This window comes from Ahaetulla prasina, chromosome 4 (assembly GCF_028640845.1).
Source record: "Ahaetulla prasina isolate Xishuangbanna chromosome 4, ASM2864084v1, whole genome shotgun sequence".
NCBI lineage: Eukaryota > Metazoa > Chordata > Lepidosauria > Squamata > Colubridae > Ahaetulla > Ahaetulla prasina.
Genome location: NC_080542.1, coordinates 82543027 through 82615115, shown reverse-complemented (window position 1 = coordinate 82615115; position 72089 = coordinate 82543027).

Here is a 72089-nt window from a genome sequence, read left to right as displayed (position 1 = left end):
TATTTGGTCTATTTCTTTTAAATAATTTATATCCCTCTAGCTGTATGATCCATTTCTGGGTTTCATCTCACCAAGTTTCCATAATGGCAACAATATCATATCTGCCCTCATTTACTTGAATTTCTAATTCACCCTGTTTATTCCTTGTACTCTGTGCATTGGTGTATAGTCATTTGAGTGCATTTTGATTGACCTTGTGTTTACTGTCTACATAACCTGTGTTGTGCCTGACTGCCCCTACTTTCTTGCCACCTGTTTGACTAGTGCATATGGTATGGCACTCACTATTAAATGCTTGGTTTTGCTTGATAGCAGGGCTGATAATCTTACCCACACAGACATCTATGTTACATGCACTGATAACCCTATTAATTTTGGATTGCTGGGGACAGAAATTTTCTGTATCAATTAATTCTCTATCCCCACTGTTCAGTTTAAATGTTTATCCAGAAAATCTGTGAATGTATTGCTAAGTAACTCAGTCCCTTTCTTTGATGGATGTAATCCATCTCTTTTGTACATTTTTATATTGGACCAGTTGCAGACATCATGACTAATAAAACCAAAGCTTTCCCTTTTATGCCACACCTTTAGCCATACATTAAACTCCACTACACACTGGCCTTTACCTTTTTGTTCCTTATATACTGGTAAAACCTCTGAAAAGGCAATCCTACAACCTATACTACTAAGTTCATAACCCAAGTTCTGGAAATCATTCTGCACAGAAAGTACATCCTTTTGGGACAGATCATTTGTGCCAAGATGTATAATAGCATCAACATCACAATCCTTACTGGTATTCTTGACTATCTTAAGAATATGCCTCTTGTCTCTGCTGGCAGTAGCACCTGGCAGACACCTGACCTCTTTCAAAACCTCCATTTCCTTTCCTAAATTTACATCCCTTACAATTGAATCACCAATCAGAAGGTGGCTTCTCTTTTTGGATACTGTGCTCTTCTTGTGTGACCGATCTGTAATATCTGATTCGCACTTTTCCCTTTCCAAAGTAAGTTCTTCATCTCAGACCATGATCCCCTGATTGTTTGAGTTATCAGTATCACAACTACCTTGACCTGTCACTTTAGTATCCCTATTAAGGTCAGCAAGGGCACTATATCTGTTATACTGGGACACTGCAAAAGCTTTGTGTTTATGGTTCACAGCTCTCACCCTGCCAGATCCCAGGGTTGTCCATACTGCCCTTCTCCTGCAGGATCTTTGTGGTAGAGGGGACTGCTGGCGCAGCAGCTGGAATGGCTGAATTGGGCACCTAATTTCTGCATAGATTTGAGATTCTAGATAGGTAATCTGTCCACGTAGACTGCTAATTTGTTTACAAAGAGGACAGTACCCAAATTTGAAAAGAGTACTGCGAAAGATAGCTGCAAAACAAGTATTGCACTGAACTAAGCCAGTCATTTTGAAATAGAATAAAATCACAATCTCAAGTGGACTAACCCTGAATATATTATTGCTATTTTTGATTTATAGTGATTAGATTAGATTCGCGTGCCATTAGGCACATGGGTCGTGAAAATGAAAATGAAATGGAGGCAGTTTTCTCTCTATTCACCCCCACTCTCCCTCACAGCAAGCAGCTCCACCCACTTGCTTCTCTGGAGTGAAACATGCGTAGAAGCTAAACGATATTGGACTAAAATCCATACGTGGTTGGAAAAAAATGATTAAAAAACATATATGAGATACTTGATTGTGAATGTATTCACAACGGCAAGAATTGTGTTTGCAAAGAATTGGAAAAATGAGAAAATACCAATGCAAGATGAAATTATCAAAAAATAATGGAATGTGCAGAAATGAGTAAATTGACATTTGAAATCAGAGAACAGGAAGATAAGCAATATTATAAGATATGGGATTTATTTTATCAATTGCTAGATAAAAAATATGTTAATGAAGTTTGAGAGAGACGTTTATAATGTAAGAATTGTTGAAATATGCAAAATATAATATTATTAGTTTGAATTTAAAAAAAGGAAAGGAATGATACAAATATAATTAATGTAAAATCTAGTACATTTTATATGAAGTTAGGGAAGAAATATTTATAGTTAAACAAAAGATTAATTGATTAAAGTATTTGGACATATATTAGATTGGTAAAATGCAAAATAAGATAAATTACATATTATGAATATGGTGAAATTGCACAAGTTTTTGTCACCAACCAACTGACACGTTGTTTGTATTTTTATTGAAAATGTTTCTATGTATGTTTGTCCAGAAAAATTAAAAAAAATTAAAAAAAAAAAGAATTTTTCATGCTGACATTTGCTATATATGTGGTGGAAATATGATAAAAATGTGGAAGGATATTATTTTCATTGGAGAGAAGTTCAAATAGTAATGAATGATACTGAATTTTGGATTGGAGTTGGGTTAGGTATAGTGTTGATAATATTGTGGATATTAGCAATATTGTCAGCCTCCACTTTAATTTACTGTATTTCTCCTACTAGATTATCTGACTATTTTATTACCTTGTTAAAAGTTTGCTCTACTGATTGTCTTACATGCTTTATGGAGAAGGGGGGGAGGTTTTCACTGTTCCCAGCGTCGGCTGACATTGTATGTGGGGGAGAGGGGAAATGCCATTTTCAAAACCAGAGGTTTGAATTGTGTTGGCGCGTGAATGAAACGGCAGCTGCTGATTCCACATTCCATTCAGAAGATTGACAGAGGGAGAATATCAGAAGTGAAATTACACGTGGCTGAGGAGAAAGAAGACATTGGACTATTACTGTATGACCTCTAGTAGGGGGAGGGTTCAGGAGAGAATATGACTCTGGGGTTTTGATTTACTTCCAGTTCCAGCTTTGCTTCCACTGCATCCAGACTTGTATGATATAAATTACCAAATTCTTCAACATGATGAAGTTGGGTTTTTATTTTCTCAAACACTGATCTGGGGCAGGCTGACAGTAAGGGAGGAGTAGATTCATATATTGTGTCCAAGAAGCCAGAGAGAAGACCCAGAAACTATACTCCTTCCCAATGTGTTGGTTCTGTGATTGCATATGTTGGTGTGAATGTTGTTGCTGTACTCATTGTCCAGACTGTGCCCCAATCCATTCTAAATGAACAGAAGACTATGATATAGTCATTATTGAAGATCTTATCCCAGAATGATTAACATTTTTCAGATTTAAATGTTCTGGGAAATTATTGGAGTTTTAGAGGGATGACAAGAGTGTGAAGAATGCATAACTATTACCAACACAAAAAATAAAATCACAAAAACATTGAAATATCATACAGTCCATAAATGTCACGGAAAAAGTGATCCCTGCAGTTATAATGGAACACAATATTCTAAATGTACAGAAGAAGAAGAGACATTCTGTTATGACCCTCGCAAGAATCCTAGGCAATGGGCTTTGCAAATAAGGAATGGGGAAAGAATAAATCCGAAATGGTTAGGACAGTCAGTGTAGAAACATGATTTGGGATCCTCTTTCTCTGTAATTTTCGATGTATGCAAAGCAGCAAATACTTATGCAGCAGTAGATAGATGTGGAGATATTGGTTGGATTCAATCCTGTATAGAGAATGAAAAGTATATTTGTGCTCCTGACTCCTGTGCAATAATGTAAAGTGTAAGTGGTGGAGTTGTATAGGATGGATAACCGGAGGGAAACAAGAATCTTTAATAACTTTAAAAAGGAATACAGAATGATGGCATTGGTTGTGGACAAGAAAATTATAACCAAGTAAATCTTACAGTTATAAATGGTATTCAGTTTATTCAGAATAAGGAGTGGGGAAAGAAGGATTGGAGATTTGTAATTGGAATAGATGCAAGGGGAAGAGAACCAATATCTAAGACCTGGAAGAAAATGCAAGGAATGAAAGACATCTGTAATGAAAGTCTGGAATGGGTAGCACTGGATGGGCTTTACTGGATTTGTGAAAAAACTGCTTATACACATTTGCTAAGAAATTGGAGTGGTACATGTGTGTTAGGTACTATTAGACCTAGTTTCCTTCTCATTCCTAAACAAAAAGGAGAGGTTTTGGTTGTGCCTGTCTATGATGATGCAGGAATAGCAGGATATAGATCCAGGAGTAAAAGAGGTGTAAAAGACAAAATGCAAAGTAAGGCTCAAGAAAGATTAAAAAGACTTATATCTGCTAAAATATTGAAGGTGTCAGGATGGACTTTGAAAGACTGGCCACCAGAAAGAATTATAACCTACTATGATCCTGCTACTTGGGCAGCTGATGGCATGTATGGATATCGAACTCCAATTTATATGATCAATAGAATCGTTCGTTTACAAGCTGTGGTAGAAATAATAACTAATGAACAGCATTAGCTTTAGATCTTATGGCTGAAATGAATACTAAAATGAGAATGGACACTGGCTTGGCTTACCTGAATGCCCCTTCCTGGAGAAATGGGAACATCGGTCAGACTGGGGTTTCTCCCATGCCTAGCCAATTAGGACCGAGTCTGCTTCTTTCATTTGGCCCCGCCTCTTCTGCCTTCCAGCTTTTTGATGAGGACGCTGCCGCAGACTGATGTGTCTAGCTGAAATGATAAAGAATTAGTAGCTACCCCACCCCGACAGCCCTTGAGCCCAGCAGGAATACCCCAGGGTGGGGCTGACCGGCATTCCCACTTCTCCAAGAAGGGGCATTCAGGTAAGCCAAGCCAAAGCCCATTCTCCCAGTTGGTGGGGACGCCGGTCAGACTGGCGACATACCAAAGTAGAAGTCCTCATTGGGTGGGAAACTGCTGGCTCTCCCAGGGTTGGTCAGATAGAACTTGTTGTAGAACATAACTGCTGAAAGCCACGTCTGCCGACGCATAGGTATCTAACTTATAGTGTCTTATGAACTGTGTAGGGAAAGGCCAGGTGGCTGCAGCGCAATCTCCTGTATCGAAGCATGTGTGTTCCATGCTGCCAAAGTCGCTGCACTCCAGGTAGAGTGAGCTGATATTCGGCCTGGAACAGGCAATGATTGATGTTGGTATGCTGCCTCAATCGTCACTCGGATCCATCTACTCAACATGCGAGTGAAGGGTTTGTGAAGGGCTAACATTTTGTTGTTCATCATGTATGCATTTTGGACAAGCTGTGTGGATTCCAGGCCGGTTTGTTCATCCTTATCATGGCGTGGCATCAGAGTCTTCACAATCCCATTCCAAATGGAGACTCATCTTCCCAGGTCGCCACATCCTCCTGCCATGACTTGAGGTCAGGTTAAAGCTACTACCTATGAAGCTCAACAACAACTAAAGAAAGCTTCTTTACCACAAACTCCAGAAAATCTTGTAGCTTGTAGTTTTCGCTGTTATAACTGCTAATTCTATTACTATTCTTTTGTGTTGTTTTCTTTGTTTTCCTCCTCCTGCTTCTACTATTTCTGAAACAACTCCTGCTTTTTCCCTCAGTCCTAACCTTTGGATTCGTCATGCTCAATATATGTTTTTAATTCATGGCTGCAACATAATTTTATATTATGAACCTCCTATGGCTCTTGGTCAAGTTGCTTTTATTCCTAATCTAATTACATCTTCTACTTTTATTGTTTCGCAACTTCAACATATTTCTTCTTGGTTATTTTCTAAACCTCCAAGTCAATTGAATTTTGTTAAATGGAATTATCTTCATATTAATCAGTCTACTCGAGGTTTATGTTTTTGTTGTTATGCTAAACAAACTTGGCTTAATAATTGGTCTGATTACCCAAAAGCAAAACGTATTTTAAATAACTTGGGAAATTATAGTCATTGTACTCAAAAATATTGGTTATGGGGTAATAGTAATAAAACATCACAGGGTCATAATATTGTACCTGATATGTATCCTGATAATTTTCCTCTTTTTCAAGCCAAAGATTCTTTTAATGTTGGATCAATTTGTGTTGGCTGGCAGTTAAAAGATCCTACTATGTGGTTCTTCTTTGATAAATATGCAACAAATGTACACCCTCAGAACTATCAATGTGCTGCAATTGGATATTTATCATTACCAGTATAAATAGGTGTTCCTGGTCGATTATCATCTCACAGGAAGCGTGCAGCCTTGAGACCAGCATGTTCTGATGAAGTCATCATGGACACTCAACTTTCTGCATTGTCTACCTATGGACGTGCAATTGCTGGAGCAATAACTGGAGTCATTACCTTGGGATCATATCCAGGAATAATTGCTCAAGAAAATAGACATTCTATTTTAGGACTTACATGTCGTTTAGAAAAATCAATCAATGCTACTGTTGCAATCATTAGAGATTTACAGAATGAAATTGAAGAGTTAAATCAAGATATGCTTCAACAACGTTTTGCTATAGACTATTTGTTAGCTCATCAAGGTGGATTTTGTACCTTGGTTGGTCAGCGAGCTTGCGCTGTGCATTTTCATTCACTTAATAAAACTATTGAGGATGAACTAGCTAATTTACAGGCTTCCATAAAAGATAATGTTCATGAAAATTTTTCTCCTTTTGATTGGTTAACTAATTGGTTACCTGATTTTTCTTGGCTAAAACTATTGTTTTTCTATGGGTTGATTATATTTGTTTTTCTTATAAGTTGTGGTTGTTTTATGCAATGCATTCCTTCATTTTGTGCTCTTTTCCGTAAGCCTTCTCCAATTACTTTGCATTCAATTCCATTGTGTGCTATTGAAAAAAATCTCTTTTCTTCATTAAAAACAAAAAGCGAGGAAATGAAGGGTTTGTGAAGGGCTAACATTTTGTTGTTCATCATGTATGCATTTTGGAATGCGGGTAGCGCTCTTATCTTGGATGGCAAACCTCATTTAAGCAGCATTCCCAGCATATACAAGAATACAGGATGAAACAAAGTTGTAACCCTGAAACACTGTTGCATTTGCTTTCTAGTATGAACACGTATTCTCACGAAAAGCCAATGATGTAATTAGTAACCAATTATTGTGCCTTGGAGACCAATTAACCAATAATGAAGTAACACGTATGTTAGGTGAGAAATGAGAAACTGAGAAACTATATAAACTCTGATGCTCAATAAAGTGCTGTTGATTCTAGACTTTCTATGCTGTTGATTCTGGACATTGTTTGCTGTAAAGTCTTATCAATCATCTTCAGCCTCCTGGCCCACGCAACAGCGAGAGTTTATCCTGAGGCCCAAAGACAATGGCAAAAAGGATACAAATAAGGACTCTGATTTTCGGAAAGAAGCCGTGCGAGAGATGTATATTTTCAACGCTCTGCGGCCGTCAAGTGTGTGCCATAATTGTTCTTGCCTGTGTATAGGAGAGGGACAGAAGTCTGGAAGTACTAGTTCCTGTGATCGGTGGAAGATTGTGTTAACTTTAGTCATGAAGGTAGGATCTAGTCTGAGAATCGCTCTATTGGTGTGGAACACACATAGGTCTTTCCTGACCGAGAGAGCTGCCAGTTCAGAAACTCTGCGTGCTGACGTAATTGCTACAAGAAATGAGACTTTGAATGATAAGAATTGCAGTGCAACTTCCCATAGACGTTCAAATGGAGGCTTGGTCAATGCCGTTAGGACCACATTGAATCGCCATGTCAGAAAACGGTGAACAGTTGGAGGGCGCAGGTTAGAAGCCCCTCTTAGAAAAATGCGGATTAGCGGGTCCTTGGCTGCCATAGTGAATGCACCACCTGTCATAACTGAAGTGATTGCCGACACTTGCCTTCGTAAGGTGTTAGTAGCCAAGACCTTTTTGAACCCATTTTGCAGAAACTGTAAGATTTGGAGAACAGAGGCTTTGGTAGGCATTACTGAGTTGTCCCCGCACCAGGAGCAGAAGGATCACCAAGTGGTCTCGTAAATATGAAAAGTAGACAGTCGGCGTGAAGCCTGAAGAATTTCAATTACCTCATCAGGAATGTTGGAGGCCCTTAGGAATCCCCGTTCAACCTCCAGACAGTGAGCTGGAACCATTGCAGGTCCGGATGATTGAGGGGGCCCTGAGTTAGAATGACCTCGCTGGCCGGAATCCTCCAATGCGGTTGCACAGATAGAGATAGAAAGTCCGCAAACCAAAACCTTCTCGGCCAATGATGGGCCACTAAGATGACTTCCACTCTGTATTCCAGGATTTTGAAAATGACCCATGGGATCAGGGATAGTGGGGGGAATGTGTACAGTAGCCCAGTCGGCCAAGGACATTTTAGGGCATCCGCTCCTGGTGATGGGTATTGAGAGAAGAACCTTGGAACCTGATGGTTGAGGTTCGAGGTAAATAGATCCACTGACGGTAGGCCGAATCTGCTCACAAGTCGCTGGAACAAAGAGGGTGTAGAGACCACTCTGTCGGATCTATCGTGTTGCGGTTGACTGAGTCCGCCCAGATATTCGTTATTCCGGAGATATGAGCCACTGATAGCAAAAGTAGGTTGGCCTCCGCCCAGAGGCTAAGACATAAGGCTTCACGCAACAGAGAAATCAAGTGAGTACCACCCAACTGACATGTGCTTTTGCAGTCATGTTGTCTGTCAGGAGCAATACATCCTGACCAGTGACTAAGTTGCTGAAGCTGCGGAGCGCCAAGTAAATGGCCCTGAGCTCTAGTAGGTTGATATTCAACTGGCATTCATGATCGGACCAGCGGCCTTGCACCATATGAGTGCCCAGATGGGCGCCCCAATCTGTCAAGCTGGCATCTGTGTTTATCGTTATTCTTGAAGGCTCCCGGATACAGCTGCCCTTGCGTAGGGCATCAGAAGTCCACCACGATAGGGAATCCCTCACTTCCTATGGCAATGCAACTTGTTTGTGATCTGAGCTGCAATGACGACGTTGGTATGGTAGTAAAAACCATTGCAGGAGCCTGCAGTGGAGACGGGACCATGGTACTATGCCAAATGTCGACACCATTTTGCCCAAGAGCTGGGATAATTGTAGGATAGTGGAATCACTACACCTTTTACAACGGGAAGCTAAGGAGGAAAGACTGGCTCTACGTTCATTGGACAGAAAAATCATTAATTCTGTGGAATCTATTTCAGCGCCCAGATGCAGGATTCGAGTGCTTGGATGAAGATTGTTCTTATCCCAATTAATGCAGAATACGTGGGCCTGGAGTTCCCTAACAGTAACTTCTAAGTCTTGTCTGGCTGAATCAGGGGTATTGGATTGTATAAGGATATCATCAAGATATGCCTGTAACCTGATGGAAAATGAGCAGATGTGGGCTATCAGGGCCACCAGGATTTTCATAAACACCCTTGGGGCCGATGAAAGGCCAGACGATAGTGCTCGGTACTGAAAGTGACATCCCAAGTATGAAAAGCAAAGGTATTGATGAAATTGGGGATGGATAGGGATATGGAGATAAGCCTCCAATAAGTCTATGGAGGACAACAGATCCCCCCGTCGAATACTGGCCAGAATAGAGGAGAGAGTGGACATTTTGAAATAATGGTATCTGATTTATCTGTTCAAAGATTTCAAGTCGAGAATAGCCCTCCATCCCCCTGAGGTTTTGGGCACTACAAAAAATCGTGAGTAGAAGCCAAGTCTGTGTTCCGTCTGTGGGATGAACTCAATCGCCCCAATTGAAAAAAGATGGTCAATTGCTGATTTGATTAGAGACTTGGTGGAAGGTTGTCGGGAAACGGGACAGCACACAAATACCCTTAGGGGTCTGGAGAGGAACTCAAGAGAAAGCCCATCTCTAATGGTGGATTTAACCCATACATCAGATGTAGTGAGGTTCCAAATGGGAAAGAAATGGGAAAGGCGGGCCCCAATTGGGAGAGAATCCACATTACTTGGACCTTCTGAAAGGTCGACTCTTGCCCCCTCTGTATGGTCTACAGGAGGAGAATCTGGACCCCTGTCTACCCTGGAAGTTTCATTGGAAATGACTGACCTGACCGAAATTACGTTGAGCTCGTTGTTGGTTGTAAGAGTCCGAGTTCCAAAAGGACTGAGACCTGCCATATGGTTGGTTGTGGGAGTCGCTCCGACGAGACGTTGAGGGAAATACTTTGCACTTGTCACGCGTCTCAATTAGTACAGGCTCCAGTGGAGCTCCAAACAACTTGTCTCCCGAATAGGGAGAGGCCCCTAAGCGCCATTTATTACGGGTGTCGGCCTGCCAGTGCTGAAGCCATAGTAGAAGCCTTGAGGTAACCGCGGCCCCTATGGCTTTGGCCGAAAACCGGGCCGCATTAAGGGTCACGTCTGCTGAGTACTCCAGCAAGGCTTGGATCTCATTCAGGTCTTGGTGCGACCTGATATCGGAGGCTGGGATCCGTTCCTGGAGCTGCTTGAGCCAGATCAATGATGCACGGTCAAAGAAAGAAGATGAAGTGGCTGCCCGGACAGCCCAAGCAGCCGCTTGGTGATTCTTGATAAGCATCCTCTCAGCCCGTTTATCCTCAGGACGTAGGGATTCTTCCGGTGGGCCCACAACAGGTGTTGTCGAGGTTAATGCTACCATAGGTGCACTGCAGGGAGACGGAGCCGATTCATTGGTTCCGTCCCAGGCGCCTGATGGACCCGGAGAGGTTTCTGACAGAGCTTGGGCTGTTCCCTGAGGATCTAGCCCACGGCTCGGCTGAAGAAACAGTTACTGCCTGGGAAAGGGCGGTGGCAGGGGCTTTGGACCGTGTTGTGACTTTGTGGCTCTGACCCGGCGCCGATCCCGACTAGCTCCGTGGTATTCTGAGGAGCTGAGAGAGATGAAGCGCCGGAAAAGATGCCTAGAGAGCGATTGGAGAACCGATCGAACACTAGTAAGGTCTCATATTCAGACCTACCTAATGGCGATAAGAGCGGGAAAACGGGAGTATTTTTCTGCTCTTATTGCATCGGCAGATAACCGCCCAGCTGCCCTGTTTAGGATGACCCACTCCCTTCTTGTTCAGGGAGCTCGGGAGGACCCCTTGCAGGGCCATGCTGAGGACTTTGGTCAATATCTGCAAGATAAAATCGCTCGGATCCGGGACGGTCTGGACACTGATTGGGTAGATTCGGGCAGGATGACGGAGGTAGTTCTTGAGAATGTTACCTGGGATGAATTTGATGCCATGGTTCCCGAGGACATGGACAGGATACTGCGGAGGCTAAATGCGACCACATGTTTATTGGACCTGTGTCCCTCCTGGTTGGTACTGGCCACACAAGAGATTACACGAGGCTGGCTCCTGGGAATTATCAATGCTTCTTTGAAGGAGGGTGTCTTTCCTACCACCTTGAAAGAGGCAGTGGTGAGGCCCCTCCTCAAGAAGCCTTCCCTGGACCCAGCTGTTCTAGAGAACTATCGTCCTGTCTCCAATCTTCGTTTTGTGGTGAAGGTTGTTGAGAGTGTGGTGACACGACAGCTCCCCCAGTACCTGGATGAAACTGTCTATCTAGACCCGTTCCAGTCCGGCTTCAGGCCTGGGTACAGCACGGAGATGACTTTGGTCGCGTTGGTAGATTATCTCTGGAGGTCTCGGGACAGGGGTTGTTCCTCTGTCCTGTCCTATTAGATCACTCAGCGGCTTTTGATACCATCGACCATGGTATCCTGATGCGACGGCTGGGGGGTTTAGGAGTGGGGGGGCACCATTTTTCGGTGGTTCTCCTCCTATCTCTCTGACCGATCGCAGACGATGTTGGCAGAGGGGCAGAGATCGACCTCAAGGCACCTCATGTGTGGGGTGCCACAGGGGTCGGTTCTCTCCCCTCTCCTGTTCAATGTCTATATGAAGCCGCTGGGTGAGATCATCCATGGTTTTGGGGCGCAATGCCATCTGTACGCTGATGACACTCAGCTGTACATTTCCACACCTAACCACCCCAACGAAGCTGTTGAAGTGATGTCCTGGTGTCTGGAGGCCGTGCGGGTCTGGATGGGGAAGAACAGGCTTCGACTCAACCCTTCCAAGACTGAGTGGCTGTAGATGCCGGCATCCTGGTACAGTCAGCTGATTCCATCGCTGACTGTTGGGGGAGAATCATTGGCCCCCAGGGAGAGGGTTCGCAACTTAGGCGTTCTCCTGGATGATCGGCTGTCCTTAGAAGAACATATGACGGCCGTCGCCAGGGGAGCATTTTATCAGGAGCGCCTGATACGCCAGTTGCGTCCCTTCCTGGACCGGGATTCCCTCTGCATGGTCACTCATGCCCTTGTCACTTTTCATCTGGACTACTGCAATGCTCTCTACATGGGGCTCTCCTTGAAGAGCACCCGGAGGCTCCAGCTGGTCCAGAATGCGGCTGTGCGGGTAATAGAGGGAGCATCACAATGCTCCCATGTAACACCTCTCCTGCGCAAGCTGCACTGGCTGCCAGTGGTCTTCCGGGTGCAATTCAAGGTGTTGGTTATCACCTTTAAAGCGCTCCATGGCATAGGACCGGGTTATTTATGGGACCGCCTACTGCCACCAATAGCCTCCCATCGACCTGTACGCTCCCATTGGGAGGGCCTCCTCAGGGTGCCATCAGTCAAACAATGCCGACTGGTGACCCCCAGGGGGAGGGCCTTTTCTGTGGGGGCTCCTGCCCTTTGGAATGAGCTGCCTACGGGGTTACGCCAACTCCCCAACCTTCGGACCTTCAAACGCGAGCTTAAGACCTTTTTGTTCCACCGTGCGGGGCTGGCCTAACGAAATTTTTAATTGGAGGTTTTTATGAGGGTTTTTTTAGGATAGTTTTAACTTATTATGGCCAATTTTAGAATCAGTTTTTAAAATGTTTTAATTTTTGTTTATGTCTCTGCGGTTTTATTCTGGCTGTAAACCGCCCTGAGTCCTTTGGGAGAAGGGCGGTATAGAAGTCAAATTAATAAATAAATAAATAAAATAAATCTACGGTGGGAACCTGGAGAGTCGATTCTAAATTTGATGTCACACCATAAAATCATTTATCTTGCCCATTCGGGACCGGCCCCAATCCCAGGACCGTACATTGTTGTTGTGCTACATCCACGAACAATTTGGGTGCTGGCACTTTCTCAGCCTCCAAAGCCGGTTCCATGAAGAAGGCATTGGTTGGGTCCAATGTCCGGGGTGTCCGGGGGAGGTGTCCGGGGAGGCCCAGTGCCCCCCAGTTTGGTAGTTGTCAGCGTTTTGTGTAAAAGTGATCAAAACATGTGTGGGTTGAAGAGACCCACAAATGCAGGCTGGTCAGGGTCCAGGTCCTCATCGTCCTAAAGAGCCTCATCACTGTGTGACTCCTCCTCGGACCAAGCTCCATGGCCCTCCAAGTCCTGGTCCTGGGAAGACCTGCTTTCCTCCACTGTGGCAACTTGTGGTCGCTCAGGTCTGTGAGAATAGGACGGAATGCTCGGGGCAGTGCTGGGTTGCAGGCACTGAGTGAGGCTTTGTTTAATTACCTCAGAAATCATGTGACTGAAGGCCTTAGGAATCAGAAAGTTTGGAGCCTGGGTTGAGGTCTGGGTAGGAAGAATGCCTGGCACAGATTGAGAAGGGCATTCTGGGAGGGCATTCATGGAATAACCCCTGGATATTGAGAGGAGTAAACTGGGGAAGGAGCTTGGTCTGGAGCTAGACGACCTGGTATGTGGTGTTTGACAGGCTCTGGGAGAGACTGGAAAAAGGCATCTACATTGGTTGAAGAGTGCTGGTCTGAATGCTGAACCTGACTGAACAGTCTGAAGACCAAGCAGCAGAAGCATTTTGAGGAAAAATTTCTCCAAGTGAGCTAAGCTCCCTTAACAGAGCAATTGCTGGCCCTGTATGATGAATGGAATAACCTATGAAATATAAAGAATTGGGACTAGTCTACTCCTTAAATGGGAGCTTAAAGACTAAATAAATAGAAGACAGAGAGGAGATTACAATGAAAATAACAGTATAACATATATAACATAATAACAGAGTTGGAAGGGACCTTGGAGGTCTTCTAGTCCAACCCCCTGCCCAGGCAGGAAACCCTACACCATTTCAGACAAATAGCTATCCAACATTTGTCTGAAACATAGTGATTGAATTAAAACAGGGGGAAAGCAAACCAAGAGAGTTGGAAGTTTTGTCTGAAATGGAGGCAGGGGCCTTGGTAGAAATTTTAGAAAATAGGCAGTGGAAAAGGGTAGAGGTGGGAGGAACCCTTAGATTGGATTTCCAAGATATAGAATAGAATAGAATAGAATAGAATAGAATAGAATAGAATAGAATAGAATAGAATAGAATAGAATAGAATAGGGGGTTAAATCCAGCAGGTTCTGACAGGTTCTGGAGAACCAGTAGCAAAAATTTTGGGCAGTTCGGAGAACCAGTAGCAGAAATTTTGAGTAATTCGGAGAACCAAAGGCTCCAGTTAGTCCAGAATGCGGCTGCGCGGGTGATAGAGGGAGCCCCTCGTGGCTCCCACGTGACACCTATCCTGCGCAGACTGCACTGGCTACCTGTGGCCTTCCAGGTGCGCTTCAAGGTGTTGGTGATAGACTTTAAAGCGCTCCATGGCATAGGGCCGGGCTATTTACGGGACCGCCTACTGCTACCGAATACCTCTCACCGGCCCGTGCACTCTCACAGAGAGGGACTCCTCAGGGTGCCGTCAGCTAGGCAGTGTCGTCTGGCGACGCCCAGGGGAAGGGCCTTCTCTGTGGGGGCTCCCACCCTCTGGAACGAACTCCCTCCAGGACTGCATCAACTTCCGGACCTCCGAACCTTTCGTCGCGAGCTCAAAACATATTTATTCATCTGCGCGGGACTGGATTAGATTTTAAATTTATTGGTTTTAAACGGGTTTTTATTTTTTATATTATTTTTAATAATGGGCTATAGAATAAGTTTTTTAACTGTTATTTTAACTTGTATTTATATGTATTTTTTTAATTGCCTGTGAACCGCCCTGAGTCCCTAGGGAGATAGGGCGGTATACAAATATGAAAAATAAATAAAAAAAATAAAAAAAGAACCAAAAAATACCATATTTGGGGTGGGAATGGAGATTTTGTAGTATCCTTCCCCTGCCACACCCACCAAGCCACACCCCCAGAACCGGTAGAACCACACCCTCAGAACCCCCAGAACTGGTAGTAAAACAATTTGGATTTGATCACAGAATAGAATAGAATAGAATAGAATAGAATAGAATAGAATAGAATAGAATAGAATAGAATAGAATAGAATAGAATAGAATTCTTTTTTTTTTTTATTCAAAAAGTTTTACAAAGAAAATTTTTCCCCCCCTTTCCCCCCAACCCCTCTCCCTTCACAAACCCCCTCCCCCCCCTGGCTACCCGGAACAAACACAAGGTATAGTTAAAAATAAAACAAACATATGCTAAAAAAATTTTTTCCCAAAACTATTATACCAATTCTCCCTCTCTAGCTCTGACTTCCTCCTTACATAACCAAATCCTTCAAAAAATTAACAATAAACAGTAATAAAATATATAAATCAGTAGAACAAATTAATCCTAAAATATTTAAAACCAGCTAAAGCATAAAAATCCAATCCAGTTCAGAGAATATCTCTTATAGCTTCTATAACCATATAACCATATAATTTCCCCCCCAAGTCTTTCTTACATAAGATCTTTCAAGAATATTCTATTTATAATTCAATACAACAGATTATAAAATTTATAAAATTTCAATATAGGCCACTGTTCCTCAGATTGCCGGCTGTGAATCCCTCTATGTGAGGTGGGGCCATAGGAATCAGTTGGGCTTGTTGATCGCGTACCTGGCTCCTTGTTGCGTGACCACAGCCCTGCCCGAGCTGTTGGAGGTACTGGCTGCTGTGGCGGTTGAGACCCCCAGACTTATAGTCATGGGGGATTTCAACTTGCCATCAGTTGGCTTGTCATCGACGGCAGCTCGGGAGTTCCAGGCTTCCATGATGGCCTTGGACCTGATTCGAGTAAATGATGGCCCTACGCACATGGGGGGAGGCATGCTGGATCTGATTTATATCTCTGGACAGTGGTTAAATGATCTGGTATTAGACGATTTAGTAACAGAACCAATGTCATGGTCGGATCATTTTCTCCTTCGCCTAGACTTCCGAACCGCCATTCACCACCGCAGGGAGACGGAACCTATACGGTGGTTCCGTCCCAGGCGCCTGATGGACCCTGAGAGGTTCCAGACGGAGCTTGGGCCATTCCCTGAGGATCTGGCCCACGGCACGACTGAGGAACTGGTCGTGGCCTGGGAGCGTGCCGCGGCCGGGGCCCTGGACCGTGTCGCGCCTTTGCGGCCTCTGACCCGGCGTAGATCTCGTCCGGCCCCTTGGTTCTCCGAGGGGCTGAGGGAGATGAAACGCCGGAGAAGACGCCTAGAGAGCACCTGGAGGTCCATTCGCTCCGAAGCTGATCGGACACTAGTTAGGACCTATTCTAGGACCTACCTAGTGGCAATGAGGGAAGCGAGGCGCTCCTATGCCTCCACCCTCATTGTGTCGGCAGATAACCGCCCGGCCGCCCTGTTTCGGGTGACCCGCTCCCTCCTTCATCAGGAGGTGCGGGATGACCCGTTGCAGGGACGTGCCGAGGAGTTTAGTGGTTATCTATACGATAAAATCACTCAGCTGAGGGACGGTCTGGACCGAATTTGGGATGATCCAAGCGAGGGAGAGGAGGCACGTCTTGTTGAGCACATTTGGGATGAGTTTGACCCTGTGGCTCCCGAGGACGTGGACAGGTTGTTGGGGAGGCTTCACGGCACGACATGTTTACTGGACCCGTGTCCTTCCTGGCTGGTACTGGCCACTCAGGCGATGACACGAGGCTGGCTCCAGAGGATTATCAACGCTTCTTTGTTGGACGGGGTTTTCCCTGCCGCATTGAAAGAGGCGGTGGTGAGACCCCTCCTTAAGAAGCCCTCTTTGGACCCAGCTATTTTGGGTAATTATCGTCCAGTCTCCAACCTTCGCTTTGTTGCGAAGGTTGTAGAGAGTGCCGTGGCGCGACAGCTGCCCCAACACCTGGATGAAGATGTCTATCTAGACCCGTTCCAGTCCGGCTTCCGACCCGGATACAGCACGGAGACAGCTTTGGTCGCATTGGTGGATGATCTCTGGAGGGCCAGGGACAGGGGATATTCCTCTGCCCTGGTCCTATTAGACCTCTCAGCGGCTTTTGATACCATCGATCATGGTATCCTGCTGCGCCGGTTGGGGGGATTGGGAGTGGGAGGCACCGTATATCGGTGGTTCTCCTCCTATCTCTCTGACCGGTCGCAGACGGTGTTGACAGGGGGGCAGAGGTCCACCGCGAGGGGCCTCACTTGTGGGGTCCCACAGGGGTCGATTCTCTCGCCCCTGCTGTTCAACATCTACATGAAGCCGTTGGGTGAGATCATCAGTGGTTTCGGGGTGAGATACCAGCAGTACGCTGACGACACCCAGCTGTACTTTTCCACCCCGGACCACCCCAATGAAGTTGTCGAAGTGCTGTCCCGGTGTTTGGAAGCTCTACGGGTCTGGATGGGGAGAAACAGGCTCAAGCTTAATCCCTCCAAGACAGAGTGGCTTGGATGCCGGCACCCCGATTCAGTCAGCTGCAGCCGCAGCTGGCTGTTGGAGGCGAGTTACTGGCCCCAAAGGATAGGGTGCGCAACTTGGGTGTCCTCCTGGATGATCGGCTGTCGTTTGAAGACCATTTGACGGCCGTCTCCAGGAGGGCCTTCCACCAGGTTCGCCTGGTTCGGCAGTTGCGCCCCTTCCTTGATCGGGATGCCTTATGCACAGTCACTCATGCGCTCGTTACCTCTCGCTTGGATTACTGTAATGCTCTCTACATGGGGCTCCCCTTGAAGTGCGCTCGGAGGCTTCAGTTAGTCCAGAATACAGCTGCGCGGGTTATAGAGGGAGCTACGCGTAGCTCCCATGTAACACCGCTCCTGCGCAGACTGCACTGGCTGCCTGTGGCCTTCCAGGTGCACTTTAAGATGTTGGTTATGACCTTTAAATCGCTCCATGGCTTAGGACCTGGGTACTTACGGGACCGCCTGCTGTTACCACACGCCTCCCACCGACCCGTACGCTCCCATAGAGAGGGACGTCTCAGGGTGCCATCCGCCAAACAATGTCGGCTGGTGGCCCCCAGGGGAAGGGCCTTCTCTGTGGGGGCTCCCACACTATGGAACGAGCTTCCCCCGGGTTTACGCCAAATACCCGACCTTCGGACATTTCGTCGCGAACCTAAGACTCATCTTTTTATCCGCGCAGGGCTGGCTTAAATTGGGATTTTAATGTTTAAATTTATTAATTTTAAACGGGGTTTTTTAGTATGGTAAATTTTAATCATTGGGCTAATTTAAAATAAGTTTTTTAAATCGTATTTTAAACTTGTATATTGTATTGTCGGTTTTATTATGCCTGTACACCGCCCTGAGTCCTTCGGGAGAAGGGCGGTATAAAAATCAAATAAAATAAAATAAATAAATAAATAAATAAATAAATAAATAAATAAATAAATAAATAGAGAAAATTACAATATTATTTAATTAATTACAATATCTATTCAAATTTAGTCCTTCCTCATCAAAATCCAGTATATCCAAATATCTAGTCTCTTATAATCACAAATTGCCTTTCGGGGACACTAATATTTTTGTCTATTAATATTTAAAAAAAACCTTGTTTCAAAAATAATACTTTTGTCTCTTGCCATTTTTTTTGGTACATTAATCTCTGTCTTTCCTTCGTTGCTCCTTTTAAAAAGTCAATCACAATATTTCCTAGTAATTCCTTATGTCCAGAAATCCAAAAATTACTGCCGTATATTCCATCAGTCCAAAAAGAGAACTCTTGGGAAACATTAAGCTTGTGAGTCTTTTCCATTTGAGGGACAATCTCCTGTAGCACAAATTCAGGCAGCTCATCCAAACTATTTAAAGAAAACTTATTTAGATCACCTTGTTTCTTCATGATCAAATCTTCATATTTATCCACTTTTATTTGTATGTCCTCCATTCCATTTTCCGAATAATTGCACTGGTTAATTTGCTCCAAACTCTCATCCAAAACGTCCCCATTTTTTATCAATTCGTATTTTTGAATAATTAAATACATACTTTCTGTGTAGTCCTGTATAAAGTCACGAATCCATTCTTCTGAAAGAACCTCCATAACAAAATTCCTGCTGAGAATCCCCTTATAAAGTACTTAAACAGCGTAATATAATCCAACAGTCCACAGTCAAACACAATAAGATAAAATCTCCATTCAGTTTCGATTCAACAGCAAAGCTCCCTTTGATGTATCGCTCTGCTTTCAGTTTCTCTAAAACGAAACTGAAGGGGGGGCGGAAGTCAGAAAATCAAAAATACTTGCAAACCAATAATTGTTCCTCACACTCGTTCCGCCTGCTTTTCGTATCCACAAAAAGAAATCAATTGCTAGCAGAAGTGGACACCTTCCTCTTTTCCTGCTTTTTCAGGAGCGCAGAGAATACTGGAGGTGGGGGAGGGGTAAATAAGGGGATTCAACCGTTCAGGACTTTGTATTACAAAAACAAAGCCCCTAGGAGAATCTACCCAACTCCTCCCCCTTGCTCTGTCTCTCTCTTTCAACCAGAGAGAGAAATGAAGCCGGGTTCAGTTGTTAAATCCGGCTTTTACCATATTCAATGCGGAGTGCCATAAATTAGCACCCAGCGAGAAAGGTGGCGCCACCCAGAAGCCCTAGAATAGAATTCTTTATTGGCCAAGTGTGATTGGACACACAAGGATTTTATCTTTGGTGTATATGCTCTCAGCATACATAAGGAGAATAAAATACATTCATCAAGAATAAAAAAATACAACACTTAGTCGTGGTTATTAATAAGCTATCAAATTGTACTAGGAAACAAATAAAAACAATATAAATTGAAAGATACACACAACAAGGTTATAGTAATAAGTGGGAAGAGATAGATACTAGTAAAGAAGAGAAGAATAATAGTAATACAGTCTTAGTAAATTATTTGATAGTGTTGTGGGAATTAGTTGTTAAGAGAGCGATGGCATTCAGGAAAAAACCTGTCCTTGTGTCTAGTTGATGGAGACTTAAGAAAGGAATGGAGGAGGCAAGTTAGAAAAAAAAGCATACCAACTGAAGGATTGAAGTGGGCAAGAGACAATGGATAGATGATTTCTTTTTTTTCTTTATTGTTGTTCTGACTTGTTTTTCCTTTTTTCTCTCTTTCTTTTAAAGCATAGCAACTAAAGTTTAAAGCAGGCAAGAGATGATGGATGGTTGATTCCCTTTTTCTGTCGCTGCTTTGAGTTGTCTCCCCCTCACTCTCACTCTCTACTTTCCCCCCCTCTTTTTTTAGGCAGATGACATGATTAGAAGTTAGACAGGAAAGAAAAAAAAGCCTTTTAATATAGGGTGACATGATTAAAAGCTAGAATAAGTGATAGAAATAAAGGGAATATTAATGTATACATTTTATTTGATAAAAAGAAAGTAATGATGAGAAATAGGTGGACTATTTGAACAATGGTAGATTGTAACCAAATATACATGTATATTGTTATTAGAAATACATAAGTTGATTGAATGTAATAATAATGTTACTCTGATCAGTTTTATTTCTATTGGAATGTATGGCGCTTAGGTGCCACACTGTTCATGCATTGATTTGACATTTTTATAAAAATAAAAAAATAAAAAACTTGGGATAAAAAGCTGAGACTAGCAGACATGAAAATGAATGCAGATAATCTTTAAACTGTTTTTCAAGGCTTACAGAGTAAAAGTTTTGACAATATGGAAGTGCTGTTACCAGAATGGCATGTTTCTTTTAATACCATACAACCAGAGGTGCTTTCAACAATTTTACTTTTATAACTTCAGAAAGTTGCAACAAGGAAAAACATTCAAATTAAGATAATGCTGCATAATTAGCTGCCCTATTTAATGTATGCTACAAGACCTCAATTTTATGGCTAATTTCCTAGCTCCTGCTCTTTATTACTTTTCTCAAAAACAGATAGTCTACAGGTAAACAAAAATCTACCCAAGCTGTTGCGTCCAGATGGTGAGCATGTGGCAAAGAAGAACAGCTGATTGGTTCCTCTGCCAGCATCCAGCCAGTGGGAGCATGGCTCCCTCTGATTGGCCTGGCCACTGACAGCTCAGTATAAAAGAGCTGTCAGTACCTCAGAACTTTGCTTGCTCTCCAGGTTGTTAGCAAAGGGAGCGAGTCAGAGTTAGCTCATTAAGCTTGTTTAAATAAACAGTTTATAAACTGTTACCCTGCCTCTGCCTCCTTGTTCCACCTTGTTCCGCGAACAGAACAACTGGCGATGAAGGTGGGATTCTGAGGCGGCAGGTTGAGCAAAGACACTAGCAGAGCTGAATCACTGAGCCAAGCCAGGCGATGAGACGTTGCAATCCTAAGAGTCTGACAATTGCCTCACGGAGTATGGCCACCCTTTCTACATTCATGCCTTTCAATCAGGTGGTGGAAACCTGGGATTCATTCCTAGATCATTTTAACTGTTTCCTGGCTGCAAACAACTATAAAGGTCTGCCGGGGGATAGGAAGTTAGCTGTTTTCCTCAGCGTCTGCAGACATGACGTGTTTGAGACAACCCAGGTGCTACTGGACTGTCTGGGGTGCCAGGGGAAAAAATTCCATCACAGTTTTGATTGAGGGTAAGCCTTTAAGATGGAAATAGACACTGGTTCCTCCATATCTATTAGATCCTGGAGCACCCTCCATGGCTAAGAGGCGTTTGACCTCTTGTCAATTCCGTCTTCGTGATTACCAGGGTAATCACATCCCTATTTTGGGCAATGGGAAGTTTAGGGTCAAATATCAAGGTTTCAGCGGCCGTCTTAAGCTTATTGTCATTGAAGGCTCATTACACAGTTTACTGGGACTTGAATGGTTTGATGCCTTAGGATTGGCTGTGACTGGTATCCATGCCAATACCCCTGAGGTATTCTGGGACTTGATCCTTGAATTCTCAGATGTTTCAGTGAAGGAGTTGGCAGGTATGCCCATATCTTTTAATTTGGAGCCTAAAGTTGCACCTATTTGGCTTAAACTGTGCAGGGTGCCTTTTGCACTCTGCCCACAAGTGGATAAAGAAATTGATAAACTTCTAGACCTGGGCGTTTTAGAACCGGTGGACCATGCCCAATGGGAGACATCAATCATCATTCTCAAGCTGGATGGCTCCATACGTATTTGTGCTGATTATAAGGCAACTCTCAACAAGGCACTGCAGGCTAACCCTATCCTGTCCCGGTGGTGCAATACCTGCTCCACTCTTTGGGATGAGGTGCCACCTTCATGAAGATTGATATGGTGCAAGCCTATCAACAGCTGGAGGTAGACGACACAAGTGCTGAGGCGCAAATGATTGTCATCCATTGCAGCGCTTTCCATTGTCAACACCTGCAATTTGGGGTCTGTGTCGCCCCTGGCATTTTACAATGCCTTATGGAGAGGCTGCTACATGACCTGCAAGGCATGATTCCTTACTTCAACGATATCTTCATCTCAGCAGCAGATGAACCTGAACTCGCTACCTGCCTCCATGTCATGCTGATCTGTTTCAGGCAGGCCGGATTGAAACTCAAGCCTGACAAGTGCAAAATGGGGGTGCAGCAGATGGAATTCCTAGGCTACCTCATTGATGCTGCTGGCCTACATCCTACACCTTCAAAGGTGCTGGCCATTTGAAACGTGTCATCCCCATCAAGCAAATCCAAGCTGCAAGCGTTTCTCAGACTTTTGAACTTTTATAATATGTTCTTGCCTCACAAGGTGTTCTGTTTCCCTCCCCCAATACTCCCAACAAAGAGTCAGTCAAAGGCCTTCTCTTCTACTTTATTTACATAGATAAATGTCCTGGCCACGTCTACCCACGGGCCTGCCAAGTCTTTGGAGATAAGGAGGAAATTATAGATAAGGCCAGAATTACTCACGAATATATTCTTCCCTCCATTGATACAGTTTGCCCGCGCAAATTCATTGCTTTATCCAAGACAAAAAACCAGGAAGTCCCGCCTCCTATTTATAGTCTCTGCAGATGTCACTGCATGGCCATCATTCTTTGGCTTTGTCCCAACGCTTCCTCTGCTGCGCGCGCCGGTCACGTCTGCGCAGTCTTGCATCACTCCAAAACTGTTCTTGGGGCGTTGCCAAATCAGAAGAAGGCTCAGGAGAAGCAGGCCTTGCCGGCCCCTCCTCTTCCCTTTGCGTGGGTGCCAGGGAGGGAGAGGGCCCAAGAGAAGCAGGGCTTGCCAGGTCTTCTCCCTCACTTTCTGATTCACCCGAGTCCAGGAGTCCGGGTCCAGGAACCTGGGTCACAACACTATCCCTCACCGCAGGGCCCTTCCCCCGGGGCTGACGATTGGGATGCGATCGGGCTGGTTCTGCTCATGGAAGGCCTGCACCAGGTCAGGGGCATGAATGTCAGAGGCATCTACCCAGGAGAAATCAGTCCCGTATCCCTTCCACGCGATCAAATATTGGAAACGACCCTTCAGCCAGCGGGAGTCTCGTACGCTGTGGACTTTGTATTCCTCCGACCCGTCCTCAGCGACAGTGACGGGTGCTGTTGGGCACCAAAGGGGACTCGGTGTGGCCTCAGGAACCAGAAGGGACCGGTGAAAGACGGGGTGGATCCGCATGGATCGTGGCAGGGTCAGTCAGTAGGCTACCGGGTTGATGACTGCCTCGAAAGGGAATGGGCCGATGAATCGATGGTCCAACTTCTTTACCGGGCGGTCGGACGGGAGGTGTTTGGTGGAGAGCCACACCCAGTCTCCGACTGCCAGCGGGGGCATTGCCTGTCGGGAGCGGTCGGCGGACCATTTGTAGTCCTCCTTTGCCCGATCCAGCTGCTGACGTACCAACTGTTGGACCGGATGCAATTCCGTCAGGAAGGTCTGCGTTTCGGGAACAGGAGAATCCGGTGGTGCCAGAGGGAAGAGCCGCGGATGGTACCCCACATTGGCAAAGAACGGGGTCATCTGAGTAGAGGTGTGCTGAGAGTTGTTAAAAGCAAACTCCGCCAGGGACAGGTAATCGGCCCAGTTGTCCTGTTGCTGGTTGATGAAGCAATGGAGATACTGTTCCAGGATACCGATGACCTTCTCTGTACCCCTGTCGGTCTCCGGATGGTGTGATGATGACAGAAACACCTGCACCTCCAACGCGGCCATCAGGCTCTTCCAGAAGCGAGCTGTGAACTGAACTCCGCGGTCCGAAACCACCCTGTCCGGTAGACTGTAAGGGTGGAAGATGTGCTGCAGGAAGAGACTGGCCGTTTTTGTAGCTGTGGCCAGTCCGCGGCATAGGATGAAGTGTGCCATCTTGGTGAGCATGACCACCAGCACCAGCACCATGGACGAAATTCGGCTATGTACTCCTGCAGGGGGCGTTTCCCTTGATGGAGTTCCTTAAGGCGCCTGGTTGCCGTCAGCATCCGAACGGGGTCCTCGTACATGATGCGCAGGTGCTGCCAAAAATGCTGTTGGTCCACCAGCAGGGGGCTGTCCTGGAGCAAGAGGGGCGTGGCCCATCGGGCAGCCGAGTTGGAAAGAAGGTTAATCATGAAGGCCACCTTAGCCCAGTCGTCTGGGAATTCCTCTGGCCGCATAGCCATGTAGAGCTGGCACTGTCCCAAGAAAGTCGGGAACATCTCAGGCTGCCCAGAAAACTTATCCGGCATGGTTATCGGGCACTTGCGATGAGGAGGAGGAGTGGGAGGATGGGGGGGGGGGCTGCAGGCACATTCCCGGCAGCAAGTTGGCCTGCCAAGTGAGCCACTTGCTGCTGTAGCTGTTGATTAGCCGCTTGTAGCTGCTGTACCTGTTGCTGGTCCATCTTTGGTGGAAGATGGTTTAGTCAGGGTCTTGGACAAAATGTTCTGTTTCCCTCCCCCAATACTCCCAACAAAGAGTCAGTCAAAGGCCTTCTCTTCTACTTTATTTACATAGATAAATGTCCTGGCCACGTCTACCCACGGGCCTGCCAAGTCTCTGGAGATAAGGAGAAAATTATAGATAAGGCCAGAATTACTCACGAATATATTCTTCCCTCCATTGATACAGTTTGCCCGCGCAAATTCATTGCTTTGTCCAAGACAAAAAAACAGGAAGTTCCGCCTCCTTTTTATAGTCTCTGAAGATGTCACTGCATGACCATCATTCTTTGGCTTTGTCCCAACGCTTCCTCTGCTGCGCGCGCCGGTCACGTCTGCGCAGTCTTGCATCACTCCAAAACTGTTCTTGGGGCGTTGCCAAATCAGAAGAAGGCTCGGGAGAATCAGGCCTTGCCGGCCCCTCCTCTTCCCTTTGCGTGGGTGCCAGGGAGGGAGAGGGCCCAAGAGAAGCAGGCCAGGAGTCCGAGTCCAGGAACCTGGGTACAACACAAGGCTACCATAGCTGAACTTCTCCACCACCTCCTGGATAGCTGAGCACCTTGGAAATGGGGATGGAGAGAGGCTGCTGCTTTCCAAGATGTTAAGGCAGTGCTCACTTCTGACAGTGTTTTAGTCCAATATGACAGCGACCTTCCTCTTACCCTTGCCTGTGACGCATCGCCTTATGGGGTTGGGGCTGTTCTGAGCCACCGGTTACCAAATGGAACTGAGGGCCCCATCGCCTACTTTTCAAGAACCTTATCTTCCATGGAACGTAATTATGGCCACATAGATAAAGAGCCGCTGGCATTAGTGGCCGGCGTTGAGCATTTTCACAATTATTTCTATGGCCAGTTTTTTCAACTCTTTACAGATCATAAGCCACTATTAGGCATCCTGGCCGGCGATCGTCAAACATCGCAAATCCTGTCACCAAGGATGACAAGATGGGCTGTGTTCTTGGCAGCCTACAACTATAAGCTGACTCATCACCCTGGCAAGACTTTAGGGAACGCTGATGTGCTCAGCCACTGTTCCCTGCCTGCTCCTGTGGAAGACCCCGCTCCAGGCCCATCAATCCTCCAGATTGATGACCAGCAAAGCCCAGTGTCTGCATTGGACGTAGTCAGGTACACCACTAAGGAGAGGGTTTTGCGACAAGTTCTGGACTGGATGAGGAGGGAGTGGCCCCTAGGCCAAGTAGTCATGAGTTCCAGCCATACAAGATTAGGCAGCAGGAGATATCAACTTTAAGGGGTTGCCTGCTGTGGGGCACCAGGGTGATAATTCCTTTAGAGCTAAGATGCCATATCCTGGAAACTTTACATGATGGCTTTAGACTGTAGTTATCTATAGTGGCCCAAGTTAGATGAAGTGATCTCAGACTGGGTCGTGTGTCAGTGATGCCAGCTAACTAGCTCAGCCCCTCCCATAGCACCAGTTCGGAAATGGGAAGTCTCAAGAGCCCCGATCACGGATTCACATGGACTTTGTGGGGCCCTTCATGGTCATCATAGATGCTTATTCTAAGTGGGTCGAGGTGATATTAATGACCTCAACCACCACAGATGCTGTCATCCGGGCCTTGCGGAAGTTATTTGCAATGCATGGCCTACCTGACATCATAGTGACCGATAATGGCCCTGAGCTATCAGTTTCCTTCCAAACATATATGGCACGGCATGGCAAAAGGCCCCTTTCCATCTGGCGAGTAATGGCCTGGCTGAATGAACCATAAGATCAGCTAAGGAAGTCCTCACTAAATTAGGGCCTGGGACTGGCAAACCAAACTAGCCACCTACCTATTGACCCAGCACGCAATGTCATGCCCAACGACAAACTGCAGCCCAGCCAAGTTATTAATGGGCTGCCAGCTGAGAATGGACCTGGACTGTTTGCACCCAGACTATTTTCCAGAGAAGCCCCCGGATTCGACCGGTGGGGCTCGTCTGTTCCAAGAGGGAGATTGGGTGTATATACCCAAAACTATAGGGGGGACCCTCTGTGGGTGCCAGGGCAAATAATAGAAGTGACAGGGCCTCGCTCATACAGGGTCCTGTTGGAGGATGGCTGCATGTGGTGAAGGCATATAGCCAGAGGCCCTGACTGGAGACCCTGACCGGAGGCCCTAATTAGTAAGACCCCATCCAAACAAATCATGATTGAGGCCGCTGAGTAAGCTAATCTTTGACTCTCAGTCTGGCAACGAGCGAGCCACAAACTCACCTTTGCTTCCTGTGCCAACTCCACCAAACGAATCCCATGCCAAAGTTGCTGAGCAGTCTCCAGAAGCAGCCAGGATAAGTCCACCTACCCCGACTGAAACTATTGGACTGCACAGATTGGGGAGGAGCTGGTGATGTCCAGCTTACCCTGGCGACTATGCATGCGCCATAGTGTTGCGTCTGGATAGCGAGCACGTGGCAAAGAAGAACAGCTGATTGGTTCCTCTGCCAGCACCCAGCTGGTGAGAGAATTGTGGCCTCTGATTGGCCTGGCCACTGACAGCTCAGTAGAGGAAAACTGTCAGTGCATCAGAACTTTGCTCACTCTCCAGGTTTTTAGCAAAGGGAGCGAGTCAGAGTTAGCTCATTAAGCTTGTTAAAATAAACAGTTGTAAACTGTTGCCCTGCCTCTGCCTCCTTCTTCCGCCTTGTTCTGTGAAATGAACACAAGCTGTCTTCAATCTAGTCAAATCCTCTTATCACTATTTTTGTTTCTAAATTCAGAAGAAAGCATGCTAAAAGAATTATGCAGGAAATTATTTTGTCCAATTAACAACAATGCATTTAGAAGCTTTTTTCCCCCAGCACATCATCAGCACAACATCAGCCTTATAGCCGATATATCCTTCCAACACCCCAATCCTCCATAACACAATAAAAATTAGTTTTCATCTAGCATTGCAAATCTTTTCTACCAGTTTATGCAGGGCCTGTAATAATTAGCTAAGCAATGAACGTAGAGAACATGGAAACTCTTGCTGGAGGAAGAACACCAAGGCTGGAAACATTTTTAAAAAGCTCAAGGATGCAACAATAGTTTGAGATTTGACTAATGCAAAGAAATGTTTATGAAAATTTGAACCAAATCACCATTTTGATTCTTTGAGTTAGGGAAACCCTCGCCGCATTCCTCAATGGCTGCATTCTCTTAGGGATAATTTGTCAGAGGTAGCATAAACCTCGAAAGGTCGGCAGCTCAGCGGTTCGAATCCCTAGTGCTGCCGTGTAATGGGGTGAGCTCCCGTTACTTGTCCCAGCTTCTGCCAACCTAGCAGTTTCGAAAGCACCTAAAAATGCAAGTAGAAAAAATAGGGACGACCTTGGTGGGAAGGTAACAGCGTTCCGTGCGCCTTTGGCATTGAGTCATGCCGGCCACATGACCACGGAGACCTCTTCGGACAGTGCTGGCTCTTCGGCTTTGAAACAGAGATGAACACCGCCCCCTAGAGTCGGCAACAACTAGCACGTATGTGCGAGAGGAACCTTTACCTTTACCTTATTCTTATCTCCATGCTGTGGATTTTTTCAACCTTTTAAAGCATTTTTTTTACTACCAGTTTGGGCGAATAGGTTTAAGAATTTTTTATTGGCCAAGTGTGATTGGACACACAAGGAATTTGTCTTGGTGCATATGCTCTCAGTGTACATAAAATAAAAGATACCTTCATCAAGGTACAATACTTACAACACTTAATGATAGTCATAAGGTACAAATTTAACACTTAATGATACAACATTTAATGATAGTCATAGGCTACAATTAAGCAATCAGGAAACAATCAATTGCAATATAAATTGTAAGGATATAAGCAACAAAGTTACAGTCATAACTTTGGACTATAAGGAGATGGGTGATGGGAACGATGAGAAGATTAATAGTAGTGCAGATTTAGTAAATAGTTTGACAATGTTGAGGGAATTATTTGTTTAACAGAGTGATGGCGTTCAGGAAAAAAATGTTCTTATGTCTAGCTGTTCTGGTGTGCAGTGCTTTATAGCGTCATTTTGAGGGTAGAAGTTGGAATAGTTTATGTCGAGGATGTGTGGGATCTGTAAATATTTTCACAGCCCTGTTTTTGATTCGTACAGTATATAGGTCCTCAATGGAAGGCAGGTTGGTAGTAATTGTTTTTTCTGCAGTTCTAATTATCCTCTGAAGTCTGTGTCTGTCTTGTTGGGTTGCAGAACCAAACTAGACAGTTATAGAGGTGCAGATGACAGACTCAATAATTCCTCTGTAGAACTGGATCAGCAGCTCCTTGGGCAGTTTGAGCTTTCTGAGTTGGTGCAGAAAGAACATCCTTGGTTATCTTTTTTTGATAACATTTTTGATATTAGCTGTCCATTTTAGAGCTTGCGATATGGTAGAACCTAGAAATTTGAAGGTTTCTATTGTTGATACTGTGTTGTCTAGTATTGTGAGAGGTGGAAGTACGGAAGGGTTTCTCCTAAAGTCTACCATTATTTCTACGGTTTTGAGTGTGTTCAGTTCCAGATTGTTTCAGTCGCACCACGAGGCTAGTTGTTCAACCTCCCATCTGTATGCTAGTTCATCATTGTCTTGAATGAGACCAATCACTGTTGTGTCATTTGCGAACTTCAGTAGTTTAACAGATGAATCATTAGAGTTGCAGTCATTGGTATACAGAGAGAAGAAAAGTGGGGAGAGCACACAGCCTTGCCCCCCCCCCCCGTGCTAATTGTACAGGTATCTGATGTGATTCTGCTTAGCTGCTTCCTGTTTGTTAGGAAGCTTCTTATCCCCTTACAAGTCTGTTCGGATACCCGTAGCTCGTTTAGCTTAGTTAGAAGAGTGTCTGTTATGATGGTATTGAATGCTGAACTAAAGTCTACAAAAAGGACCCTTGCATAGGTCTTTGGAGACTCAAGATGTTGTAGGATGTAGTGCAGAGCCATATTAACAGCATCATCTGTTGATCTATTTGCTCGGTATGCAAATTGCAAGGGGTCCAACAGCAGATCCGATGGTTTTAAGGTGGGACATCACTAGCCTTTCAAAGGTTTTCATGACTACAGATGTTAGAGTAAGTGGTCTGTAGTCATTCAACTCCTTGATGGAGGGCTTCTTCAGCACTGGGATGATAGTAGAGTATTTGAAGCAAGAAGGCACATCTTGCTTCAAAGGAACATAGCACATAGCACATCTCTAATGATTAATTGATGCTACAGGTGAAGATGGAGGCCAATTGGTCAGCACAGACTTTTAAGCAAGGAGTTCTCTTGCTGGGCCTGGAGCCTTTCCTGACTTGTGTCTTGCACTTCCTTTTCTGTAATCACTACGGGTTGTGAACCCAATGGGATGGGGTCAGTTGTAGGAGACTTGGCTGTTGTTGGTGTGTCTGAGATGGGGGTTGTGAAGATAGGTGGCTGTAGTTTCCTTTCAAATCTGCAGTAAAACACATTCAGGTCATCTGCCAGTTGTTGACTTCCTTCAGCCTGGGAAGGAGGTTTGCAATAGCCGGTGATATTTTTAAGAGTTTTCCACATGTTTGCTGGTTCATTTGTTGAGAACTGATTCTTTAGCTTTTCAGAGTAGCTTCTTTTTGCTGTTCTGATCTCCCTTGTTAATACATTTCTGGCCTGATTGTACAGCATTTTATCACCTTTTCTGTAGGCTTCCTCTTTGGAATGACGTAGCTGCTTAAGTTTAGATGTGAACCAAGGTCTGTTGTTACTGTATATTCGCAAGTTCCTTGTTCCTAGGTCTTCACAGAAGCTGACATGTGATATTACACTATCTGTGAGTTCATCCAGGTCTGCAGAGGTATCTTCAAAAATATTCCAATCAGTGTAGTCAAAGCAAGCCTTTAGCTTTAATTTTGCCTCCTCAATCCAGGTCTCCATTGATTTAATTATTGATTTTGTGGTTTTAAGTCTTTGTCTGTAAGCAGATACAAGGTGAATCATGCAATGATCAGAGTGTCCTACAGCTGCTCATGGTAAAGACCGATAAGCATCTTTTAGTTTGTGTAGCAATGGTCTAAAGTATTTTTGCCTCTAGAGGGACAATTGACATGCTGAAAGTATTTATTTATTTATTTATTTATTTATTTATTTATTTATTTATTATTTATTTATTTATTTATTTATTTATTTATTTATTTATTTATTTATTTATTTATTTATTTATTTATTTATTTATTTATTTATTTGATTTTTATACCGCCCTTCTCCCAAAGGACTCAGGGCAGTGTACAGGCAAAAATAAAACAGATAGTACAATATACAATTTAAAATGCAATTAAAAAACTTATTTTAAAATTGGCCTGAAAAGTATACAATGAACTAAAAATCCCATTTAAAATTAGTTAATAAAATTTAAAATTTAATAAAATTCAATTTAAGCCAGCCCCGCGCGAATAAAAAGATGTGTCTTCAGTTCGCGACGGAATGTCCGAAGGTTAGGTATTTGGCGTAAACCCGGGGAAGTTCGTTCCAGAGTGTGGGAGCCCCCACAGAGAAGGACCTTCCCCTGGGGGCCGCCAGCCGACATTGCTTGGCGGACGGCACCCTGAGAAGTCCCTCTCTGTGAGAGCGTATGGGTCGGTGGGAGGCATGTGGTAACAGCAGGCGGTCCCATAAGTACCCAGGCCCTAAGCCATGGAGCGCTTTAAAGGTAGTAACCAAAACCTTAAAGTGCACTCGAAAGGCCACAGGTAGCCAGTGCAGTCTGCGCAGGAGCGGTGTTATATGGGAGCTACGCGGAGCTCCCTCTATCACCCGCGCAGCTGCATTCTGGACTAACTGAAGCCTCCGAGTGCACTTCAAGGGGAGCCCCATGTAGAGAGCATTACAATAATCCAAGCGAGAGGTAACGAGCGCATGAGTGACCGTGCACAAGGCATCCCGATCAAGGAAGGGGCGCAACTGCCGAACCAGGCGAACCTGGTGGAAGGCCCCCCTGGAGACGGCCGTCAAATGATCTTCAAACAACAGCCGTTCATCCAGGAGGACACCTAAGTTGCGCACCCTATCCTTTGGGGCCAATAACTCACCTCCAACAGTCAGCCGCGGCTGCAGCTGACTGAATCGGGGTGCCAGCATCCACAGCCACTCCGTCTTGGAGGGATTAAGCTTGAGCCTGTTTCTCCCCATCCAGACCCGTACGGCAAGTTGGCTTCAGCCTTCATAATTTGGTCAGCTAGAGTTCATAATGCCTTGTTTACACAGGCTTGTGTTGGGACATAAACAGCAATTAGAAGAAATTGAACTACATCTTTCAGAATCATTGAAGTATATCTTTCAAAAATCCTGGAGCACAGGGGAGCTGCCAGAGGACTGGAAAAGAGCTGATGTAGTTCCCATCTTCAAAAAAGGAAAAAAAAAAAACAGATCCAGGAAACTACAGACCTATCAGCCTGACCTCAATACCGGGGAAGATTCGGGAAAAGATAATCAAGCAACGAATCACCGAACACCTAGAAGCAAACAGAGCAATAACCAAAAGCCAACCTGGGTTTGTCAAAAACAGATCATGCCAGATTAATCTTATTGCATTCTTCGACAAAGTGACAAAATTAGTAGACCAGTGTAATGCTGTCGATATAATTTACTTGGACTTCAGTAAAGCATTTGATAAAGTAGACCATAACCTACTACTAGATAAAGTAGAAAAATATGGGTTAGACAGCACCACCACCAGATGGATTCGTAACTGGCTGACCAACCGCACTCAACGTGTAGTCCTCAATGGAACTACATCCACATGGAGGGAAGTATGCAGTGGAGTACCCCAAGGCTCTGTTTTAGGGCCAGTACTCTTCAACATCTTCATCTATGACTTGGACAAGGGGATAGATGGGGAACTCATCAAATTTGCAGATGACACCAAGTTGGCAGGAATAGCCAACACTCCAGAAGATAGGCTCAAGTTACAGAAGGATCTTTTCAGACTTGAACATTGGGCGCTATCTAACAAAATGAAATTCAACAGTGAAAAAAGTAAGGTTCTACATTTAGGCAAAAAAACAAAACAGATCCAGGAAACTACAGACCTATCAGCCTGACCTCAATACCGGGGAAGATTCGGGAAAAGATAATCAAGCAACGAATCACCGAACACCTAGAAGCAAACAGAGCAATAACCAAAAGCCAACCTGGGTTTGTCAAAAACAGATCATGCCAGATTAATCTTATTGCATTCTTCGACAAAGTGACAAAATTAGTAGACCAGTGTAATGCTGTCGATATAATTTACTTGGACTTCAGTAAAGCATTTGATAAAGTAGACCATAACCTACTACTAGATAAAGTAGAAAAATATGGGTTAGACAGCACCACCACCAGATGGATTCGTAACTGGCTGACCAACCGCACTCAACGTGTAGTCCTCAATGGAACTACATCCACATGGAGGGAAGTATGCAGTGGAGTACCCCAAGGCTCTGTTTTAGGGCCAGTACTCTTCAACATCTTCATCTATGACTTGGACAAGGGGATAGATGGGGAACTCATCAAATTTGCAGATGACACCAAGTTGGCAGGAATAGCCAACACTCCAGAAGATAGGCTCAAGTTACAGAAGGATCTTTTCAGACTTGAACATTGGGCGCTATCTAACAAAATGAAATTCAACAGTGAAAAAAGTAAGGTTCTACATTTAGGCAAAAAAACAAAACAAAATGCACAGGTACTGTATATGTGGTACCTTGCTCAATAGTAGTACCTGTGAGAGGGATCTTGGAGTCCTAGTGGGCAACCATTTAGATATGAGTCAGCAATGTGCAGCAGCTGCTAAAAAAGCCAACACATTTATGGGCTGCATAAACAGAGGAATAGAATCAAGATCACATGAAGTGTTAATATCACTTTATAATGCCTTGGTAAGGCCACACTTGGAATACTGCATTCAGTAAAAAAGATACTGAAACTCTAGAAGGAGTGCAGAGAAGAGCAACAAAGATGATTAGGGAACTGGAGGCTAAAACATATGAAGAACAGTTGCAGGAACTCGGTATGTGTAGTTTAATGAAAAGAAGGACTAGGGGAGACATGATAGCAGTGTTTCAATATCTCAGGGGTTGCCACAAAGAAGAGGGAGTTGGGCTGTTCTCCAAAGCACCTGAGGGTAGAACAAGAAGCAATGGGTGGAAACTAATCAAGGAAAGAAGCAACTTAGAACTAAGGAGAAATTTCCGGACAGTTAGAACAATTAATAAGTGGAACAACTTGCCTGCAGAAGTTGTAATTGCTCCAACATTGGAATTTTTTAAGAAAATGTTGGATAACCATCTGTCTGAGATGGTGTACAGTTTCCTGCCTGGGCAGGGAGTTGGAGTAGAAGGCCTCTGAGGTCCCTTCCAACTCTGTTGTTGTTGTTGCTGTTGTTGTTGTTGTTGTTGTTGTTATTATTATTATTATTAAATGAGGAAAATTCACGAGGCGAATAGTATGGTTTGCAGTTGATAATTAATGTCTCTAGGCTTTCATCACAGAATTTGTATATTCTAGTTAAATCCTGACACCAGCTGATGTTGATATATAAGCATAAGCCTCCTCCCTTCTTTTTACCAGATGTTTCTGTAATTCTGTCTGATCGTTCAATCTGAAACCCTGAGATATGCAGACTGCTATCTTCAATTGATTCATTTAACCACGTTTCAGAGAAGCATAGGACTGCTGAATTGTGAAAATCAGAATTGTATCTGTTTACGAGGAGTATTTCATCCATCTTATTAGCAATTGGTTAGGAAAATTGAAGGCAGTGGAGTTTTATTTCTCTTATTTCTTAGCTTGATTAGAATCCCTGCTTGTTTACCTCTCCTTCTCCCCTTCCGCCATTTGGTTTTTTTGGTAACCCATGGCTCTGTGGAAATTGCTTCTTCCTGTGTTAGAATCTCCTCCACGTTTATAAAGACGGGTGGTGGTGGTGTGTGAGATCACAGAAAGCTGCTCCTTCAAAGAAATGTTGCTTAATTTTAGCAGATGGTCTCGTGAGTAAGAAATCCATAGTGAGAATAATTAAAAATAAAGAAACCATTAGAGAGCATTTCACCGACACAGCCTTCAGCGGCACCATCTTGGAATCAAAACAGCTGTGCCGCATAATCATCCAAGTCTTTTTTTTACGTTTTTAAAACATTTTTACTACATTCAACTGAACCGGTAATAAAAAAAATGCTTAAAACGTAAAAAAAAAAACATGTTCCAATGATCAGCTGAGTAATGCGTGATTTTCAGAACTTTTTGTTTACTTTTTAAAGCATTTTTAACTGCTTAAAAATGCTTAAAAGTTTAAAAAAAGTTTTGACGATTGCACGTCGCTCAGCTGATCATCAGAAAATTTTTAAAAGATTTTTTTACTACCGGTTTGGCAAACCAATAGCATTTCTTACTACCGGTTAGGGCAAACCAGCCTGAACTGGTAGCATTTCACCCCTGCTTTGAGCAAATGTATCACAGAATAATAAAGGGAGAGGCGTGACTGATGTTGCAGTGATATGATGTGTCTCACAGGACTCTGTGGGATCAAGCAGAAATCTAAGCTGCTGGGAGGTCCAGATGGACCTAAATCACCTTGGAGGGGTAATGAATAAACACTCCACTGACCTCAGGGAGCCTGTAATGTCTGATTGATCTGGAGAAAGCTCTCAAACATTATGGCAAGGAAAAGACGGCTATTACATGCCAAACCAAAGCTGTGACAGCTACCAGAAAAGAAGCGTGGAAGATTGAATGATAGTGTGATCAATCTGGGTGAGAGATTTTTAACTTTGAACTTAAATGGAAGAAAGAGCCCTCTGGAAAACATCTGTGTAAAAGCGGGGGCAAAAAGGAGGAGGTGGAACTGTTGTTTTTTTCCACCTCCTGAAAAAAGCAGTGAGGAAAGCTTATGAGCCATTTTTAAAGCTAAATAACTTTTTTTTAAAAAAAGTGAATAAATTTGTAACTAGGAAGCCTGACTGGACATCTCAAATGCAATACTACTTAATTTAGAAGCTTTTGGATACTACAAAACTTGGATATAGAGAATTTTATTTTTTATTCTATTTCTGTAAAATTTGAACCAGAGCATACTATACAAAAGGAGAAAGAAAAAGAGAAGCAGAGCTACAGTGCCACCTCTAAGCTACAGTGGAAGCAGAGCTACAGTGCCACCTATAAGCAGAAGTGGAAGTACAAGGGAGAAAGAGGAAAAAGTATAGAAAACACATAACCTTGAGAGACTGTGAGACTGAAGATAAGAACTGACTGCTAGATAAATAATTATTGTGTTATAAGTTGTTTAGACTGAATAACTGAGATAGAGAGCAAAACACTGAGATTTTCTATTCTTAAACAGTGTAGCTCTTGAAACTCGAATGGGAATATTTGAGTTCCCATCAAAGCAAAATAGAAGCTGAGAACAGCAAAATACTCCCCTTTCTTTTATTTTGTTCCTGCTCTATCAACTTTCTATCTGTGGATAGAAAATAACTGGTGGTTAAATTCTTGGGCTTGGTGGGCCTATGTGGATTGCAATTTACCAACTTATTATCCTTCTTTTTTGATAAGAAAGCATTACGGTTTGATGAACCTGAAGAAAAACAAGCATGATGGGATCAAAAGATTGATAACCTTTGGATTACAACTTATTTTTATTTTTTCCTTCCTTGGATTATCCTTTATTTTTTATGGATTATAATTATTAAAATATTTCAAAATAAGGAAAGCACTATCTGCACCATTTTCAGCATCATCATCAATAACATCTAGTCCATCAAGGTCAGAGATCTTTCGATGTTATGTTACAGCAAGTAAAAACAAATGCAATGCAGGCAGATTTAAAAGTTATGATCCAAGTCCTGCATGATGACTTTAAGGAAAGAATAGGGAAAGTGGAGGATAAAATAGAGAATATTCAACAAATGATGGCAAATAGTAAACAATGCTTGCAGAAAGTAGAAGAGAAAGCTGAACAAAAAGCAAAAAGAGTGGAAGAAGTTGATTACAGATTTACATTGACAGATAAAAATAAAGAAAGAACAATAATGTCATTAGAGATGGACAGGACTGATTATTACTTGCAGTTTCAGAATATTGAGAAAGAAAAGGGAGAAAATCTAGCGGAGATGTTGGCAGAGCTGCTGGTGGAGATGATCAAAGAAAAATTATTGCTGAGATTGATGAAATATTTAGAGTTCATACCAGATATGCGACAAGAAACAGACTTCCTAGAGAGGTACATGTGAGATTCACTAAAAAAAGCAATAAAAGCAGAGATCTTACAAAGAGCAAGAGATGATCTTTTAAAATATAAAGGAAAAGAAACAGTAGTCTTAAAACAGATTCTGAGAAGAGTTAGAGAAATAAGGAAGAAATATCAATTCCTGACAAAACAACTAATTAAAAATGGAGTGATTTTCAGATGGCTGATACCGGAGGGAATATTGGTGATCTGGATGGAGCAAAGAAATAGGCTCAATTCCAAAGAAAAAGCAGAACAATTTAATGAGCACTACTTTGGACCACAAGAGGAAATGAGAATAAGAGAGAAAAGAGAAGACAGACACCAAGATGGAGCTACAGAAGAGGGAAATATACAACAAAAGATGAAAGAGATCCCAGATTGTACAGTAATAGAGACTAAATTAATATTGAACTTAATATCAGCAGCGAGACTTTTGGTGGCGCAATATTGGAAGAAAGAAAAATTGCCTACAATTGAAGAATGGACACTCAAAATTTCAAATTTGGCAGAAATGGCAAAAATTTCTGCGTATCTGAAAGATTATTCACAAGAACGATATATAGTAGAATGGAGAAAATGGATTGATTATATTCAAAACAAGTATCAGACTAAAAAGTATTAAATAGCTTATGAGTGATTGTAGGAAATGTATTGTATTTGTGTATTTGTTTAAAAGGGAAAGGGGAGTTAAGGGAGCAATGGGGGAGAAGAGATTATGGGTTATGGTTTTTGTAGTATTTTAGCGTATTTTTGTTAGATGCTATACCCTTTATTTTGCTCTGGGAAGTCTCCGGGGGTGAGGGGGGAAGGGGGAAGGGGAGGGGGAAGGGAGGAGGTGAGGGTGAAGGGGGGGGGAGATAACTGTTAAAAAAAATTTATTGTAAAACTTTTTCAATAAAAAAAAAAGATGAAAGAGATCTGGAGGCAATAGCAAAAAGAGAAGGAGGATAGCCAATAGAACCGAGATAGATAAGAGCGACTAGAACAACAAAATATATTTATAGGTAAAACTATGGAAGAAAAATTAAAATTAATGTCAATTAACATAAATGAACTGAATTCGGCAATAAAAAAGGAAAGGATTTTTAGTAAACTAGAAAAACTAAAGTTAGATATAATCCGCTTGCAAGAAGTTCACATTAAAAAACAACATAATAAAATACTGGAATATCCCAAAATTAGAAAGTTATGTACTTCGCTACTACAACAAAAGAAGAGGGGAATAGATCTTTATGTAAAAGAGACAATAAATGTTAAACAATTTTTTATGAATGAGGAAGGGAAGATTTTGATGCTGGAGATAACAATGAACTATAAACAGATACTCCTAGTAGCAAATAGTAACTAAGAGGATTTTTATGGTAAACTTCATAAGAAAATAATAGAGCTGGAGTATGAAAACATATGCATAGTAAGAGACTTTAATGTAATTGTGGATGTGGAATTAGACTACAAAACTAGAAAACTAAACAAAAAAGCTACTGTGTCTCCCTGAAAATAAGAACCTTCTTGTATTTTTTTGAATCCCGAAATAAGCCCTTGGCCTTATTTTTGGGGTACGTGGAGCAAGATGGGGCTCCTCTTGCCCTCATACCCGATTTCCAGCTCTGCATTTAAATATTTTTGGAGAGGGCTTATTTTTGGGGGAGGCTTATTTTAGCGCATGCGCTCAAAAGCCCAATTGGACTTATTATCAGGGTATGTCTTATTTTTGGGGAAACCGGGTAGGAAAACACTTCCAATGGCTTTCTTCAAAATGGTGGAAGAATTAGGTATTGAAGATATATGGTGAGAGATACATCCCAAGGAAAATCAATATTCATTTTATTCAGTATGTCTTGGTCGAGAATAGATATGTTATAGATGTCAGCAGACTTAAAATCCAATATACAAGAAATAAATATAGAAACAAGCAATCGGGCAGATCACAATCCGATAAAAATTATATGGAAGGGACAAAAAAGAAAATTAAAATGGATGCTGAATCAATCAATACTAAAAGAAAAGGAATTTATTCAATTTATGGAAAGCGAATTGGACTTTTTCCATAAAGAGAACAGAAAAGAAGAAACGTCATTACAAAACATATGGGATACAGCCAAGGCATATATTAGAGTATTAACTATAACATATATGGGAAAGAAAAACAAAAAGAAGAGACAAAATCAACAGATATTAGAAGAAGAATATAAGAATATAATATTTTGCATGCAGCAAAAATGGGTTTGAGGAATTTTTTAATCAATTCTTTTAAGGGGTTTTTAAGGGGTGGGAGAGTTAGGGGGGGTAGGGGGGGTGACCCACTTGGGAGGGGGCCAGACCTTGTTAGAGCTTGCGACATAAAGGTAGGTCCGAAGGTTGTATTTGGGGAGGAGGCTAGTGCCCATGTCCAGGGGGGCTATTCGATCGGCACGGTCTATGGGAGATATGGAGGAAGTGGGGGACCATATCATGTTCGGGGAGCACGCCCTCGCTGTTTGCAAGCGATTGCACGCTCTGGCCCCTCTGTCTTTTCCCATTCCCCAAGTGGCGGGATTCCTCAGGGCCTTGACCTTTGGTTGATATTGTGCAATGCCAGGTCCATGATTAATAAGGCCCCCCTCATTTCAGATCTGATACAAGAGGGGTGTGTGGACCTGATGGGCATTACGGAGACCTGGTTGGGCACAAAAGGGGAGGTTCCCCTCATTGAAATGTGCCCACAGGGTTTCTGGGCATTTCATCAGCCAAGGGTACAAGGTAGGGGTGGGGGGGTAGCAATTATTATCAACAAGAGTTTGGAGCCGAGGGAGGTCACTGTCCCGCAGACAGCCGGATGTGAGTTTCTCTTTGTACAGTGGGGCCAGGGGTTACAGGTGGGCTTGCTGATCACGTACCTGGCTCCCTGCCACGTGACAGCAGCCCTGCCTGAGCTGCTCGATGTGATAGCCGAGTCGGCGGTTGATACCCCCAGGCTTATGGTCATGGGGGATTTCAACCTGCTGTCCGTAGGCGAAGCATCGTCGACAGCTTGGGAGTTCATGGCCTCCATGGCAGCCTTGGACCTGACCCAGTTAGTGAATGGGCCCACACACATTGGGGGACACACGCTGGACTTGATTTTTGTCTCGAGACAGTGGCTGAATGACCTGGAATTGGGGGACTTAGTCATTACTCCCCTGCCATGGACGGATCATTTGCTTCTTCGCCTGGACTTTCAAACCGCATACCCACACCACAGGGAGATGGAGCCAGCTCGGTGGTTCTGTCCCAGGCGCCTGATGGACCCGATTAGGTTCCTGATGGAGCTTGGGCCGATCCCTAAGGATCTAGACCACGGCTGGGCCGAAGAACTTGTTGCCGCCTGGGAAAGGGTGGTGGCAGGGGCTTTGGACGGCGTCGTGCCTTTGCGGCCTCTGACTCGGCGCTGCTCTCGACCGGCTCCTTGGTTCTCTGAGGAGCTGAGAGAGATGAAGAACCGGAAACGATGCCTGGAGAGCATCTGGAGAGCCAGCCATTCCGAATCTGATCGAACAGTAGTAAGGTCGCATATTCAGGCCTATCTAATGGTGATAGGGATGGCAAAGCAGGAATACTTTTCCGCTCTTATCGCATCGGCAGATAACCGCCTAGCCGCCTTGTTTAGGGTGACCCGCTCCCTTCTTTTTCAGGGGGCTAGGGAGGACCCGTTGCAGGGACGTGCTGAGGAGTTTGGAGAATATCTGCATGAAAAAATCGCTCAGATCCGGGACAGGCTGAACGCTGATTGGGTGTATTCAGGTGGGATGACAGAGGCAGTTCTTGAGAATATTACTTGGGCGGAGTTCGACTCTGTGACTCCTGAGGACATGGACAGGATACTGAGGAAGCTGAATGCTACCACATGTTTATTGGACCCGTGTCCCTCCTGGTTGGTGCTGGCCACACAAGAGGTTACACGAGGCTGGCTCCAGGGAATTATTAGTGCTTCTCCGGTAGAGGGAGTCTTCCCAGCCGCCTTGAAAGAGGCGGTGGTGAGGCCCCTCCTTAAGAAGCCTTCCCTGGACCCGGCTATATTGGCTAATTACCGTCCTGTCTCCAACCTTCGCTTTGTGGCGAAGGTTGTTGAGAGTGTGGTGGCATGGCAGTTTCCCCAGTACCTGGAGGAAACTGTCTATCTAGACCCGTGCCAGTCTGGCTTCCGGCCAGGGTACAGCACGGAGACGGCTTTGGTTGCGTTGGTTGATGATCTCTGGAGGGCATGGGACAGGGGTTGTTCCTCTGTCCTGGTCCTATTAGATCTGTCAGCGGTTTTCGATACCATCGACCATGGTATCTTGCTGCGACGGTTGGGGGGTTTGGGAGTGGGAGGCACCGTTTTTCAGTGGTTCTCCTCCTACCTCTCTAACCGTTCGCAGACGGTGTTGGCAGGGGGGCAGAGGTCGACCGCTAGGCACCTCACTTGTGGGGTGCCACAGGGGTCGATTCTCTCACCTCTCCTGTTCAATATCTACATGAAGCCACTGGGGGAGATCATCCGTGTGTTCGGGGTGAGTTGTCAACTGTACGCTGATGATACTCAGCTGTACATCTCCACCCCGAACCACCCCAATGAAGCTGTTGATGTGATGTCCTGGTGCCTTGAGGCTGTTCAGGTCTGGATGGGGATGAACAGACTTCAACTCAACCCATCCAAGATGGAGTGGCTGTGGATACCAGCGTCCCGGCACAGTCAGCTAATTCCACCGCTGACTGTGGGGGGTGAATTGTTGGCCCCCAGGGAATTGGTGCGCAACTTAGGCATTCTCCTGGATGTACGGCTGTCTTTAGAAGATCATTTGACGGCCGTCGCCAGGGGAGCTTTTTATCATGTTCGCCTGATTCACCAGTTGCGCCCCTTCCTGGATCGGGATTCTCTATGCACAGTCACTCATGCCCTCATTACCTCCCACCTGGATTACTGCAGTGCTCTCTACATGGGGCTCCCCTTGAAGAGCACCAGGAGGCTCCAACTGATGCAAAATGCGGCCGCACGGGGGATAGGAGCATCTCATAGCTCCCATGTAACACCTCTCCTGCGCAGGCTGCATTGGTTGCCGGTGGTCTTCCGGGTGCGATTCAAGGTTTTGGTCATCACCTTTAAAGCGCTCCATGGCATGGGACCGGGATATTTATGGGACCTCCTGCTGCCACCAGTAGCCTCCCATCGACCTGTGCGCTCTCACAGGGAGGGCCTCCTTAGGGTGCCGTCGGCCAAACAATGTCGACTGGCGGCCCCCAGGGGAAGAGCGTTCTCTGTGGGGGCTCCTGCCCTGTGGAATGAACTATCCATGGGGCTACGCCTACTCCCTGATCTTCGGACCTTTAAGCGTGTGCTTAAGACTTTTTTCTTAAGCTTAATCAAGCAGGGCTGGCCTAATGATAAATTTTAATTGAGGGTTTTTAGTGGGGTTTTTAGTAGGGTTATTCTATTTTATAACTTTATCTATGTATTTTAAATATTCAGCTCATGGAATCAGTTTTTTTAATTATATATTGTGTTTTAATTTTTTGTATATGTGTTTTATCTATGCTGTACACCACCCTGAGTCTTCGGAGAAGGGCGGTATAAAAATGTGAACAATAAATAAATAAATAAATAAATAAATAAATAAATAAATAAATAAATAAATAAATAAATAAATAAATAAATAAATATTTATTTATTTATTTAAATAAATAAATAAATAAATAAATAAAAATGTACAAAAAAAGAATATAAAAAACCAAATGGAACTATAAAAACACAAGTTGAATTTAATAGAGAAAGAAGAAGGGAGACGACTTCCGGTATCCAGCGGCAACGGACGTCTGGAAGGCTTCTCCTGCCTCCAGCGCCCGAATCCGGCCACCGCCGAGGCCCTCAGGGGCCAGGTGTTCCGAAAAGGACACCTGCCGCACGGACGGCTCGCCAGGGGTCTCCCAGCCGACATACAGGACTGTGGGGACCGATGCTGGCGCGTCCTAGGCTTGGCGGGGTTTGGAGGCCACAGGCCGCCATTATTTTGGTCGCCGCTTGGGCCAGCCCAGTGACACCGGGCATTGATTTATAACTGCAGCAGCCTGGTGGTGAACAGGGCACGGAGAAGAATTGAGGAGGAGAAGGAAGGAATATCGGTAAATGTGAGTGGAGTGCCCGGAGTGCGGGGGTTTTCTCCCTGCGGTTGGAAGGAGCACGAGTTATTCTGGAGAGAGGAGAACTTAAAATAAGAAGATTACCGGTTTTGTGGAGCTCTGGAGAGAAGAGGTGATGGAGAAATTTAGGAGGGAAGGTTTGAGGCCCCTCCTTCTGGGGAACAGTGGTGGCGCCCAGCTTCCGCCTTCACTATGAGAATTTTGATGACATCACTTCCTTCGACTTCCTGGTTGACTAACTGTACTCTGGACTCGTTGCTCCTGTGAGTGCCCCTGGTGGATCCGGAGGAAATTACAAGGATACTGTGCCTGCCTGAGGATTTAGTATTTTTTTTCCTTAATGGCAAAAGGTCAGAGACCAACTGCTGGAGAGATGGAGAGAATTTTGGAAAAGTTATCTAATATGGACAAGAAATTGGATGAAATAAGAGCAGAAATTGTGACTATCCAAAAGGATTTAAAGGATACTCAACAAGTTTCAGCAGAAAACAAGCAGAAAGTGGAAGGTTTGGAGGCGAGATGCGGGCAGTGCAGAAAAGAGAGGAGGCGACAGGCAATGCTGTGCTTGGACTACAGATGGATAAAATGTCTTATTTCCTTAGGTTTCAAAATTTGGAAGAAGTGGACCAAGAAGACTTGAGAGATGTTGTGACTAAATTGTTGGGAGAATTTCTTGGGAGAGGTGTTGATTTCATGAATTGGGATGTGGATCGAGTTTATAGAGTTAATTAGCAATATGCACGCACGCATGCAGTTCCTAGAGAGGTTCATGTCAAATTTGTGAGAAGAGGCGAGATGAAATTCTTAGAAAACATAGGAGTGGGGCACTGATTTACAGGGGCAGGAGATAGCCATTCTGAGGCAGATTCCCAGACAGGTACGTGAAAAAGAAGAAATATTATTTTTGTCAAGCAAATTGTACCAGAAGGAGTGGGCTTCAGATGGCTGATGCCAGAGGATTGATGATTTTCCGGGAGGCATTACGAAAAAATCAGTACAATTGCGGAGGCTACGGCCTATGTGGAGGAACACAAAGCCCTCCTGGAATCAGATGACCCAGGAATTGAAGAAGGGAGGTTATAGATCATGGGAGGAAGCGGCTGCCGCTGTTGCCCTGAGTTGGGTCAGACTGAACCCAGAGTTCCGAGATCCAAAACTAGGAAGTGATAAAGATATTTGGGATTGTGTTGGTTTTCCTTACTCTCTTTTGTACGATATTCTGTTTATTCTTGACTCTTCTTTATTACGTATTTAAAATTTGTAAACTTAGCTACTTCGTGTCACCTGCTTGCCATATGGCTGTTGTATGTGTTAAAAAATTTGAGTAAAATTCTTATTTTAGATAAGAAAAATGAAAATTTACCATACCTGAAATGTATTTGTATAAACCTTTTTTGACTAATAAAAACTTTTTGAATACAAAAAAAAAAAAAAAGAAGAACTAGCACAAAAAATTAAAAGTACTAAACAAAATTTCTTTGAAAATGCAAATAAATCAGATGGCTGCCATATAAATTGAAAAAGAAGAAAGAAAAGAAATTAATACACCAATTAATGGAGGATGAAGGAACTCTTCACTATCAAAATGATGACAAAAAGAAAGTGATTCAAAATTACTATGAAAAATTATATGATCAAGAGGCAATTTCAGAAGAGAAAATAAAACAATATTTAGAAAAAGTGGAACTACTGAAGGTACCTGAAACAGTGAAAGCAATGCTAGATGAACACGTAACAATGATGAAGTTAATAGAAGCAATTAAGAGACAAAAGAATGGCAAAATAACAGGTCCAGATGGATTAACAGCAGAACTATATAAAGACTTACAAAATACTTTAAGTATTCCAATGTTGGAAGTATTCAATGAACTATTGTTAGAAGCGAAGGTACCAAACTTATGGATGGAAGCATACATCATTCTGATACCGAAAGAAGACTTTGGTCTTTCTTATAGACCAATATCTCTACTGAATGCTGATTATCAAATATTCACTTTCCTAATTGCAGAAAGACCAAAAAGATTCTTAAATCAAATTATACATCCAGATCAAAATGGTTTTTTTACCTAAGAGACAAATTAAAGACAATATGAGAATAATCTTAAATACACTGGAAACGCATCCAAAGAAGCAAATGGTGCTGATCTTTCTAGGCAAACAGAAAGCATTTGATAATGTGAACTGGCAATTTATGCTAACACAGTTAAAAGACATGGAGTTTGGGGAGAGATTTATTAATATGATTAAGGCAATATATTACAAGCAAACTGCAAAGGTTATGGTAAATGGAGATAAGACTGAGAAGGTTAGCCTTAAGAAAGGCACAAGACAAGGATGCGCCTTCTCTCCCTTATTATTTGTATTGACACTGGAAGTATTAAATAGAAATATTAGACAAGATACAGAGATAAAATGTAATGAAATAAAAAAAAGCATAAACTACAGGCATTTGCAGATGACAGGTGTTTGCAGTTTTTATTTTGGGAGATCCACAAGAAACAGGGCCTACATTAATAAAAAAAAAATTGAAGAATATGGAGAAGTGGCAGAACTGAAAATAAATAAAGACAACAAAGATTTTAGTGAAAAATTTTACAGATAAACAGAAAAAAGTTAATGAAGAGAATAGATATTCAAATTACTAAGAAAGTTAAATACTTAGGGATTCAGCTGACAGCAAGATGTGTAACGATTAAGGAAGATAATTACTATAAACTGATGCAACAAATTAAAACAGATATGGAAAAATCTGCAATTATTGTTGATAGGAAGAATAGCTGCAATTAAAATGAATTAAAATTGCCAAGATTATTGTATATATTTCAAACAATTCCAATAAAACTGGAAAAAATATTTTGAGGAATTTAATAAAATAATATTAAAATATATCTGACAAGGGAAAAAAGCAAGAATTAGCCTAAAAATGTTGCAGGATGTAAGAAGTAGAGGAGGTTTTGGATTACCAAATTGGGAACTGTATTACCTGATCTTGGCATTAACATGGATGAAAGAATGGATTGTATTGAGAAATATAAGATTATTGACTTTAAAGGGACACAACTTGCAACAAGGATGGCATGCCATCTTGTGGTATGAGAAAAGTAAAATACATGGTTATTTCAAAGACATTACATAAGGGATGCACTACTGTAGTATGGGAGAAAATTAGAGAGCAACACTATTTGAGGATACCAGTTTGGATTTCAACAATGGAAACACTGATTCACCCAAACATTATTAACATGGGAAATATTGTTAGATATAAAAATATTTTGAATGAAAAAGGGAGTTCAAAACTAAACAAGAATTGAGTGATCAAGGGATCAATATGGCATGGTATTCGCAAGTGCAGATACATTCTAGATATGAGAAAAATGCTAAAACATATGGTTTCTATAAAGAATTAACAGAATTAAATAAGATATTAGCAGGGATAGAGAAAGACTGATAAAGAAACTGTATACCTACTTATTGTTAAGTTATTGTTAAGTTAAGTTCGGGAAGTAACGAGGCTGGAGACCAGGGTAGTGACAACAGCTCTTTAATATAGGGTGAACCCAGCAGCCTGGCTGGAGAAAAACCTCTCCTTATATACTGTTTAACCGGCGGCTTCAACCAATCAGCAACGTGCTTGTTTCCCGCCAAAATATTTAAAGATACATAACACTCCTCCCCTCCCAGAAAACACTTTACCTCTATTTACATATTATTTACATGTTATTTTTCGACGTAGTCACGCAAATAACCTGGGCGTCTCCTGATTCTTTCGGACCTGCGCGGTTCAGTCCTTGGGAGTGGGTTGAGCTGGTCGGAGGGGCTGTTTGCTCCTCCCCGCTCTTTCTCTAGGCCATCCGGCCCTGGATTACTTGCAGACTCTTTTTCTAGGCCATCCGGCCTTGGATTACTTGCAGAGTTTTCCCTGCCGTTTCCATCGGGAACCTGATGGCGTCGCTGGACCTCCGGGAACTCAGCTAAGTCTTGCGCCTCCCCCGGGTTATGGTCAGCTGTGGGTTCAAATAATGAGTGGTCATGATCGGTCTCAATTATCTCGGGTTGTTCGGCTATCCGTTTCCTTATCTGATCTATGTGGCGCCTCCATACTCGGTTGTCTTTTAACTCAACTAAGTATGATTTTGGACCGGTTGCTTTTATGATTTGCCCTGCTAGCCAACTTGGGCCGTCCCCATAGTTGCGGGCCCACACTCGGTCGCCTATGCCCATTTCTCTCGTTTTTTCCAGTTCCTCCTTGTAACCCTCTGGTGTGTAATGGGGATTCAAACGGTCAAGTGGGCACCGGAGCTTCCGTCCCATCAATAATTCGGCTGGGCTTCTGCCTGTAGCAGTGCTGGGGGTTCTATGCTGAACGGCCAGAAAGAAATCTATCTTTGTTTGCCAGTCGCCTGGCTTGAGCCTGGACAATGCCTCCTTAGCGCTCCGGACGGAACGCTCTGCAAGGCCATTCGACGCAGGGTGGAAAGGCGCAGAGAGGGCATGTCGGATGCCCTCATCTGCCAAGTATTCCTCAAACTGGGTTGCCGTGAATTGCGGGCCGTTGTCGGATACTAGCGTGTCAGGCAACCCGTGGGTTGCGAATAGGTGGCGCAGGGCTGCGATTACTGCCTCGGCTGTCATGGATTTCATGAGGATGATCTCCAACCATTTAGAGAAAGCGTCGACAACCACTAGGAAGGTTTGGCCGTGGAAAGGGCCAGCAAAATCAATGTGGATTCTCGACCAGGGCCCTTGGGGTTTTTCCCATTCCCTGACTGGGGCCGTTGGGGGTAGAGGTCTGGACTCTTGGCAAGCCTGGCATTTTCCTACCCTCTCAGCAATTTCTGAGTCCATGAGTGGCCACCACACATAGCTTCTTGCTAGCCCCTTCATCCTTACGATCCCTGGGTGACCCTCGTGGAGGAGGTCCAATACCCTTTCCCTCAATTTCTCCGGGATCACCACTCGATCGCCCCATAGCAGGCACCCCCCTTGAGCCAAGAGTTCCCCATGTTTTTTTACAAATTCCTTAAACCGTTCGCCCGGCGCAGCGGGCCACCCTCTTTGTACCCAACCAAGTACAGTTCTCAAAATAATGTCCCGGTATGACGCCCGAGCCACCTCCTTAGACGTGACTGGGCCAGAGTCCAAAGAGTCAATTAGCAGGATGGGCGTCCCCGGAGTAGCGTCTTCGATCGCCCCTGGTAGTGAGCATCTGCTTAACGTGTCCGCATGCCCCACTTCTTTTCCCGGTCGGTGCTGCAGCTTGTAGGAATAAGCGGCTAAGAAAATAGTCCATCGGGTCAATCGTGGCGAAAGTGCCACAGGCGTTGGCCGGTCGCCAGCCAGTATCCCTAACAGCGGTCTGTGGTCAGTAACAATTTCAAAGTTTCTCCCAAAAACATATTCGTGAAACTTTTTTACCCCTGACACAATTGCTAGCGCTTCCTTATCTAACTGGCTATAGTTCCTCTCTGTGGAGGACATCGTTCTGGAGTAGAAGGCTATAGGGGCTTCTGTGCCGTTTGGAAGTCTGTGGCTGAGCACAGCCCCCACCCCGTAAGGGGAGGCATCGCAAACCAGTAATAATGGCAATGAGCTATGATACTGGATCAGCAGGCTATCGCTCGAGAGTAGGTTTTTTACTGCTTCGAAAGCCCTAGCTTCCGACTTCCCCCAAGACCAAACAGTATTCTTTCCCAGAAGCTTATGCAGCGGTTCAGCAACAGTCGCCTTGTTTTTTAAAAAAACCGCGTAAAAATTCACTAGCCCCAGGAATGCCTGTAGCTCTGTTTTGTTTTTGGGCGCTGGAGCCTTTCTGATTGCCTTGACCTTGCTCTCAGTGGGGTGAATTCCTTTCTTGTCTATTCGGTAGCCCAAGAATTCGACGGATTCTACCCCTATCTGGCATTTGTTCACTTTAACCTTTAGTCCGGCTGACCGGAAAATGCCCAGAACTTTTCTCAAACGCTCCCCCAATTCCTCTACGTTTTCTGCTGATATCAATACGTCATCGAAGTAGGGAACCACCCCTGGGAGCCCTTGCAGAAGTCGTTCCATTAAGTTTTGGAACAGCCCCGGTGCCACACTCACCCCAAATTGTAATCGGGTACACTTGAAAGCACCCCTGTGAGTTACAATCGTTTGGGCTTCGGCTGTGTTGGCGTCTACAGGCAGTTGTTGGTAGGCTTGAGCCAAGTCTAACTTTGCAAAGACTTGCCCTTGCCCCAAAGAGTGCAGCAAGTGTTGCACCACGGGAACCGGGTAAGCGCTTTTCTGTAAGGTTTTGTTTAACGTCGCCTTGTAGTCAGCGCAGATTCTAATTGACCCATCTGGTTTTACTGGGGTGACGATTGGCGTCTCCCACTTTGCGTGATCGACTGGCACCAGAATCCCCTGATTTATGAGCTTATCTAGCTCCTTGTCAATTCTAGGTTTAAGGGCAAAAGGGACTCTCCTTGCCTTTAACCTAATGGGAGCTACCTGGGGGTCTAAGTTGAAGGAAATAGGGGTCCCCTTGTACTTGCCCAGGCAGTCCTTGAAGACATCTTCGAACTCGTTCATGAGTATGTCTTTCAGGTTACAGTCACTTCTGTAGATGCCAGTCACTCCCATGCCCAGTGCACGAAACCAGTCTAGTCCCAACAAACTAGGCAGGGTCCCTTCGACGATCGTGATGGGCAGGGTCTTCTTGTGTGGTCCGTACTCGACTCGGACAGAGGTGGTCCCTCGAACAGGGATGCGATTCCCTTGGTAGTCGTGGACTCGTAGCCGTTGTGTTTGCAGGTGGCGCTTCGCGACTGATGGCAACGACTTTGCCAAAGTGTCCCAGGACATGATGGTGATCGCTGACCCGGTGTCCACTTCGAGTCGGCACCGTACTCCTTCTATTTTGGGCTTGGTGAAGATTTTCTTCTCCACCCGGGTTGAGGCGCGGCCTATGATCACCGTCGTTTGATTCGAGTTTGCGCCCTTTTTGTTTGAGCCAATCACGGGTTGCCTTGCCGATCCCGTGCTCTGATTGGCTGATTTGAATTTTCGGCGGGAAGGTTGGGGAGCTCGACAGACTTGAGCTAGGTGCCCCTTCTTCTCGCACCGCCGACATGTAGCGTCCTTGAACTTGAAGTGTTGGCGCTGGTGTTGACCTCCGCAACTTCCGCATTCGTCCCGGTCTTCTTTGCCGCGTTTCTCGGTTCGGCAGACCCCTTCCTCATCCTCACCGTCGGATTCGGTCTGGATCTCTTCTTGGTGCACCGGGGTTGATTTCGTGCTCGCCTTCGGTGCGAGTGGCTGTTGCAGGGTCTCCGCCGCTTGGGTGGACATTTCATGCGCTCTGGCTTCGTCCAGGGCGTTTGCCAGCGTTAGATTGCTTTTCGATAGCAGTCGCCTCCGCAAACGCATGTCTCTGACCCCACGGATGAGTTGCTCCAGCAGCGCCTGCCCAGGTCTCGGTACCCACAGTCTTTGGAGGCTTTCCGCAGGGCGGCCATGTAGTCGCCGATGGTTTCGCCCTCTCTCTGTCGGCGCTCTCCAAATTCAAAACGCCGCACGTATTTGGACGGCGTTGGCGCGAAATGGTTTTTTAGCAGGGTTTGCAGAGTTTGCCACGATACCGATTGTACCGGCGTTGGCTCTGCCAGGGCTTCTGCGATGTCGATGACCTCGGGACCGCAGTGGCTCAAAAAGTATGCCCTTTTGCGGTTGTCTGGAACTCCTTGCAGTTCGTTTGCTTCTAGAAAGCTTTTGAAACGGGTCATGTACGTTCCCCATTTCTCTCTAGCTGGGTCAAACGGCGCGGGCGGAGTGTAACTGGCCATCTCCGCGTTTCTGCCCTGTGTTTGCTGGGTTCGGTTCTTCCGTGCTTCAGCTCGGTTCTGGTGCTCCTCAGCCTCGAAATCCCACCTTCGTCGCCAGAGTTAAGTTCGGGAAGTAACGAGGCTGGAGACCAGGGTAGTGACAACAGCTCTTTAATATAGGGTGAACCCAGCAGCCTGGCTGGAGAAAAACCTCTCCTTATATACTGTTTAACCGGCGGCTTCAACCAATCAGCAACGTGCTTGTTTCCCGCCAAAATATTTAAAGATACATAACAGACATTAAACTGGAAGATGAACAAGTGAAGGACACAATGATAGCATGGGGGAAAATAATTGGTTACACAATAGAATTAGATAAAGGCAGAAACTCTGGGACAGGACATATAAATTAACAATGTCAACTGCATAAAAAGAAAATTTGTATACAATGTTTTACAGATGGCACTTTGCACCAGTGAGGTTGGCAAAGATGTTTGAAGAGAAGTCAGCTAAATATTGGAAATGCCATAAGATACCTGGGTCTTATTGTCATATGTAGTGGACATGTATAGAAGCAAAAAAATACTGGACAAAAATACATACATGGCTGGAAAAGGTGATAAAGCAGTACGCTGATTTAAACCCACAAATATTTTTGTTGGGGATTTTACCTGAAACCTATAGTAAAGGGCATGCATATTTAATTATTCATGTATTAACTGCAGCTAGAATTATATTTGTACAAAACTGGAAAAGTGAAAAGATCCCGACTGACAAGAACGTGATTAGGAAAATATTAGAATGTGCAGAAATGAATAGATTAATGCTTGCAACTAAAGAAAAAGAACAAACTGAATATTATATGACATGGGAATTATTTTATCGATGATTGGAGAATAAAAATGGAAACAAACATCAATGGTTGGAGAATAAAAATTAGAAACAAAAGAAGATTAGTGAAAGGTAGAAAATGTGTTAAAATAGAGAAGTAAACAATATGAGGATTGTTATTATTATGACTATTAGGGTTATTGCATTTAATATTATTATTATTATTAGAAGATATGTTAAGAGGGAAAAATGAACATATTTATTATGCTCAATACTACTATTGTAAGATCAGAGAATTATTATCAATGTAATGAATATTGTTGTACATTTTGATTGTTATTGAACAGAGATATTTGTACCCAGACAACACACTGTTTAATGGAAGATGGAATGTTCATATTAAAAAAATAAAAAACTATATAAAAAAAGAAGACTAAAGAAAACCTTTAAAATTCTCCCCCTCAGTCCAGTTCTGCCCATGTGGTGTCTATGTGACACTACCCTTTAGTGAACCTCAACCAAAAAAGATAAGTGCAGTCTTTGGCCATAAAAATTGTTCATTCCTTGCATTGGGTGAAAAGTTTGGACTGTTTTGAGAGCTTTTGATTACATCCTACGTTTGCAGGTTATTGACTCCTAGTTTCTCTGACTGGCAGTGGATTTTCAGGTTGATCCTTTCCAACTTGGTTTTCTCAAATAATTTAACAGTGATCAAACTTATCAATGCTTATTTTTCTTTGCCAAGTTTGATATATCAAACAAATTATCAAGCTATTCAAATTTGAAGCATGTGTAGATGTTAAAGATTCTAGCTTGCCTTGCATATAATTTGGCAGATCCTTCCACACATTTTGACTTGTAGTTAGAAATATGAACAGTGCAAAAAGAACACATTATGCTAGACTGAGGTTAAGAAAGGAAATCAAACTATATTGGGAAATGTAAAAAAAATATCCAGAACAATGCTTGCAAAAAGTTATATGGAATTATTCCAACCTTCATAGACTATAATGGGAGAGACTGGAAGACAGAGCAGGAATCAACTGATTTACCAAAGATCAGCAAGATGCTCTAGCTCCCAAAACATATTGCCTACATCTAAGTAGGCCACAAAAATGAAAATTGCCTGGAGAAAATTGTTGGAATCAGTTTCTTCATGGAAGCATTTATCTGTAAGCTTCAAGTCTGATCATAACACAAACTTGTTTTGTCCGAATCACTATTTCTGTGCTGACTCTAGTTAATTTGGATGAGAAGGGAGACTAAATCATTCAGATACAACCATTCCAATCCTATTTTTCCATCAAAGATCTTTAGGAAAGCTTATGGTAGAATTTATTTATTTATTTAAAGTACATTTAAAACCAGGCACAGGATAAATTTTAAAAATGCCTCTGAAGAGCACTTATGGAAGGGGAATGGAACAACTTGCCACAGCCAACTTGCTGGGACCAGCTCACCGTCACGAACTCATCATGGCCAACTTGCAACCACCAACTCATTATGGCCAACTTGCTGTGGGACAACTTGCCATGGTCAACTCGCCACAGGAAAACTCACTGTAGGACAATTTACCAATTATATTTAATTATTTAAAATAAATAAAACTTATTTTAATTTTTGCCATTCACATTTAATTCTGTCCTTCCTTTTCCATCCTTTCTTTAATGATTCTATTCCATCAATTCTTTGATATTAGTGTAACTCTTGTCCTGCAGTGAGTTGGCCACAGGAGATGGCTGTGGTAAATTGTCCTGCAGCAAGATGGCCGTGGCGAATTGTCCTGCAGCAAGTTGGCCATGGCAAGTTAGCCATGGTGAGTTGGCAATGGTGAATTGTCATAGACCCTTGTAGGGGTCCTAAATAAAATTAATTTAGATCCAAAGTCACAGTTTAGATGTTCTCCAGAAAGAAAGCCATAAACACCCAAGTAAGCTTTCACAGAGGGAACCTGTATTATCTAGGTTGATGTTTTGTAATCTTGTGTACAATGCCTGTTAAGTTTATGTTATGCAATAAGGAGAATTGGGGTTCATAATGCTTGAAAAGCATAACATTGAGGAACACTAATTAGGCAATCTAATTGGGGGAGGATAGAATTATACAATGGCTATTTAGTCAATGATATCTAATATTTAGTTATGTGTAGGGATCCACATCTCGCCTTCTGCTAAATCAAGATAAGATAAGCAAGACACCATATTCTTAAACAGAGCACTATCCACGCAAATATTTAATAGAAATTTTAAAATACTCACAGTGGGATGACATCAATGTTAGCATGTCCCTTCTGGCTCCCCAAAACAAGTTGATCATAATTTTTGTTACTCCAAATTACATATATAATAGTCGGGAGATTTCTAATCCAGCAATAATGATATTCATGTGATGAAAAGGGACTTTAACATTATCCAGCTGTGATGTCAGTCTTAAAAAGATTCAAATCCCTACAGCAAAAAGGATTAATGAATAAGGATGCCACATAATCCTTTTGACCTGCCCAAATTTAAATATTAGCAATTGAAGAATTTTACAGCCCAGAGGCAAACATCATCTCCTGCATCATTTCTTCCATCATCTTTTTAAAGGCAGGTCATTATTAAAAGCATAGCAACTATGGCTAATATACAAAATTTTCATTTTACTGAGAAAAGAATAGAGAACCATCCTTACCAGCCACTATGAAGTAAAACATACAGATAATTTGCCTGAAAAATCAGTTAAATCAAGATCACAAAACCAAAGTATCAGAAACAAGAAATTTTGTATGTCGACTTCTGGTGGCGCCGTTGGCGTTAAAGACAATCCTTTGGATCGCCAGTCCCACAATCACATTAAAAACTGCTTGGACAGCGCAAATCAGTTGTCTGACGGTTTGGAAACTTTTCCCTCGGGAGAAGAGGGAAAGGAGAGCAGCCGGGTGGGGGTAGAGCTCCCCGAAAGCCCCAGGAATAAAGCCAGGGGCTTGAAGGGTGAGAGCTCCCTAGAAGCCTGACAGAACTCCGGATCTGAGACGCTTCTGCTTAAGCAGAACAAGATACCACGACCACTTCTATGCCTAATATTAGGTCTAACCTCATCCCAATGCAGACGGAGCAAAAACAGGAGCGCTGGCAACTGTAATTGCAAGTACCGAACCTTAACTTTGTTTCTACATTGTTTCCTTCTGAATCAACTTAAGAAGAACAAAGGAAATGGCGCCTGTAATGTAATAGGGTGTGAAAGTGAAAGTTAAGGAACTGCTTGTTAATGCTGTTAGCACTCAGCGCTGTTTAAGGCTGCTGGATTTTATATTGAAGTGGAGATGCTTAAAAGTGGAAACTGAAAGCTTCATAGATGACAGAATTGACTTATTTAACTCAATTACTGGGTTTTTGAAGAATCAAGAATTGGATTTATTGGAGTTATTTAAGTATATTTAAAGCAAGATAGCCTCTAAGCAATTAAAGCCTGGAGTCTCTAAAAGTGCTGGAGGATCCCCAACTCATACAGCTAACCCACAAGCATTAAATTTGGAAGCTTTACAAGAATCTTTGAAGGAATTTTTTAGAGCAAGTTTTAAAGCTCCAAACTGATATTATGGAAGAAAAACTTAAAACTTAGCAGATGAGATATCAGCTCGCAATAAAGAAATAAGAGAAGATATAGTATCTGCATTTCAAGGTATGGTTAATAATATGATCCAGTTGGATGAAAGGGTGGAAGAAATTAATCAATCTTAAAAATTAAACACCAGGTTTCGAGCATTCCATCAGCCGAGGGCCCAAGGTAGGGGTGGCGGGGTGGCGGTTATTATTAGGGAGAGTCTGGAACCGAGGGAGACCACTGTGCCTCAGATAGCTGGGTGTGAAACCCTCTATGTGAAGTGGGGTCGTAGGACTCAGGTGGGCTTGTTGATCACGTACCTGGCTCCTTGCTGCGTGACAACAGCCCTGCCCGAGCTGTTGGAGTTGCTAGCTGGGTTGGCAGTTGAAACCCCTAGACTGTTGGTCATGGGGGATTTCAACTTGCCATCAACTGGCACGGCATCCTCGATCGCTCGGGAGTTCATGGCTTCCATGATGGCCATGGACCTGACTCAATTAATTGATGGCCCTACTCACATTGGGGGAGGCACCCTAGACTTGGTTTTTATCTCTGGTCAGTGGTTGAATGATCTGATTTTAAATGATTTACTTATCAACCCGTTGTTATGGTCAGATCATTTTCTCCTTCGTCTGGACTTTCAGACCGCTACCCACCGCCGCAGGGAGACAGAACCAATGCGTTGGTTCCGTCCCAGGCGCCTGACGGACCCTGAGAGGTTCCTGACGAAGCTTGGGCCATTTCCCGAGAACCTGGCCCACGGCACGACTGAAGAGCTAGTCGCGGCCTGGGAACAGGCTGCGGCTGGAGCTTTGGACCATGTTGTGCCTTTGCGGCCTCTGACCCGGCGTCGGTCTCAACCAGCTCCTTGGTTCTCTGAGGAGCTGAGGGAGATGAAACGCCGGAGAAGACACCTACAGGGTGTCTGGAGATCCAGCCGTTCTGAGGCTGACCGGACACTAGTTAGGTCCTATAGCAGGACCTACCTAGTGGCACTGAGGGATGTGAAATGTTCCTACGTTTCCTCCCTCATTGCGTCAGCAGATAACCGCCCGGCCGCCCTGTTTCGGGTGACCCGTTCTCTCCTTCAACAGGAGGGGCGAGAGGACCCCCTACAAGGGCGTGCCGAGGAGTTTAACGGTTATCTATACGATAAAATCGTTCAGCTTTGGGATGGATTGGATCAAAATTGGGTAGATCCAGATGAGAGTTCCGAGACCCATCTTGTTGAGGTGGTTTGGGATGATTTTGACCCTGTGACTCCCGAGGACATGGACAGGTTGCTGGGTAGGCTGAATGCCACCACATGTTTACTGGATCCGTGCCCCTCCTGGTTGGTACTGGCTACACAGGAGGTGACACGAGGCTGGCTCCGGGGGATTACAAATGCTTCTTTGTGGGAGGGGGTCTTTCCTGCTGCCTTGAAAGAGGCAGTGGTGAGACCCCTCCTCAAGAAGCCTTCCCTGGACCCAGCTGTTTTAGGGAATTATCGGCCAGTCTCCAATCTTCGCTTTATGGCGAAGGTTGTAGAGAGTGTGGTGGCATGTCAGCTACCCCAGTACCTGGATGAAGCTGTCTATCTAGACCTGTTCCAGTCCGGCTTTCGGCCCGGATACAGTACGGAGACAGCTTTGGTCGTGCTGGTGGATGATCTCTGGAGGGCCAGGGATAGGGGTTATTCCTCTGCCCTGGTCCTATTAGACCTCTCAGCGGCTTTTGATACCATCGACCATGGTATCCTGCTGCGACGATTGGAGGGGTTGGGAGTGGGAGACACCGTTTATCGGTGGTTCTCCTCCTACCTGTTCTGTTTCCCTCCCCCCAATACTCCCAGCAAAGAGTCAGTCAGAGGCCTTCTTTTCTCCTTTTATTTAGATATATATGTTAGATATATATGTTTAGATATATATATATATATATTAGATAGATATATGTGCTGGCCACGTCTACCCACGGGCCTGCCAAGTTTCTGGAGATAACGAGGAAATCATAGATAAGGCCAGAATTACTCACGAATATATTCTTCCCTCCATTGATACAGTTTGCCCGCGCAAATTCATTGCTTTGTCCAAGACAAAAAACCAGGAAGTCCCGCCTCCTATTTATAGTCTCTGCAGATGTCACTGCATGACAATTATGACTTGGCTTTATCCCAATGCTGCTTCTGCTGCGCGTGCCGATCACGCCTGCGCAGCCTTGCATCACTCCAAAACTGTTCTTGGGGCGTTGCCAAATCAGAAGAAGGCTCCAGGAAATCAGGTCTTCCCGGCCCCTCCTCCTCCCTTTGAGTGGGTGCCAGGGAGGGAAAGGGCTCAAGAGAAGCAGGGCTTGCCAGGTCTTCTCCCTCACTTTCTGAATCATCCGAGTCCAGGAGTCCGGGTCCAGGAACCTGGGTCACAACACTACCTCTCTGACCGGACGCAGACGGTGTTGACAGGGGGGCAGAGATCGACTCCAAGGTGCCTCATGTGTGGGGTACCGCAGGGATCGATTCTCTCACCCCTCCTGTTTAACATCTATATGAAGCCGCTGGGTGAGATCATCAGTGGCTTTGGGGTGAGATACCAACTGTATGCTGATGATACTCAGCTGTACTTTTCCACCCTGGGCCACCCCAGCGAAGCTGTCAAAGTGCTGTCCCGGTGTTTGGAAGCCGTACGGGTCTGGATGGGGAGGAACAGACTCAAACGTAATCCCTCCAAGACGGAGTGGCTGTGGATGCCGGCACCTTGGTACAGTCAGCTGCAGATGCGGCTGTCTATTGGGGGTGAGTCGTTGGCCCCGATGGAGAAGGTACGCAACTTGGGCATGCTCCTGGATGGTCGGTTGTCCTTTGAAGATCATTTGACAACCATCTCCAGGAGAGCTTTTTATCAGGTTCGCCTGATCCGCCAGTTGCGTCCCTTCCTGGACCAGGATGCCCTATACACGGTCACTCATGCTCTCGTTACCTCTCGTCTGGACTACTGCAATGCTCTCTACATGGGGCTCCCCTTGAAGAACACCTGGAGACTTCAGCTAGTCCAGAATGCGGCTGTGCGGGTTATTGAGGGAGCGGTTCGGAGCTTCCACGTAACACCTATCCTGCACAGACTGCACTGACTACCTGTTGTTTTCCGGGTGCGCTTCAAGGTATTGGTTACCACCTTTAAAGCGCTCCATGGCTTAGGACCGGGCTACTTACGGGACCATCTACTGCCGGCCTCTATCTCCCAGCGTCCGGTGCGTTCCCACAGAGAGGGACTCCTCAGGGTGCCGTCAGCCAAACAATGTCGACTGGCGGCCTCCAGGGGGAGGGCCTTCTCTGTGGGGGCTCCTACCCTGTGGAACGAGCTTCCCCCCGGGCTTCGACAACTACCTGACCTTAGGACCTTTCACCGCGAACTTAAAACCTATTTATTCCGTATGGCTGGACTGGCCTGATTGTAAATTGTAAATTTTAAATTTTTAATTGTGGGTTTTAAATTTCTGTAATTTTTATGGGGTGTAATGTTATTTTAAATTTTCTGGCAAATTTGAATCAGTGTTTTAATTATGGTGTATGTTTCTGTTTGTATTTTATCTGCCTGTTCACTGCCCTGAGTCCTTCGGGAAAAGGGCGGTATACAAATTAAAACATCATCATCATCATCATCATCATCATTATTATTATTATTATTAATAATAATAATAATTATTATTATTATTTGAATTTGGAAAATAAAATGGAGGAGGTTCAAACTAAGGTATACAGGGCAGATGAAGAAGTGGTTTTGTTACAATATAGATCGATGGAGTTTGCCCTGAGAGTGAGAGGATTGAAGAAAACAAACAAGAGAATTTAAAAGAGATTTTTTCAGAGGCCTTCACACAATTGATTAGAGAGCAACCAATAGACCTTTTATTCCAAATTGATAAAATCTATTGTGTCAACTCCTGGGCTGCTAGGCAGAGACAATTACCAAGAGACATTGTGATCTATTTTACAACCAGGAGGATTAGAAATGAAATTTTACAAGCCTCCTACAAAAATAAAATCCAAATAGCAGGACAAGAGTTATTAGTATTGAAAGAAATTCCTCCTAAAATGTTAAGAAACAGAAAAGAGTTCACTTTCTTGGTGAATGAACTTAGAAATTGACAGATACAATTTAGTTGGGATGTTCCAACTGGATTAATATTAATTTACGCAGGAGAAGGATACCGCCTTAATACAGTTTGGAAGGCAAGAGATTTCTATACTAACATTTTAAAGGCTGGAAGCCCATCATCACCAGATATCAGGAGGAGAAGAGAAGCAGAGATGGCAAAAAAGTCTGAGAAGGAAGGAAAGCAGATACAAGCACAAGCGGAAGATGCAATTACTGAAGATTTATCACAATCATTGGATACTTCCCAAATTCCAGAATTAATGGAAAAAATAGGAAATGCAAAAGAGCAACGATTGACTAGAGCAGCTACTAAACGTAAAGAACAAGAAAAATTGCAACAATCTCAAGCAAAAACTCAAGAAATTACTAAAACAGAAGCTGTGGGAGGGGCCAGGCCAAAGAGAAAGATGCAAGAAGACTTCCAGCCAATGCTCCAAAAGCTTCAAGGTGCCAAGAATGGCAACTAGATTCTTAACTTGGAATGTTAATGGTCTAAATTCACCAGAAAAAAAAAAAATATTTCAATATTTGAAACAATTTAAAAATGATGTAATCTGCTTGCAGGAAACACATATTAGAATATCAGATCAAAAATATTTGATAAATTCAAGATTAGGTACACATTGTGTTGCATCGGCCCCAGAGAAGAAGAATGATATAGTTATATACCTAAAGAAAGAACTTATAGCTAAATTAGTTGAGGAAGATGCTCAAGGAAGATACATTGCAATTGAACTTTTAATAGAGGGGAAGAGAACACTTCTTTTTTTTTATTGAAAAAGTTTTACAACAACAATTAAATTTTTCCCCTCCTCCCCCCTCCCCACTTCTTCCCCCCTCCCTCCAAAACCCCCCTCCCCCCCCGACTTCCCAGAGCAAACACAAGGTATAGTTCAATGAACAAACAGTCATACATTAAATTTTTAAAATCTAACACAATTATAATCCTTCTCTTTCACATAACCTGACTTCTTCCATTAAAATCAAAAACAACATCTTTCATTCAAAGGCAATCTGAAATTTCTTAATCTGATATCTATTTTGAATATAATCAATCCAATTCTTCCATTCATTTAAATATCTTTCTTGAGTACTGTCTTTCAAGAAGGCTGAGATTTTAGCCATCTCAGCCAAATTAGAAACTTTCAATATCCATTCTTCTATTGTGGGTAATTCTTTTTTCTTCCAATATTGTCCAATTAACAGTCTTGCTGCTATTATTAAGTTCAAAATCAATTTCGTCTCAATCACTGTACAATCTGTTATTATTCCCAAAAGGAAAAATCGCGGCAGGAACTTTATATTCTTCTTCAAAACATTTTGCATAATCCACCAGATTCTTATCCAGAAAGACTTAATTTTCTTACAAGTCCACCATACATGAAAATATGTAGCATCATCACAATTACATCTCCAACATTTCGCTTGCATATCTGGATACATACATGATAATTTCTTAGGATCTAAATGCCATCTATAAAACATCTTATAGAAATTTTCTCTTAAATTCTGCGCTTGCGTAAATTTAACATTTCTAACCCAAATTTTCTCCCATGTGTCCAACATTATTGGTTCCTGAATATTCTGTGCCCATTTTATCATACAATCCTTTATTAAATCTCTTTCAGAGTCTATTTCTATCAAGACCTTATACAATCTCTTTATATGCCCCTGGGTTTGATTTCTAATTTGTTTAATCAAATTTTCTTCATTTTGAACAATACCGATTTTCTGATCTTCTTTCCATCTAGCCTTTAACTGTCCATTTTGAAACCAAGTATAATTCCTCCCTTCTTCTTTTAATGTATACAAAGATTTTAGTTGTAAATTTCCCCTTTCGTTATATAAAAGATCTTTATAAGTAATCAATTCTTGTTCCTGTTCTATATTTATATTCTCTACTGTGTGCCAAGGACTTGCCCATATAGGAATTTTATAGTTTAACTTATAATAATATTTTTTCCAGACACACAAAAGAGAAATTCTCAACACATGATTCTTAAAAGCTTTATCTATTTTTTTATCATACAATAAATATGCATGCCAATCATATAATAAATCATAACCTTCTATATTCAAAATCCTTTCCTCCGTCAAATTAAACCAATCACTTATTACAGAAAGAACAACTGCTTCATAATACAATTTTAAATTAGGCATTTTTAATCCTTCTCTTTCCCGTGTATCTTGCATTAATTTCTTTTTAACTCTCGCTTTTTTCCCTTCCCATATAAATTTATTAATTCCAATCTGCCATTCTGGGAAGAGAACACTTCTAATTGGAGTAGATCCACCTAATCAATAGCAAGAAAAATTCTATGAATTTTTGCATACCAAAATAATACAGTGGAATTATAAATTGCTTATATTAATGGGAGATTGGAATGGAGTATTGGATATGCGAAAAGATAAAGGAAATATTTTTCGAAATATTTCAAGTCACGCGAAATTGCCTAAAGCTTTTTTTGATTTGATGGAAGATCTGGAGCTGAGAGATATTTGGCGAGAACAGAATGCTGAAGAAAAAGACTTCACTTTTTTTTCTGACAGACATCAATCCTTTTCTAGGATTGATTTTATATTAATTTCTACTGATTTTCTTTTTAGGGTAAAGAAGACGAAGATATGTTCAAAAACTTTGACTGATCATGGGTGGAATTTGATCAGGAAAAGGAAATTAGGAAATCCTGGAGGTTAAATGAAAACTTGTTTAGATATGAAGAAAATGTAAAGGAATGTAAAAGACAAATGAAAGAGGTTTTTTTGTTATGAATATGAATAAGGGTACACCGATAGAAATGGTTTGGGATGCAAGTAAAGCATATAAGAGGGGAATTTTAATATATATGAATAATAAACAGATTTAAACAGCAGAAGAAGTGTAGGGATTTAGAAGAAGAAATAAAAAAGAAAGAACAATTACTTATACTTAATCCAGAAGATAAAAAAGTTAAAGAGACAATAAACATATTACAAGGGCAGTTTAATATGCTGATAGCAGACCAGGTAGCAATTAATCTACAATATGTTAAGCATAATTAATACATTTTGTAATGCTAACAAACCAGGTAGGTGGCTAGCATATGCAATAAGAAAGAAACAGAAATCCCATATTATTGGAAAGATAGAATACACAGGTAAAGAAGTATATCAACAGAATATAATTAAAAAAGCTTTTTTAGAATTTTATACAAAATTATATACTAGCGACTCAATTCAAGATATAGATATAGATAAATATTTACAGGAAGAGAATATTTCTGAACTTACGCCAGAACAAAGGGAAGGATTGAATCAATCTATAACCTCTGAAGAAATTATCTTAGCTATTAAGCAGTTAAAAACAGGTAAAGCTCCAGGAACAGGTGGGCTAACTGCTGTTTATTATAAAAATGTACAGCTTGAAATGGTGAATCCACTTAAGGAGTTATTTAATAAAATTCAACTTGGAGGAGATGTACCTTCATCCTGGAGATCCACTTTTATTTCACTGATACCAAAGGAAGATCAAGATTGTACTAAACCAGAAAATTATAGGCCAATATCATTTTTGAATACAAGATTCAAATTACAAGATTTTTGCTAAAATACTAGCAAATAGATTAATGTTAGTTATACAACAAAAGATTCACAATGATCATTTAGGCTTTATAAGAGGGAGACAAATGAAAAATAACTTTAGACAAATTGTGAATTTATTGGAATATCTGGAGAGAAACAACAAGGTCCCTGCAGCACTCTTTTTCTTGGATGCAGAGAAGGCATTTGATAGATTGAATTGGAAATTTTTATTTAAAATAATAGAAAAGATGCAGTTTGGGGAATGTTTTGCACAAACAATTAGGGCAATATATCAGGGACAAACAGCACAAATAATAGTTAATGGTAATTTAACAGAAGTTTTAAGAATTGAAAAAGGGACAAGGCAGGGATGCCCTTTGTCTCCACTATTGTTTATTTTAACATTAGAACCCTTACTGAATAAAATACGCAGGTCAAATAAAATAAAGGGAATTAAAATTAGACATCAAGATTATAGATTAAGGGCATTTGCAGATGACCTGGTTGTTACTTTATCGCAACCAATACAATCGGTTGTACACTTGATGGATATAATTAGTCAATATGAAAAGGTATCTGGATTTAAAGTAAATCAACAAATAATAACTAAAAATATGACTATACAGCAAAAAATAGAATTAGCCTGTATGTATCCAAATTTGCAAGCTAAATGTTGGAGATGTGACTGTGATGATGCTACTTATTATCATATATGGTGGACTTGTAAAAAAATCAAACCATTTTGGATAAGAATTTGGTGGGTCATGCAAAATATTTTGAAAAAGAAGATAAAGTTTACTCCACAATTGTTTTTACCAGGTATAATTTTGGATTGTACGATAATAGAGAATAAATTGATTTTAAATTTAATATTAGCAGCCAGACTATTGGTAGCGCAATATTGGAAGAAGGAATATCTGCCTACGATTGAATAATGGATATTAAAAGTTGCAAATTTAGCAGAGGTGGCAAAAATTTCAGCATATTTGAAAGACTGTTCACAAGAAAGATACATAGTGGAATGGAGAAGATGGATTGACTATATTCAAAATAAATATCAGATCAAGAAATATCAAATAGCTTTTGAATGAACAGACTGCAAGAATTATATTTATATTTCTCTTTATGTAAAAGGAGAGTTAAGGTCCTAGGGGAGGATGAGAGTATGGATAGTTAGTACAAGTTTAACATATGATTGTTAGATGTTTGTTATACCCTGTATTCTGCTCTGGGAAGTCTGGGGGGGGGAGGGCAGAGTTTGAGGGAGGAGGGAAGAGGAAGCAGGGGAGATATTTGTTAAAATTTTGTAAAACTTTTTTAATTTAAAAAAAAGAAATTTTGTATGTTTTAACTTTAATGAAGAATTCTATAATAAAATCTTCAAAGGAGAAGAAAAAAAATCAGTGAATCTTCTTAGACTTGGGCTGATAGTGAAAAGGTTAAGCAGGGTCAGTATTGGTTAAAAGTTGGATGAAAGAACACCAGGATATTTCAATGGCAGTAAATTAGACTATCTGAAAACAAAAATCCTTGAATAAGTCGACTGTTAATTATCTCCCCATTGTTGTCAAAAATGTTTATATATCCAGAGATTCACCAGAAGTTGAACTTGACAAGTATAGGAAGTTAGCACCCATCCCTCTCCTAGATGAATGAAATATTTTAGAAAATATTAAAAAGTCCATATACCATATTTTTCAGAGCATAAGATGCACCGGAGTATAAGACGCACTTTAATTTTTGGGGAGAAAAACAACACCACACGGGGGGAGTGGGAATCAGGATTTTCCAATTCCAAAGGAAAGCATTTTCAGGAAGCAGACCCACGATCCCCTTCCTGATTCTAAAAGTGGGGTGTGCAGAGGCAAAAAAAATGCTTCGCATTTTAGGCAGCAGGTCTGGCCAGGAGAAAAGAGGTGAGTCTGCTGAGAAGGAGGACAAGGGTGCGCGGCTCTGCAATGTGCAACGGGAAGGAGCATTTTCAGGCGACAGTGCTGGGATCCCCTCCCCGAATCCAAAATGGTTCCCAGTTCCCCGCTGCACATTGCAGGGGAACTGGCCACTGCCTGAAACGCGGCTCTGAAAATTTCATTGGGGAATTGGGCCAATAGGCAGTGGTGGCTGGAAAGGAGGGATGTTTCACGGCTCCTGCTCAGCTCGGCTTGGCTCCTGGGCGTAGAGAGGGCTTAGGCAATGGCGGCAGCAGTGGCTCCTCATGTTGCTGGGGAGTGAAGTCATCACAACCATTGTCTGGCCTGAGCTGTCCGCTGGGCAGCTAGAGGGATGACCAGCCATGAACCATGGGGCCTGCCTTTTTCACCAAAGCTACCGGGTAGATTCCTCCCCCCGCCCAAAGTGTCCCGAAAAGGGTTGTTCCTCTTCAGGGCAGGCTGTACCCTGGCCCAAATCTCTGCCTCCTGGAACTGCCTGAAAATGTCCAAAGGGTGGGGGCTGGTGGGTGGGCGGGGCTATATTTGGCATAAAAGACGCACCCAGATTTTCACCCTCTTGGGAGATAAAAAGGTGCATCTTATACACCGAAAAATACGGTATTTCCCTGGATGAGAAATGGAGAAACATGTTTTAAAGACAAAGCAGCTCTCACCTTCCTGTCTCCCCCACATCTTTGTCAAAGGGCCAGAGGCAGAAACCCAATCCCCCCCACCTTTGTCAATGGACCATCATCTGCAACACAATAGGACCCATCTAGCAACAGAAACTCACTACATGGCACTTGGGAAGATTACATCAGCCAGCAAGGCTAGCTAAGACCCCCACCCCCTGGGAGTCTGAAAACCAATCAGGATACTCTTCCTGTGCCCCAGGAAGTTCAAAGCTCAGAGAGGGCATAAAACCAAGGCACACTCAGCATCTCGCCCCTTTTCTGTTCAGGAAGTCAAACCATGTGATCTTGTCCACCATTAAACCATTTTTCCAAGCAGTCTCCATGTTTCCAATATCTTTTTCCTCACTTGGAACTGAACCCAGGTGGACATTTCTTCCAACAATTTTGCACCCCAGATGGGACTCCAAGCTAACCTAACCAATAGACCTGGCCCAGGTAAGCCTCCCTTGCTAGCAGCAGACTCATTGAGTCTGTGGATGCATTTTCCTGGACCTTGGCCATTTGGAACTAGGTTTTAAAGGGGTTTTGAGTGTTGAGCTCAAAGGCTGCTTGGAAAGAAGGCGAGTACCTCTAAATTTTAATTTTAAAGCATGGAAAAGCATGGGAAATGTGTGTATCCCTGCATGTGTCTGAGTGAAAGGGACCTTTTCCCAATCACATCTGGATATTGCTTCCTCTACACATTTCCTAATTGCAGAAAGACTAACAATCTGGAGAGCATGGGGGGTTTGCCAGAGCTCAGGATCTTCTGTTAGGAAAGGAGAAAATGTGTGTGTGGGATTCCACCCGACAACAGTTTGATTCCACCTCTTTGAGCGACTTCTAGCCGCACTTCTGCCTATCACTAGCTCCACCGAGCCGTGACCCGGTAGGATAGAGAAAGCAAGGGGGGGTTGCAGAACATGGAACTTTGTGTTAAAGGGAATGGGAGCCAGGTGAACACCAAATGAAAATGAAAAGGGTAATAAAAAGTAAAGGGAGTCCCCAGTGTATTCCAAGAAAGCAGCCCCAGTGTATATGTATTGAGTAGGGAGGTGCTAGCACTAGATGTAGGGGCAGCGAAGTCCTCCCAGATCCCTTTTTGATCCACAAATCTAGATAAATTCCTTAACTAGGAAGGCGGGGTCCGTACTTTGTAAGGGAAACAAAGTCCTTCCCAAAACTTTTTCCCCCTGAAAACTGAAGGAGGGTTGCCCAGCTAAAGCCAAAACGAACCTTACATTTCAAGGATCATGGGAAGCAGTAGCTTGTAGGTGATGGAAAATCCCCTGGAAGAGATAATTGTGGCGTGGGACACCAGGCAGATGCCAGTCTTAACTGGCATGAGCAAAAAGAAAGCCAGGAAATTGTGTAAAAAATTGGCTCTGCTAAGAGATAATACCAGGAGACAAATTTGGCTAAATAAAGGTACTTAAAAAAAAGGGGAAATATATAAATAGGAATCTTGGGGTTTTTGTTTGGTTTGTTTGTTTGTCTTTTTCTCTGTCTTCCATGCAACCATGTGGTATGTTTGTTAAGATTTGTGCCTTTCCTAATTTAACTGAGATTTATGGCAAGAATGATCAGTGTGTGTGTATATCTCAGAGTTTTGTTTTCCTCTTTGTCCTCCTTGATTTTTTTATGTGTCTATGTCTAAGTCTTTATGGGCCCTCGAGGTAATTGTAACTGTAAAATGTATCTGATTCCTAGAAACAAGAATTTTAAATTGTTAGGGGAAAAAAGGTTGAAGCAATGAAAATAGGGGAGAGAGAGAAAAGAAAGATGTAACCTTTGTCTTGTTTGGCCAACAAGAACAGGTTAGAGAGAACTTTTCATTTTATTTCTATTTTTTTTCTCCTTCCTTGTGTCTTAAAGTAACAACTCAAGTTTATGAGGAAACATTTTAAGTTCATTTACAGAAAAAAAATTAAGTCTTGCATTTACTGTATGTGTTTAAATGGTTTTACCTATTCATCTCTTTCCTGAAGCAGTTTTTTCCCTTTCTCATCTGTTGTGTCTCCATTTTGTTGACACGGCATTATCTGTTTAGTAACTGCAATTCTGATGTGTGTGTTTTTTTCAAACTCTGCTTGTAAGATATCTACCCCCACCATCATCTCTAATCCTGTAACAATGCCTTTCCTGGGAAGATTACCCACAAAAGGGGGGAGGGAACCCTGTTCTTATGTCTTTAGTTTTAGTTTTAGTTTAGTTTTATTAAATTTTTTATACCGCCCTTCTCCCGAAGGACTCAGGGCGGTGTACAGCCGAAATAAAATACAGAGTATAAACAATTAAAAGAAATTAAAAGAAACTATTAATAAATGGCCGATAATTTAAAAATTTAAAAAATTTACAAATGTTTAAAATCTCTAAAACCCCAATTTAAAATCACTATTTATGCCAGTCCTGCTTGAATAAATAAGTATGTTTTTAGCTCACGACGGAAGGTCCGAAGATCAGGAACTTGACGTAAGCCAGGGGGGAGTTTGTTCCAGAGCGTCGGTGCTCCCACAGAGAAGGCCCTACCCCTCGGAGCCGCCAGCCGACATTGTTTGGCGGACGGCACCCTGAGAAGGCCCTCTCTGTGAGAGCGTACGGGTCGATGGGAGGCATACGGTAACAGCAGGCGGTCTCGTAAGTACCCGGGTCCTAAGCCATGGAGCGCTTTAAAGGTGGTAACCAGGATCTTGAAGCGCACCCAAAAGACCACAGGAAGCCAGTGCAAGCTACGGAGCAGAGGTGTTACGTGGGAGCCTCGAGCGGCTCCCATTACCACTCGCGCAGCTGCATTCTGGACTAACTGCAGCCTCCGGGTGCACCTCAAGGGCAGCCCCATGTAGAAACATTGCAATAATCCAGCCGAGGCGTAACCAGGCGTGAGTGACCATGCATAAGGCATCCCGGTCAAGGAAGGACGCAACTGGAGAACCAAGCGAACTTGGTAAAAGCCCTCCTGGTGACGGCTGCCAGATGTTCCTCAAAGGACAGCCGGCCATCCAGGAGGACGCCCAAGTTGCGAACCACCTCCTTTGGGGCCACTAACTGCCCCAACAGTCAGCTGCGGATGCAGTTGACTGTGCATGCCGGAATCCACAGCCACTCCGTCTTGGAGGATTGAGCTTGAGTCTGTTTCTCCCCATCCAGACCCGTACGGCTTCCAGGCACCGGGACAGCACTTGACCGCCGTTGGGGTGGTCCGGGTGGAAAAGTACAGCTGAGTATCATCAGCGTACAGATGATAACTCACCCCGAACCCACTGATGACCTCGCCCAGCGGCTTCATGTAGATGTTGAACAGGGTAGGCGAGAGAATCGACCCCTGGGGTACCCCACAAGTGAGGCCCCTCGGGGACGACCTCTGCCCCCCTGTCAACACCGACTGCGACCGGTCAGAGAGATAGAAGGGGAACCACCAATAAACGGTGCCTCCCACTCCCAATCCCTCCAACCGGCGCAGCAGAATACCATGGCCGATGGTATCAAAAGCCGCTGAAAGATCTAATAGGACCAAGGCAGAGGAACAGCCCCTGTCCCTGGCCCTCCAGAGGTCATCCACCAACGCGACCAAAGCCGTCTCCGTGCTATAACCGGGCCGGAAGCCGGACTGGAACGGGTCTAGATAGACAGCTTCCTCCAGGTGCTGGGGAAGCTGCCATGCAACCACACTCTCTACAACCTTCGCTAAAAAGCGAAGGTTGGAGACTGGACGATAATTTCCCAAAATAGCTGGGTCCAGGGAAGGCTTCTTCAGGAGAGGTCTCACCACCGCCTCCTTCAAGGCGGGGAAAACCCTTCAGCTAAAGAAGCATTTATAATCCCTGAACCAGCCTCGTCACTTCCTGAGCAGCCAGTACTAACCAGGAAGGACACGGTCCAGTAAACACGTGGTCGCATGCAACCTCCCAGCAACCTGTCCACGCCCCTCGGAGCCGCCAGCCGACATTGTTTGGCGGACGGCACCCTGAGAAGGCCCTCTCTGTGAGAGCGTACGGGTCGATGGGAGGCATACGGTAACAGCAGGCGGTCTCGTAAGTACCCGGGTCCTAAGCCATGGAGCGCTTTAAAGGTGGTAACCAGGATCTTGAAGCGCACCCAAAAGACCACAGGAAGCCAGTGCAAGCTACGGAGCAGAGGTGTTACGTGGGAGCCTCGAGCGGCTCCCATTACCACTCGCGCAGCTGCATTCTGGACTAACTGCAGCCTCCGGGTGCACCTCAAGGGCAGCCCCATGTAGAGAGCATTGCAATAATCCAGCCGAGACGTAACCAGAGCGTGAGTGACCATGCATAAGGCATCCCGGTCAAGGAAGGGACGCAACTGGAGAACCAAGCGAACTTGGTAAAAAGCCCTCCTGGTGACGGCTGCCAGATGTTCCTCAAAGGACAGCCGGCCATCCAGGAGGACGCCCAAGTTGCGAACCACCTCCTTTGGGGCCACTAACTCGCCCCCAACAGTCAGCTGCGGATGCAGTTGACTGTACCGGGGTGCCGGAATCCACAGCCACTCCGTCTTGGAGGGATTGAGCTTGAGTCTGTTTCTCCCCATCCAGACCCGTACGGCTTCCAGGCACCGGGACAGCACTTCGACCGCTTCGTTGGGGTGGTCCGGGGTGGAAAAGTACAGCTGAGTATCATCAGCGTACAGATGATAACTCACCCCGAACCCACTGATGACCTCGCCCAGCGGCTTCATGTAGATGTTGAACAGGGTAGGCGAGAGAATCGACCCCTGGGGTACCCCACAAGTGAGGCCTCGAGGACGACCTCTGCCCCCTGTCAACACCGACTGCGACCGGTCAGAGAGATAGAGGAGAACCACCGATGACCGGTCCCTCCCACTCCCAATCCCTCCAACCGGCGCAGCAGAATACCATGGCCGATGGTATCAAAAGCCGCTGAAAGATCTAATAGGACCAAGGCAGAGGAACAGCCCCTGTCCCTGGCCCTCCAGAGGTCATCCACCAACGCGACCAAAGCCGTCTCCGTGCTATAACCGGGCCGGAAGCCGGACTGGAACGGGTCTAGATAGACAGCTTCCTCCAGGTGCTGGGGAAGCTGCCATGCAACCACACTCTCTACAACCTTCGCTAAGAAGCGAAGGTTGGAGACTGGACGATAATTTCCCAAAATAGCTGGGTCCAGGGAAGGCTTCTTCAGGAGAGGTCTCACCACCGCCTCCTTCAAGGCGGCGGGGAAAACCCCTTCAGCTAAAGAAGCATTTATAATCCCCTGGAACCAGCCTCGTGTCACCTCCTGAGCAGCCAGTACTAACCAGGAAGGACACGGGTCCAGTAAACACGTGGTCGCATGCAACCTCCCAGCAACCTGTCCACGTCCTCGGAGCCACAGAATCAAACTCACCCCAAATAACCCAAACAAGACGAGACTCTGTCACCTCAGCTGAATCATCGCAATCATGGTCCAAACCATCACGAGCTGAACGATTTTATCATATAGATAACGTTAAACTCCTCGGCTCGACCCTGCAGGTCATCCGCCCCTCTTGTTGAAGGAGGGAACGGGTCACCCGAAACAGGGCGGCCGGGCGGTTATCTGCCGACGCAATGAGGGTGGAAACGTAGGAGCGTTTCGCCTCCCTCATTGCCACTAGGTAAGTCCTGGTAAAGGACCTCACTAGTGTCCGATCAGCCTCGGACCTGCTGGACCTCAAACACTCTCTAGGCGTCTTCTCCGGCGTTTCATCTCTCTCAGCTCCCCGGAGAACCAGGGAGCCAATTGAGATCTGCGCCGGGTCAGAGGTCGCAGGCACGACACGGTCCAAAGCCCCAGCCGCGGCCCGATCCCAAGCCGCAACTAGTTCTTCAGTCGTGCTGTGGGTAAGATCCTCAGGAAACGGCCCAAGCTCCGTCAGAAACCTCTCCGGGTCCATCAGGCGCCTGGGACGGAACCAACGCATCGGCTCCGTCTCCCTGCGGTGGTGAGCAGCGGTTCGAAAGTCTAGGCGAAGGAGAAAATGATCCGACCATGACAATGGTTCTTTCACTATATCTCCTAAATCCAGATCATTAACCCACTGACCAGAGATAAAAATCAAGTCTAGCGTGCCTCCCCCGATGTGTGTAGGGCCATCAGTTACTTGAATCAGGTCCAAGGCCGTCATGGAGGCCTGGAACTCCTGAACCACTGTTGATGACAAGCCGGCCGATGGCAAGTTGAAATCTCCCAAGACCAAAAGTCTGGGGATCTCAACCGCCACGCCAGCAAGCACCTCCAGTAGCTCAGGTAGGGCTGTAGTCACGCAGCAAGGAGCCAGGTACGTGATCAACAACCCCATCTGATTAAGGAGGCTCCAGTGACGTCACCCTCCTGCTGGGTGCTCTAACAGAGCACTCCGTGTTAGAAGATTGTAAAAGTCAGTGAAACAGAAAATAAATCACTGTTCACTGAGCTTAGCATAATCTCTGGGTGAAAGAGATTATCAGAATTGTGGAAGAGTGGCAGGTCTGACAGGGGGTTTGCTCCCAAGAGCGAA